The sequence below is a fragment of the Schistocerca cancellata genome, chromosome 1, assembly GCF_023864275.1.
Source record: "Schistocerca cancellata isolate TAMUIC-IGC-003103 chromosome 1, iqSchCanc2.1, whole genome shotgun sequence".
NCBI classification, from domain to species: Eukaryota; Metazoa; Arthropoda; class Insecta; order Orthoptera; family Acrididae; genus Schistocerca; species Schistocerca cancellata.
Window position 1 is genome coordinate 874,843,176 of NC_064626.1, and position 72,089 is coordinate 874,915,264.

Sequence of the window (72,089 nt, forward strand, 5' to 3'; positions counted from 1 at the left end):
ATTATTTGGTATCAATTCTTAAGTCAGGCTTTATTTAACATATGGCAAATAAAAGAGATGTTGAGTAAAGAGACTTCATGCATCGCAGGTCACATTATGAATGCTCAGATGCTAAGTAAATGAAACACAGGCAGATAAGCAATTGCTTAGAATGAAGAAACAGAAAAAAATATGCATATAAGCTAACATGATGTAATTTTAATGGACATCACAATAAAGCTGATCATACCCAGCTATTTAGTCAGATTTGGGATCCAGGCAAAAACAATAATTGTAATTAAAGAATGTGACATATTAAACATTCAAGAAATTCTCATAAAATGAAGGTTAATATACACATACACAAAAAGAGAATGCCTTAATACTAGTATATGGGAATAACATGTGAACCTATGACTAGATTGCATATTGTTAATGAAAAGGGAACAACTTTGTTAATCATCATTGTGATGTTAGTGGTTGTTGTAAGGTTAATTAGTATGAAGATTTGAACAAGGTTGGTGTAAGCATAATAGGTAACAATAGATACCGATTTGGCTCATAATGTGGAATATTTTGGTGTTTGTATAATGGATAAGATCTAGTGTGATCTTCAAGATGTGAGCTAGAAGCTCAAGGAACAAGTGAAGGCAAATTAAGCTGAGAAAGGTAATGGATGTTATACTCAGAAGTGTATGATGATAAGATGTGCAGTGTGGATTATGAGAAAACAAAAAGTATTTGAAGACAGAGCAGTTTAATAACCACTATACAGAAAGACGAGCTTGTTATACGACTGGAAAAGCAAAAGGGGGTGGTATTAGTCTTAACACCTGACAAACTGACATAGTGAATGGGGGATGTAGTGTAGCAAGGGGAGTTATGGGAACAAAGGATATGTTGTAGGGAGAGTTCCAACCTGCTTAATTCTGAAAAGCTGGTGCTGGTAGGAAGCATCCAGATGGCACAAGCTGTGAGGCAGTCACTGAAGTAAAGCACATCATGTTGTGCAGCTTGCTGAATAACTGAGTGGTTCAGCTGTCTCCTGACCCCCGTTTGTTGGTGGCCGTTCATCCAGACAGACTGCTTATTGGTTTTCATGTCCGCATAGAAAGTGGCACAGTGGTTGCAGCTTAGTTTGTAGTGGTAACCCACCTTTGATTGGTTAGGAGATGTCTGTAACAGGACTGGAGTAGGTGGTGGTGGGAGAATGAATGGGCAGGTCTCGAATGTCAGTCTGTTGCAGGGATACGAACCATGAAGCAAGCAAAGGGGTGGGAGAAGTGATGGAGTAGGGATTGACAAGGTTCAGTGGGTGATGGAATACCACTGTGGGAGGGATGGAGGAGGATAGTGGGTATTCTTTTGATATTCCTCATTTCATGGCACAGTAAGAGGTAGTTGGAGTCCTGACAGAGAATGGCATTCAGTTGATCCAATCCTAGGTGGTGGTGTTCCTTTGTGGCTGAATGGTGGATATGTGGGAGAGGGTATGTCACTGGAGAGGGAGGGCATGAGAGATGTTTTTCTGGACAAGGTTGGAAGGGCAGTTTCAGTCTGTAAAGGCCACAGTGAGACCCTTGGCATATTTGGAGAAGGACTAGTCACTGCTACAGATGTGACAACCACGAGTAGCTGGAGTGTATGGAAGGGACTTCTTGCAATGGAATTGGTGGCAGCTGCAGAAATGGAGGTATTGCTGGTGGTTGATAGAGACAAATATAAACTTCTCTCTCTCTCAGCAAAGAGCCTAGGAGTAATACCATAAAGAAGATACATCAAGTTGCAGACAGGTGCAATTAAAAGACACTCAATGTGGCTTTCGGGCTCAGCCTTTGTCAGTAAAGACACACACACAAGCATACCTGAGGCACACACAACTGCCAGCTCCAGCATCTTGGGCTGGAGTGCATGATGTGGGATGTGAGCAGCAATCTGGAGAGGGTGGGGAAGGGGAAGGGGGAGGGGAAGGGGAAGGGGAAGGGGAAGGGGAAGGGGAAGGGGAAGGGGAAGGAATAGTAGTGTATAGGTGGGGAGAGAGACAAACACTGTCCTGTGGAGTCTGCAGGGACTAGACTCCAACAGGCACAGCATCAGGAAGTTGTGGGGCAAGGAGGTGGGGAAAAAAGAACAAAAAATGAGAGGAACAGAGAAAGACCCCTATGTCCTATCATTCTTCCCATTCTTGTCTCCCACCCAGTTTATTTGCAGTCCTCGGCTAACACATCAGCCTGTCTTTCCCACTCCTCTCATCTTTTTTTGTTTCTTTTTTCCCCACTTCCTTGCCCCACAACATCCTGATGCTATGCCTGTTGGAGTCTAATCCCTGGCACTCCAACCGACAGCATTTATCTTTCTTCCCACCCTTACACTACTACCCCTTCCCCTTCCCTACCTCCTCGAAATTGCTGCTTGCATCCCACATGATGTTGCATTGTGGCCCGAGATGCTGGAGTTAGTGGTTGTGTGTGCATGAGGTGTGCTTGCTTTTGTGTGTGTGTGTGTGTGTGTGTGTGTGTGTGTGTGTGTGTGTGTGTGTGTGTGTGTATGTAGCGATCTATCTTTTCCTACATTGTTGATACTCCTACCTGGTGTTTCCATTGTTTGATAGTCTAGGAGTAATAATAGATGAAAATTTAAATTGGACTGAGCATGTAACTGCAGTCTCCAAGAAGGCATCAGCATCTGCCCATGTCCTAAAAAATATAAAAATCTCCTCCTTCCTGACAGAAAAATAAACTTTTACAAACATTAACATTTCCAACACTTGATTACAGTGATGTTATCCTGCAAGATCATTATCCTGCAAGATCTTTCTCTGGAAAACTCACAGTGCCTGGAACTGGCTATGAATGCCTGTGTTCAATATACTTGTGATGTTCAACTCTTTGAAACATTTCACCATGAAATGCACAGCTATTCTGGCTGCATACAGACAAGTACAGAGATTTCCATATCCTCTGCTCCTCTACTGTCTTATCAACATATGGTGTCCCTCATATCTCTCCTCAGCCTTAACACTCTTGGCTGAACAACATAGCAGAAACACCTGTTCTCATCAGAGCAAAATTCTTTTTGTTCCACTCCACCATTCAGCCTTTTCGTAAAGTCCTTTCAGGCAGCAGAAACCCGACTCTGGAATAACATTTCACATTATACTGGGGAACTGAATAACATCTCCAGTTTCAGAAGACAGTTAATGAAATATCTACTGAAGCAACAGTAATGGCTACCACTGCTCACACACATTATCTCTGTACATCCGTTTTTCCAACCAGATCTTTCTCATTTCTGATTATTCTTAATGATGCAGTCTTCTTGAATATCCTTTCCCCAGTCTGTGCTACATCAGAAAACATCTGCTTTGAACACCTACAAATTGTTTATATATCTGTCACTATCATTACTGTTATTATTGTCATTGTTAATATTATTATTATTAATGACAGAAGCAGCAGCAGCAGCAGCAGTAGTAAAAGTACTGCCAGCATTAACTGTATCAGTTCTTAGTCTGTATTATTTACTCACATTGTCTCTATATACACTCAAATCATTGTAATATTATTTGTCACATTACAATTGTTATTTCTTAGGTAACTGTGATGTAAAAAGGGTACTGTGTGTGTGTGAAATTCTGGTACAAAGTAAGAGAGACCTGATGATTTTAATCAGATCAGGATAAATAAATAAATAAACTGTGAAGAGTTGGTGGAGGAAATGGCTGGTGTGTTTTTGCATAGGAGCATATATTATGAGTAATAGTAAGAAGGTATTGGTTCATGAGAGCAGAGATTCTCCCAGTGAGGGCACAGTAATCAAGCACAAGGGGGCATCCTGGGTGGTTTGGTTCAAGGATTTTAGGAAGTATGTATAGGTTGGAAGTGCAGGGAGAGTTAGTGGTGAGGAGAGAGACATACCCAGGGGACAGGTTCTAGGATCAGCCTGAGGATTTGAGGAGGGACTGGAGCTCCTGCTGCAGTTCAGGTATGTTGTCACTGTGGGTTTTTAGGTGGACAAACCCTACAGATGCAGAGTCTCTCTGCCAGGTTCTGCTGTTCTTTCTATGGATGTAAGGTTGGTTTCCTTGTTGAGGAATTTGGGAAATGATGAGGCAACATTTGAGGTTAGGAAATTCTGTAGGAGTTAACAGGAGTTGTTTTGGGGGAGTGGGACTGGATCACAGTTGGATAGAGGAGTGAATAGAGCCAGGTAGGGTTCAGTATTGGTTTCCAATTGAGTCTAATTGGCAGGGTTGCTGGCAAAAAAGTGTTTCCATTGTAGGAATTGAGAGAAGGTCTTTAACAAGTCCAGCATGACTGAATTTAGCAGTGGAGCAAAAGGTATGGCCTGATACTTTTGTGGGATAACATAATGACCATATGTTGACAATACAACATGGTGATTGGTTGGTTTTATATAAAAGAAAAATACAGTCAAAAATAATAATTCAGGGAGAAGTTACAGAAAGAAAAACAAAAAGATGTTTTCAAAGCAGATGTAGTATATTGGAAGATACATCAACACTCTTTCTCAGATATATTCTACAGCATTTTCTTCCATGGCAAATGGGGAAAACATCATAGAAGTTTTAAAATACACTGTTGGTAAACAAAAAATGAACTACTCTAAATATGTGACATAGAAACATTATATTCATATGGAGCATTCACCAAGACAAAAATCAAATAGGACACACATAATGAGCATTAAAATGCTGAAGCCATAACAACTGTAACTGAATTGCTGAAAGAAACGCTGCAATTGTCATACTGAATCAATAAACATTTGAGAGATAACTATGTGACACATTACGTGCAGCAAACTGCATTTTATTGAGGTCATACTGCTGATGTGTGAAAGGCTGCACAGTGCTTCTTAAGAACTGCCAAACAATTTAGTCTGAAACTATCATCTAAACAATGACATTGAGGCAAATGGACCAACGAAGATGCACATGCTTATCATCCTAGCTCTAAACAACAGTGGAATACACATTGATACTGAACTCCATCATCAATTGCTGGTAGCACAGTGATCACAGCATAAATTTAGACCAATGTTGCACCCAAAGTGTAAGACAGTACCATCAGAAACAGTTTTCTACATGCTGGACTTTGAGCAGGATTGTCACCCCTGCTTCTCTTACACCTCATCATTGAGCAGTGTGCTTCTAATTGTGTAGCAAAATATGCAGCTGCTGAGATCAATGGTACAAACTCATATTCAAGGTCAAGAATGGATTTTACCTTGGCGTGAGGATATTGTTGACCAAGACAGCAGTAACTAGTGATGTCTGTAAGGTGGCAACATGCAGCACCAATTCCAGGCACCATTTTGTGGTGCCTACAATGACTATACACAGGTGGTATATGTTGAAGGAACACTGAACAGTGCTGGGTACATCCTGTAACAGTTGTGGTACTAAATGTAACACTTCTGTCACTAAATGTAACTGTTGTGCTACTTAATGTAACTGGGTTTTCTCCTTGATGCTGTCAATTGTCAGGATGAGCATTCTCAAGCATTCTGTCAGGGTGAAAATATTAAATAAATAAACTTTTCTCTCTTAACAACATGTGGGCAGGGTGGGTTCTTCCTTGGCTCAGGTATGAGGTAGAATGAAACAGCATTTTTACATAAGATAACTTTTATTGGAAGTTTCGTACAACTGTATCTTACTGGGACGTTCTGGTTCGGAGAGCGGCAGCCATGTCGTTTGCGTAGCCTTCTGCTGCGGCAGCAGCGGCGGCGGCGGCGGCGGCAGCAGCGGCGGCGTCTGATTACGCGTAGCGGTGTGTATCTCGTGTCGCCGTCTCGCCCAGCTGACCGGAGACGCGCAGCGCGAGGTGGCCCGTTTAATTATTGCGAGCGACGTCGTGCATCGGATGGTGATACCTTGAATGTGGCATCCCAGTGTTTCTCTTCTCTAAGCGGCCGCATGTGTTGTGCGTCGACCAGCGGAGCGGCGCGGCGGGGGAAGGCCAGTGTCCCGGACTCGAACCACGGACTCCCGCTTGCCAGTCTTCGGCTGTCAGGTCTTCATCCCAGCTCACAGGTGACTGCTGATGTGAGGCTGTCTCCTTCCGTCCTCATGAGTCACCCGGGTGCGTAAAATCAGACTTCAAATACCTTTTAACTTCTGTCTTCTGGCGCTGAGGCTGCTGCTTACTATTCCATTACAGCGGCGGACTTGGTGCGTCTGTGCATGATGTAGTCTCTTCTTGCATGACGGTCTTCGTTCCGAAACTGACTTAAAACAACTGCTATGCTTCTTCACTTCTTCATCTTCTTCATTGCTCGTCTCCGTCTTCGTCTCCGTCTCCATCTTCGTCTTCCGTCTTCGTCTTCATCTGTCGGGCCCACCGTGTCTTGCGTATTTATTCACTTCAGTTCACTGGAGGTGAACGACTCCACGGCCATTGCCTCTTCTGTCACGTTGAAAAGATTCTCGAAGAATCTTCTTAACGTCAGTCATTGGCTCTTGGGATGTAGACGAGGGCCTTTGCTCACATGCGACAACTGAGAAACACGTGAGCCGGTCGGGCGATGCCCTGACGGCTGAATCGACAGCGCCCGCTTATGTGGAACTTGCTGACTTCACGGTCATTGTCTCTTCTGTTCTGCTGTTCTGCCCGCTGAATGCCAGTATGTAACTCTCTAAACTAAACCAAGTTTTTCATTTATATTCTAATTTCTACTTCACTTTGATTTCACTAATTTATTTACTTAAGTACCACTCAACATTCCTCCACCCTTCGAAGAAATTCGCCTTCGAAGTTACCACTCAACATTCCTCCACTCTTCAAACGGCGAAAGCACCAACACAAGCAATGAAAACTCTCGACTTAGAAGATTACACACGCTTCACATTAAGTATGTTGAAAATACTTTATCACTTTACAAAAGCACTGTACGCTCATGAATCACATAGTTCACACATAAATGGTTATAATAAGTGTAACAAATCTTGATGACAATGAATAAACAAAAATAGATTATTCACTTAGAAAGTTACATAGGAACGCCTGTTTAATCTACCCTATATTAATGCAAGAATATCTATTCTACAGTATTGTTTACTTTAACATAAGACTGCTTAGTAAAGACTGAAGTGCAATAAACAAAATTAATAAACTAATGCTGAAAAGTAACCATTGAAGTACACCAGTTAAGAGTGTGGTATCCAGTTAACAGAGATTTGATGAAGTGGTATATTATTATTTGGCTTATTTTTTCGTCTTAAATAAAAGAAAACTGTACAAAACAGAAACACCAACACAAAGGTTCCAGATATACCCGTTCCTAGCATTATAATTTTAGTTTTGTGTTCACCTTTTAATTTTAAGACATGTTGCATTATAACATTGGCATCAATTTTTCCTTGCTGTGTGTTTATGACATATCTAATGACTTCAGAAGGGAACTGTCAACAGAGTCATTGAGGTAGGATAGGTTTTGTGTAGGAAATGCTTACATGGCGTCTTCTGGAAAAGCAAACAACATGGTTATGGACCTACACACCTAGGAAAAACAAAAATAAAGAAAAGAGGAAATACATTGTTAACTACAAGATCTACATCAATCTACATTCAACCTTTTTTGTCTTAAAAAATAAACCATTATCATTTATTAATTATTTACATATGTATATTATCCACAGTCTACTGAGATTCCACTAGGACATTCGCACTCTTGGCCACAGATTGTACTCGTATGGTGCCATGTCTGTATGTTGTGCTGGCGTGGCCACTCTGTTTCCTTTTCGGGTACTTCCTCCACCCTTCGGAAGAGCAGACACTATTGTTTAAGGAATTACATCTGGAGCGCCCTTAAAAGGTTTTAAACAACTTGCATGCACAATGGTAGTTCGGGTGGGCAGTTGCAATTTAACGTTGACTGGTGAGGTGATCTCAATAATTTGATAAGGACCTCTGTAGTTTGTTACAAATTTCTTCGTTTTTCCTTTCACAACATATGGAGATGAAAGCATCACCCACTGACCGATTTTGTAATTTGGATATTTAGCTTGGGTATTACCTAATTTTTCCTGTCGTTCCAAAGCCTTTGTATTAGATTTTTGAACCTTTTTCCATACATCCTTCATCATTCGACTGAAATCTCTTACTGTTTCTCCGACTTTTCCGTTTTTCTGCCTGATTACATCAAAAGGGGACGGCATTTTTCTCCCATAGACCACTTCATAAGGTGACATGCCAGTTGCTTCATGCGTTTTGGCGTTGTACACCGACACGATTATTGGTAAATACGTATCCCAATTAGAATGTTGTTCGTTAATATAATAACTAAGCATCTTGCCAATTGTCCGATGAACTCTTTCTGTGCGTCCGTTGCACTGAGGGTGTAACGGAGTTGTGCGTAATTTGCTTATTTTTAGTAAGTGGCATAGCTGTTTCATTAGTTCAGACATAAAATTAGATTCCTGATTTGTGATAATAGCTTCAGGTACGCCAAATTTAAGTATCCAGTTGTTAACTAAAGCTTGGGCAACTGTATTTGCTTGCTGATCTGGGAGACTCACCATAGCTAGATAGCGTGAAAAGTGATCTATAATTGTAAGAACATACTTATTACCAGCAGGTGTTTTATGAAATGGCCCGTAGAGATCCAGTCCACAGATTTGAAATGGACATGATGCCTTGGGGAGCCTCTGTAAGGGTATTTTTGAATGAGAAAGTTCAGCTCGTTGTGCGCACGCAATGCAATTGCGAACGTACTGCGCAACATCCTGCTTTCTAGTTTGCCACCAAAATTGCTCTGCTACACGTCTTTCGGTTGTCCGCTGTCCACCATGTCCTGCAAGGATATGGTCGTGGGCCCCTGCCATTATTTCTTGTCTAAGGTGTTGGGGAACAACAATTCGCGGTCCAAGTTTCGTTTTACGGCATAATACACCATCTTCAAAGCAAAATTGTTTTTGAGTTGCGTATTTTTTGCATTCTGTATCCTCATCTTGTGCCTTTCTCCAATCCTCAGTATCTCGGCCTGTTGCTTCCAAAAGCGCTATTTTCCGACTTACGCAATCTGCATTCGTGTGTTTTTTGTCTGGTTTATGGATAACTTCGAAATCCATTTCGGAAAGACATAGGGCCCAACGCGTGAGACGACTAGATGGATCCTTTAATCCAAGCAACCATTTTAGAGCTGCGTGGTCTGTAATGACCCTGAATGTCCTACCATACAAGTAGCATTTAAAGTATTTGATACCATAAATAACACTTAACAATTCTTTCTCCGTAGTGGAATAATTTCTTTCTGCCGTTGTTAGTTGTCTCGAAGCGTAGGCTATGGGGTGTTCCGCGCCATTACTATTCTGACTCAAAACAACTCCTACTGAATGACCACTTGCGTCACAGGATAAAATAAATTCTTTATTATAATCTGGGTAGGCTAATACTGGACTGTGTGTTAACTTATCTTTAAGGGTTTGAAATGCTGATTCACAATCTTCAGACCAATGAAATTTTGCACCCTTTTTCAATAATTGGGTTAAGGGTCGGGCAATTTCAGCAAAATTTTGAACATATTTTCGGTAATACGATGCGAGACCAATAAAACTTTGTACTTCCTTAACGCGTTGTGGTGTTGGGAAGTCCTTAACTGCCGAAATTAATCGAGGATCTGTTCTAATTCCTTTTTCACTAATGACATGCCCTAGGTATGTAACCTCTGTTAATGCAAAACTACATTTTTCCATATTTAATGTTAATTTAGCTTTTCTAAGTCTCTGAAAAACATTACGCAGACGCACAGCATGTTCATTAATGTCTTTGGAGAATACAATAATATCGTCCAGATATACACAACATTGCTGAGTTTTGAGTCCTCGCAATACTCCATCGAGTAGTCTTTGGAAAGTTGTTGGTGCATTTTTCAAACTGAAAGGCATTCTTTTAAATTGCCAGTGGCCTCCAGGGGTAGAAAATGCTGTTTTATGCCTATCTTCTGGTGCAACTTCCAATTGATGATATCTGCTACGTAGATCGATTGTTGAAAAGTATTTACTGTTACCTAAACTGTCAATGATATCTGTAATGTTTGGAAGAGGATAAACATCTGAGATAGTTTGTTTGTTAAGGTGTCTGTAGTCACAACAAAATCTATATCGTTTCGTACCGTCGGGAGACTTCTTTGGAATAATTACAATATTTGAATTATAAGGTGAATCAGAATATTCTATAATTCCATCTTTTAGATGCTGTTCTAAAAATTCATCCAGTACTGGCTGTAAGTGATGCGGAACTCTATAAGGCTTCCTATAAACTGGGGGGCTATTTCCTGTTGGGATCCTATGCTGTGTGATATCTGTTGCTGGCAGTGGACCTCCTGCATGAAATAAATCTTGGAACTCAACTAAAACTGCTTCTATCGTGTCTCTATCCTTCCCTTGCAAATGCTCAATCTTCTGGCGTAATGCGGTTTTATAGGCGTCTGGTTTCTGACCATCATTAATATCTGACCAAATAAAATCTTCTTCTTCAAAAGTACTGACTGTAGCTACTAATATTCCCTTATGCAACTCTTTGTCCTCCACTCCAAAATTGTCAATATGTACCGGTACTTTTCTTTCTCCCTCAACGTCTTGAACCCGTACAACACTTCTACGTACAAAACAATGTGATACATCTAATTCCTCATTTTCCTCTAATGGCTCTATTAGACACACTGTATCTGTAGGTACCTCGGGGTCAACGGTCATCCAGAGAAGTTTTCCTGAGCCAGATGGTATCTGATCCTGCGAATCAACCTTCAAGGATGTTGCACGCAGTGTAGTTGATTTCGCCTTCCGGTTAGGGAAATCTTGCGGCAGAGGGCTCTTTGCAGCGGTGTCACCTAGCTGAAACACTATTTCGCTAAGTTCTACAGTTTGCTGTCTGAGGTCGATTTTAGCGTGATGTTTATTCAGGAAATCCAACCCTAGGATCGCGTCGTACCCATCAGTTACCTTTGTTACCACTTCCACATCTTCTTGAAATTGTACACCGTGAATATAGAAAACCAATGATGTACATCCTAATGAATTCACTGTACCTCAACCTACTCCACTCAATCTATACCTTGGAGGGTCATATTTCTTTTCTCCAATACATTCATTACTCACTATTGATACGTTTGCGCCTGTATCCACCAGTATCCTTGCGTTTTTATCCTGTATGGTAGCAGATAACCAGCATTCCGCCTTCACATTCGCCTTAATGGCATGAAATTTTATTGGGAACGCCTGGCGGCGGCTCAGACATTCCCGTTGGAGTTTAACTGATTTCTATTTCCAAGAACTTTCTTAGACATGCATTCCTTGAATGTGTGACCTAATCTTTGACAATTAATGCATTTAGGTTGTCTGCAATTTTTTGCTATATGTCCCTGTCGATCGCACCTAAAACATCGTACTCCTGCTGAAAATACATTTCGCTTCTCCTTGTATCTGGTGGCAATGTCAATTTCTTCAAAAGCCGTCGCCACAGATACAGCTTCCACTAAATTTTTAGGAAACTCTGCCCTGACACGAAGGGACGTTTCAGGAGGTAACCCACATAAAAATGTATCCAGAGCTCTATTTTCTGCCTCTTGTAAAATAAATTTATTTGCTTCATCACTAGTTGTCAACTGATAGGTGTTAATATTAACTTTTCTAATCCTATCTACAAAGCTTTCTAACGACTCGTTTTGCCTCTGAGTGATAGTGTTCAACTGTTCCCTATAAAATCTACAGCTGTTCTGTTTTTGAAAACGTTTAAGTAATCCTTTCTTCAATTCCTCAAATGTTGGAGCATTCTGTAATTCTTCATGGTATAATACGTGTGCTTTAGCCTCTCCTAGCAATCTTAACTTTGTCATTTGTAAGAGCTGTTCATCTGACCATGATCCTAACTTTGAAGCTGCTACTAAATCATCAAAAAAGGCTGTTATGTCCTCGCCAGGTTTACCTGAAAAAGGAGTTACCAAGGCTGCTGCTGAGGAATCTAGGGTGGGAGGGATTGCACTGGTTTGCCTAATGTCACACAACTGTTTAAATAATATATTATTATCATTTTTAAGCTGTTCTATCTGATTAACTAAACTCTGAATAGCTTCCTCAGTAGAAACCGCTTGTGGTGCTGACTCTGACTTTGTACGATTTCGTGTCATCATTTTACAACTATTAGTTACACAATCTTACTACACTGAATGAAAAAGATGTTTAAATATTTTCGACAAACTCTTAAAATTATGAGAGAATATACACTTGTAAAGAAAGAAAATATTACAACTGCTATGCAAACCTCTATCCTTTCACACATTAAACAATACTAACCGTGAACCTTTAGTGACTGTCATTCACACCTCATATTGAGCCAAGGGTTTTTCTCTGACACCAAATGTAACAGTTGTGGTACTAAATGTAACACTTCTGTCACTAAATGTAACTGTTGTGCTACTTAATGTAACTGGGTTTTCTCCTTGATGCTGTCAATTGTCAGGATGAGCATTCTCAAGCATTCTGTCAGGGTGAAAATATTAAATAAATAAACTTTTCTCTCTTAACAACATGTGGGCAGGGTGGGTTCTTCCTTGGCTCGGGTATGAGGTAGAATGAAACAGCATTTTTACATAAGATAACTTTTATTGGAAGTTTTGTACAACTGTATCTTACTGGGACGTTCTGGTTCGGAGAGCGGCAGCCATGTCGTTTGCGTAGCCTTCTGCTGCAGCAGCGGCGGCGGCGGCGGCGGCGGCGGCGGCAGCGGCGGCGGCGGCAGCGGTGGCAGCGTCTGATTACGCATAGCGGTGTGTATCTCGTGTCGCCGTCTCGCCCAGCTGACCGGAGATGCGCAGCGCGAGGTGGCCCGTTTAATTATTGCGAGCGACGCTGTGCATTGGATGGTGATACCTTGAATGTGGCGTCCCAGTGTTTCTCTTCTCTAAGCGGCCGCGTGTGTTGTGCGTCGACCAGCGGAGCGGCGCGGCGGGGGAAGGCCAGTGTCCCGGACTCGAACCACGGACTCCCGCTTGCCAGTCTTCGGCTGTCAGGTCATCATCCCAGCTCACAGGTGACTGCTGATGTGAGGCTGTCTCCTTCCATCCTCACGAGTCACCCGGGTGCGTAAAATCAGACTTCAAATACCTTTTAACTTCTGTCTTCTGGCGCTGAGGCTGCTGCTTACTATTCCATTACAGCGCCGGACTTGGTGCGTCTGTGCATGATGTAGTCTCTTCTTGCATGATGGTCTTCAGCACCGAAACTGACTTAAAACAACTGCTACGCTTCTTCACTTCTTCGTCTTCTTCATCGCTCGTCTCCGTCTTCGTCTCCGTCTTCGTCTTCCGTCTTCGTCTTCATCTGTCAGGCCCACCGTGTCTCGCGTATTTATTCACTTCAGTTCACTGGAGGTGAACGACTCCACGGCCATTGCCTCTTCTGTCACGTTGAAAAGATTCTCGAAGAATCTTCTTAACGTCGGTCATTGGCTCTTCGAATGTAGGCTAGGGCCTTTGCTCACATGCGACAACTGAGAAACATGTGAGCCGGTCATTGCCTCTTCTGTCACGTTGAAAACCTTCTCGAAGAATCTTCTTAACGTCGGTCATTGGCTCTTGGGATGTAGGCGAGGGCCTTTGCTCACATGCGACAACTGAGAAACACGTGAGCCGGTCGGGTGATGCCCTGACGACTGAATCGACAGCGCCCGCTTATGTGGAACTTGCTGACTTCACGGTCATTGTCTCTTCTGTTCTGCTGTTCTGCCCGCTGAATGCCAGTATGTAACTCTCTAAACTAAACCAAGCTTTTCATTTATATTCTAATTTATACTTCACTTTGATTTCACTAATTTATTTACTTAAGTACCACTCAACAATCCACACCATTCTGTTGTATCTCCTACAATGTCAGGTAGACTTGCTCTTCCATCAGAGAGGTTTCTATGCACACACTTCTAACAATGCATTATGTGGTCTCCAACAGTTTTGTCACACTTTCCTTTCCAGGTCTATCATCAGACCTGTCTTCAGCAAATGTGAGACATGGTGTTATAGCATCTGGTTCAGGTGCCAAACTGGCAACATCCCTCAACCAGTTATGATAATGTGTGGAACCAGCATGAAACATCTTTAAGGTACCTTCGAAAATGTATATGATTATCACTGTACAAAATTGCATCGTACCTATGGGAGGGTATACAATAAACTGAAACTGATGCCCAAAATAAACTGCCCAAAGGTGTATGAACCTATGATTATTGTTATCCACACTGTACAACCTGTAAAATACCTGGAATGTAGTATCATTTGTTCAGTATATCCACTTTTATAAGTGTATCTTCTGACAAGAGGATGAAGTTTCATTTAATCTTGCCAACAGGCTATAGACAAACACCAAAACTTCATTATCAATAGTACAGTAAAATTCTCACATGAAAAAAGCAAATGCTTGTAACACCCATCTCCAAAAACTGAGACAAACAAGTAACCTCAAATTACAGACAGATTTCAGTTTCTCAGTTATTTTAAAAACTATTTCAACAACTGATCAATAAAAGAAAACTAACACTTTTTTAGGAGGACAACCAGTTAATTGCCATCACAAAGCATTCTCTATACAGGATTTGATATATGACTTCACAAATGATGCCCTAACAAAGAAAAGCACAAAAAAATCACTATGACACTTCTGTGACCCCTGTAAGGCTCTTGGTTGTGTAAGCCATTTAATTAGGTTTGGAAAATTAAAATGATATAATATTAATGGTATCCTTGCATGTACTGTATCACTTGCTAGCCTACGAAACACACCAACAACACCGTTACTACATTTCATCACTGAACTGACCCATCCTTCTCCAAACACCACTCCCGTCATAATTTTGCATCTGTTTTCTTTGTGTGACTATAGCTTACACATGATACAATATCCTCACATTACAAGACTGTATTAGAATGCCCTCAGCACAATTTCTTCTGTGCTTTTCACTCTCTAAACCAATTCCTTGTTCTCCATAGTTCCATTTACAACCATCTAATCCTTTCATCTATCCATTTTTCCCACCTATTTCATGTTTTCCTAGTGATGTCTCAACCCAAATGGAGCCCTACTCGTCCTGTCTACGTCATTTCAGAAAAGTATCCCTATCTTTAGCTAAAACCTAGTCCCACATCCTGTTTCTTTTATGCTGTATGAGCCAAACCCAGAATCTAAGGAAATTCATACACCCACAAGCTGCAACTTCAGCCCCACACACAACGTCAACTATGCTGAACTCATCAAAGATCTCCTGATCTGTACAATGGAAGCACTTCTTTGCTCCCAACCTAATCACAACGCTGAACCTTGTTTGTCCCATTCATATCCTACTGAACCATGACCTCCTGCCCCCCCCCCCCACCTCCTACCACCAAATCACCCCCTGTTCATCTTCCTTGAATTCCTGTCTCCAATTTGGGCTTACCATCCTCCCCCAGGTACATTCCAAAAAGATAAACCTCTTGACAGAAGAAATAACAGCCATTCTCAATCTCAAGACAGTGACAGATTTTAATCATCCTCCCTACCAACAAAGAAACAAATCGCAGGGACTACCTGAGAGAAAACTTCCATCAGCTGTAGCTCCTCCACCTACAAGCTTTGCCATAGTGATCTCATCCCAGAAGTCCAGCATAACCTCCAATCTCTTCTCAATTCCATAAGCCCATCCCAGAATCTCTCCCTTGAATCCCATTCTGTCCTCATCTCAATGATCTCTGCACACTCACCTCCTACATACTTCTAATATGCATAAACCCCATAAACCCAACAATCCTGGATGTACCACTATAGCTGGTTACTGTGCTCCCACTGAAAGAACGGCCACTCTTGTCAACCAACACCTCCAACCAGTTTCTCACAACAAGGATACAAACGACTTCCTCCATCAACTCTGGACCATTGCCATCCCACTACCATCTGGATCTCTACTCGGCACTGTTGGTACCACCTCCCTACACATAAACATGCTTGCTGCTTTTGAACACTACCTCTCCCAACATCCTTCAGACTCTGAACCTACTGCCTCTTTCTTTATACATGTTATCAGTTACATCCATAAGATATATTTTATATGATATACCAGCTCTGCTGCAATCATTGCACAAGTTTTTATACTGATGTGACTACCAATCAGCTGTCTGTGAGGACAAGGCCACCAACAACCAATGGACAAGTGGAAAGAGGACCTCCCTGTGGCACAATATGCAGCTGAACATAACATACTTGATTTCAATGGCTGCTTCACAATCCTGGGCATCGGGATCCTCCCCTCCACCACCAGCTTTTCCGAAGTGCACAGATGGGAGTTATCCTTACAATACATTCTCCATTCCTGAAATCAGCCCAACCTATGGTAACAAAATGCCCCTCCACCCCCCTTCCCACCCAACAGGGCCTCTCTGTCCTGTCATTTCCTCCCAGATCATGGTCTCTCATCCTCACTGTGCACTGCTCCCTGCCAGCATTACTCTACTCAGTGTCTGTTCTCTTTCTTCTTTCCCCTTTTTCATCATCTTCCAAATCACACTTACTCTGACATATGAGCCACATATATCATTGGTCTCATTTGCAAACAGAACATGGGTACCTGACTGCACGGATTATTGGTGCAGCATATCATGCCCTAAATTCTTCCCACCAGTAAATATAATTATACCTATTGGTCACATTTCCTCCCACATCCTCACATTTTTCCACTCCTCCCTGAACTTTTGAACCTCACCTAACTAGTTCCCCCTCCCATTCTCTCTTACCTTATCCCAACAGGCATACTCCCATACCTCATTCATTATGTCCTTTTTCCCATGTTTTTGTATGTGTTTGTGTATATTTTTAAATACTTGTGCATATATGTGCATATTTTTATGCATCTTTTTCTATTATACAGCTCTCCTAACACCCACAAAATGCCTTCATTTGCCCATTTCCTGTGTTACTTCCTGTTTCCAATGCCATTCCTGCCACAAGGGACCCTGCTCCATCTTCCTGCACTGATTCAGAAAACTATCCATCTACCTGGCTACAACTCAACTCACATCCTGTTCCTTAAATGCTGCCTAAACCACAGAATCCCGCCTTCCCAATGGACTAACTATAAAAATTCCTTTCTCTATGTGTCACTATCATTTCAAAATGACCTTCACCTTTTAAGATTACGACAGTTCTTGTCCCTCACAAAAATGGTACTGCATAACCACATCTCCATAGCACTTGCATCCCGGAACCACATCTGCTGGATACTGTTACTGTTCAATCCTTAATACTCACATCACATCTCTGAAATTCAATGCCTTGCGTGCCAGTATCTGGAAGAACATTCCAGACACCATCTGCATAAGTTATCCAGCCTCCTGACACTTGCTGCCACCTTGTGCTACCACTCACAGCACCTGGACCTTTCCTAGCTTACCATTACAACTTGCCACATCTCCTAAAACTGCCTACCAACACTCCACTAAATCCAGAGCCAAAACAATCCTAGAACACTGTTGATAACTTTTCAACCAAACTGCTCAGCTCCATAGAACTTTCAGTCCTATCCAGAGGCCTCACCTTTTGTGCTACACCCAAATTTAGCCATGCTGGAATTGTCAAATATCTGCTTTTCTTCTCCAAATTCCTGCAATGAGAACATTTCTTTGTCAACAATTCCTATCAGACAAAGCCAATTTAATCTCAACATCTAAGCCTGCCTCTCCCAGTTCATACCGCCATTCAACCTACATCCTCAGCTCCTCCCATCTAACTACTCCCTAGTCACCTTCCAGAAATTCCTTACCTCCTTCTTCAGGTTCCTTTCTAAGAAGACCTTTCAGCTGAAGAAAGGACAGCCACTGTCATTGTGAAATGCAGTGACTACCTGGTGGAAGGCCACCACAAATTGTCTGCCTCACCCACCTATAAATGCTGCCATAGTGATCCCATCCCAGAAATACAATGTAACCTAAAAAAAAGCCTAAAGCCCTTCCCAGGATCTCTCCCCTTGAATCCATTTCCCTCCTCACTCCCACAACATCCTGTACACCCACCTTCTGCATGCTCCCCAAAATCCACAACCCCAACAATCCTGAACACCCCATTGTAGGTGGTTATTGTGCTCCTACTGAAAGAATTTTTGCCCTATTGAGCAACACTTCCAACCATTTGCTCAAAATATAGCATTTCCACCAAAGACACCAACCATTTCTTTCACCAACACTTCACCATCCACAACCCTTTACCTCCTGGATCCCTACTCATCACTATTGATGCCAATTCCCTATACATCAACACCCCTCACACCCATGATCTTGAAGCTACTGAACACTACCTCTCCCAGTGTCCTTCACACTCCAAACACAGTATGTTGTTCCTCATAAATCATACAAACTTTTTTATTTAATCAGATAGATAAAAAAATCCACTCACCAAGTGGCAGCAGAACACACACATAAAAGACCGTTGTAACTGGCAAGCTTTCGGAGCCAGTGACTCCTTCTTCAGGCAGAAAGGTTGAAGGGGTCGGAAGAAGGCTGAAGGAAAAGGACTGGAGAGGTCAAAGAAAAGGGGTAGATTTTGGGAAAGTCACCCAGGACTGCAGGTCAGGGGAGACTTACTGTACGGGATGAGAATCAAGTCTTTCCACAGTGAACCCACCAACAACCAATAGTACCTGCATTTTGACAACTGTCACCCATTCCACACCAAAAAGTCTCTCCCACACAGCCTGGCCACTGAGGGACAGCGTATCAGCAGTGACAAGAATTCCATTGCCCATAATGCTGAATGTTTCACAAAGGCCTTAACAGAGAGGCAATATCCCACACACCTATCTGGCAAATAGATTTCCTGTGCCATATCCCTACCTCTACATCTACATCTACATTCATACTCTGCAAGCTACCTGACAGTGTGTGGTGGAGGGTACTTTGAGTACCTCTATCGGTTCTCACTTCTATTCCAATCTCGTATTGTTCGTGGAAAGAAAGATTATCAGTATGCCTCCGTGTGGGCTCTAATCTCTCTGATTTTATCCTCATGGTTTCTTCACGAGATATATGTAGGAGGGAGGTATCTTCTCGAAACTTCAACAAAAGCCAGTACCGAGCTACTGAGCGTCTCTCTTGCAGAGTCTTGCACTCAATCCTCCCACCAGCCCCAAGAACCAGCTATGAAGTGTACCCCCTTTGTCAAACGATACCTTCTCAGACTAGAACATAACCACATCCTCATCAGGGCTTTGATTTTCTATCATCATGCCCCGAATTGAGGGACATCCTACCCCAGATCTGTCCCACTCCTCATAAAGTGGTGTTCCATTGCCCACCCAACCTCCACCAACATCACACCACTGTCAAAGACCAAAGTGCAAGACTTGCCCAATCCACGCACTCAGCTCTTCCCACTCATCTTGTCATAGACTTATTCTACCCCCTCAGAGGCTGGGCCACCTGTGATGAAGCAGTAATGTCACATACCAGCAATACTGAAATCATTGCACAGCTTTTTATATTGGTATGATTACCAACCAGCTGTCCACTGGGATGATTGATCACTGCCAAACTGTGACCAAGAGCAAAGTGGACCAACCTGTAACACAACATGCAGCTCATCATAACAAGCTTTATTTAATAGGCTGCTTCAGAACCTGGGCCATCTGGATCCCTTTCTTCTGTCATCAGCTTTACTGAAATGCACAGATGGGAATTATTCGTACACCACTGTCTCTGCTCCTGAAATCACCCCAATCTCAACTTTAACGTAACCTAATGTACCCACATCCTCCATCCAACAGTTTCTAACCCTACTGTCCTTGTCACCTCCTCCAAATTCATGCTCCCTTAATTCTCACTACCAGTATGCACAGCTGTCTGCCAACACACCCACTAGTCTTTTCCAATTCTCTGCTACCCTCCTTTACTGTTCCCATCGTCCCTCCCCCACAGCCTTCTGACACTGGTCCTGGCAGCCTTATCCTGCCACCATCTACACTCCTGGAAATTGAAATAAGAACACCGTGAATTCATTGTCCCAGGAAGGGGAAACTTTATTGACACATTCCTGGGGTCAGATACATCACATGATCACACTGTCAGAACCACAGGCACATAGACACAGGCAACAGAGCATGCACAATGTCGGCACTAGTACAGTGTATATCCACCTTTCGCAGCAATGCAGGCTGCTATTCTCCCATGGAGACGATCGTAGAGATGCTGGATGTAGTCCTGTGGAACGGCTTGCCACGCCATTTCCACCTGGCGCCTCAGTTGGACCAGCGTTCATGCTGGACGTGCAGACCGCATGAGACGACGCTTCATCCAGTCCCAAACATGCTCAATGGGGGACAGATCCGGAGATCTTGCTGGCCAGGGTAGTTGACTTACACCTTCTAGAGCACGTTGGGTGGCACGGGATACATGCGGACGTGCATTGTCCTGTTGGAACAGCAAGTTCCCTTGCAGGTCTAGGAATGGTAGAACGATGGGTTTGATGACGGTTTGGATGTACCGTGCACTATTCAGTGTCCCCTCGACGATCACCAGTGGTGTACGGCCAGTGTAGGAGATCGCTCCCCACACCATGATGCCGGGTGTTGGCCCTGTGTGCCTCGGTCGTATGCAGTCCTGATTGTGGCGCTCACCTGCACGGCGCCAAACACGCATACGACCATCATTGGCACCAAGGCAGAAGCGACTCTCATCGCTGAAGACGACACGTCTCCATTCGTCCCTCCATTCACGCCTGTCGCGACACCACTGGAGGCGGGCTGCACGATGTTGGGGCGTGAGCGGAAGACGGCCTAACGGTGTGCGGGACCGTAGCCCAGCTTCATGGAGACGGTTGCGAATGGTCCTCGCCGATACCCCAGGAGCAACAGTGTCCCTAATTTGCTGGGAAGTGGCGGTGCGGTCCCCTACGGCACTGCGTAGGATCCTACGGTCTTGGCGTGCATCCGTGCGTCGCTGCGATCCGGTCCCAGGTCGATGGGCACGTGTACCTTCCGCCGACCACTGGCGACAACATCGATGTACTGTGGAGACCTCACGCCCCACGTGTTGAGCAATTCGGCGGTACGTCCACCCGGCCTCCCGCATGCCCACTATACGCCCTCGCTCAAAGTCCGTCAACTGCACATACGGTTCACGTCCATGCTGTTGCGGCATGCTACCAGTGTTAAAGACTGCGATGGAGCTCCGTATGCCACGGCAAACTGACTGACACTGACGGCGGCGGTGCACAAATGCTGCGCAGCTAGCGCCATTCGACGGCCAACACCGCGGTTCCTGGTGTGTCCGCTGTGCCGTGCGTGTGATCATTGCTTGTACAGCCCTCTCGCAGTGTCCGGAGCAAGTATGGTGGGTCTGACACACCGGTGTCAATGTGTTCTTTTTCCCATTTCCAGGAGTGTATCTAGCCCCAGCACACTCTGCCAGGCAGCACTGACTTCTCTTCCCCTATACTATCCCTGCTAATCCTGACCCTTTAACATTTCATCCCAGATTTCTTCTTCCATTCAATGTATCACAGTGGCATTTGGTTGGAGCATTGGTATGTGAGGTGTGGCTGCTTGTATGAAAATATTTGTGTTTTCATTGTTGAAGCGCATTCTGGCAGAAATCTCAAACCTGTAACAGTCTTTTCATTGTGCCTGTCTGCAACTCAATGTGTCATCTTCATTGTGAGTAGCAATCTATCATTTTCATAATGCTGTTGATATTCCAGTCTGGACTTCCCCATGTTTGATTTCATAAATTATATCCTCACACATTACTAGTTCTCTTTTGAGTGTCAGATACACAGACAAATCCAAGGCCTCAGCCAAGGACACCCGATGGCACCATCTTATGCCATTGTGTTTATGAGACAAGTAGGTAAACCTTTTCTAGCCTCCCAAGATCCCAAGCCCTTTGTCTGGTTCAGGCTGGTTGATGATATCTTCATGACATGGAGTCAGGACCCTCCCCATATCTCCAAAACCTTAACCCCACCCTTTCACCTAATTGTTCTCAGCCCAACTTACCACCTCCATGGGTGGCTCATCCCTTCTCTGATGGATCCATTCATATCTCTGTCCACATCACATCCACTGATCACCAACAATACTTGCACTCTGACAACTGTTACTCCTTCCACACCAAAAACTAGCCCCCATTCAACTTGCTCACCTGTGGACAGAGTATCTGAAGTGACAAGAGAAGTCTCTTGCCCAGTATGCTGAAGGTCTCACAGAGGCCTTCACAGAAAGACACCACGCCAAAACATAGTCTGCAAACAGATTTCCAGTGCCATATCCTCACACATCTCTTATCTTCCCACCACCCCTCATTGTCCAATATCCCTCCGTACTGGGTCATCTGAAACATGTCCTTCGCCAGGGTTGTTGTTGTTGTTGTTTTTGGGGAAGGAGACCAGACAGCAATGTCATCGGTCTCATCGGATTAGGGAAGGACAGGGAAGGGAGCTGGCCATGCCCTTTCAAAGGAACCATCCCAGCATTTGCCCAGAGCGATTTAGGGAAATCACGGAAAACCTAAATCAGGATGGCTGGACGTGGGATTGAACCATCGTCCTCCCGAATGTGAGTCCAGTGTCCCTTTGCCAGGCCTTTGACTATCATCATGCCCAGAAATTAAGGAAATCCTACCCACCATCCTCATCACCCCTCCTAAAGTGGTATTCCACTGCCCATCCAACCTACACAAAATCCTGGTCCATCCCTATACCACTCCCTTCAGTGGTTATATTCCTGTGGAAGCCCCAGGAGCAATGCCTAACCAATTCACCCACCCAGAACATCATAATGCAACCATGTCACAGACTTATGATATCATGTAACTGGCAGGGCCACCTGTGAAAGGGGCCATGTCATCTACCAGTTCTGCTGCAATTTCTGCATAGCAATTTATGTGAGCATGACTACCAACCAGTGGTCCACCAGAATGCATGGTCACAACCAAACTGTGGCCAAAGAACAGGGTTGACCACCTAGTGATGCAATACACACCTGGGCACTACATGCTAGAGATCCATGGCTACATCACAACTCATGCTGTTTGCAACTTTCCCCAAAGCACTAGGTTTTCTGAGCTATGTGGGTGGGAGTTATCCTTGCAACACAACCTATACTCCCGTTATCTTCTTGGCCTCAATCTCTGCTAAGCCACTACGCCTACCTGCTCTATCCAACAGTCTCCCCTTCCTCTGACCTGTCATCTCCACCCATTCCACACCTTCACATTATTATCATTGTGCCCCATACGAACTCACCAGATCTGGTATTACAATCCTTTTCTGTACACCTGCTAACCACGCCCTGCATTCCTATTCTGCATACCAGCTGTCTCCCTCCAAGACACAGCCTGCCCTTCCCCAACCTCACCTCCTGCTTCCTACTCCACATGACACAACCCCTCACCCCAGTCCACTAGCCATACTGAAACCTCAGTGTGTGTGTGTGTGTGTGTGTGTGTGTGTGTGTGTGTTCTCTAGTTTGTTAAAGGATTTTTCTAAAAGCTAGCAAGTTTTCACCCTTTTTTGTGTGTCTGTCAATGACACAACGCTTCTACTACTCAGTGAACGGTCTTGTTTACTCCAGAATTTTACTTACCATGCAAAAGAAGATCTATTCATGTGTACAGCTGTGTACTGTGAACTTTATCTCAAACTTGTATGAATAAAGAAAATAAATTTTAAATCATTATCTTGTTTTTGTTGTACATTCTTGACATATTTTTTTGCAAATAAAATGAGGTGTAGAAAAACTATTGGAAAAACTCATGTGACCATGCAATGTATAAAGACAGTGTTTTATGTGAACAATTACAAAAAATAGTTTAAAAAACAAAGACAATAATCACATATTTAAAAAAATAAACAATATCATTGTACTGATAAGTGTTCAAGTGCGGTCTACCACCAATTTATATATGTAATGGTTCTCTCTTTCACTCTCTCCCAGTTGTCTTTTGAAGCATTATTATGTACACTGCTTATCCAGGTCTGTAATGTAATGTAGTGTAATTTACTGAAGTGCTGTTGAACAGATAATAAGTTAAAGTGTGAGTTGAGTCTCATTTGTAGAAGTGTTAAACCTATGGCAAATAATCCCAGTTTTCAGAATTGTAGCATTGTCCAGCAGAGAGAAAACAGTATTGCTGCAGACTGCAGTCTGTCACCATTATGCAGCACATCTAAAATTTACATTATTATTTTACAGGTGGATTACTATCAGCGACAATTATTTACCAATTTTTTTCTAGCAAAGTTGGAGATCTGAAACAGGCAGTTTAATGATGAGCTTTCCAGTCATTGTAAGGATTAAATGTTTTTGTAAATCATATATGTATGCCTGACCTATCCAATATCATTATAAAAGTAATCCACAGATGAAAAATATATTTTCCCCCACAGCCACACAATTTATGATATTGAACAAAGGGTAAATGTAGATCATTGACACAGATACAAAGGAATAATAAAGTTCATGTTGGTATTGAAAGACTGTACCATAATTTTTATAAATAGCAATCCAAAACCCATTTTCAGTTATGGGAAAAGGATTACCGCCCAAAAAAATAAAGACACAATAAAATATATTTATATTTCGTACAAAACTTCAACATTTGATTGTAGATACAACATCTGTTACAATGATATGGTTTTACATCACTTCTCTACCATCTTTTCATAAAATAATGAATTATTTGTCAAAAGTGAGTGTTTCACAATAACATGACTTTACACTTGAGCTTCATACCAGAGTACGTCACTGTTTTACATGAGAGTTACAGAGTAGTTACAGGACAAAAAGTCATACACATACCTTAGCCAGCAAAACTATTAACAGTTTCAAAAATTTATGCACTAATTTTTCTCATACTTTCTTTCTCATGAGTGCACCAGACAAAAGTCCATTGTATACAATGAAAACAAATATGTTGGTAGTATTAAAACATGTTTATTGCCAATACATATGCAGTTCCCTGTAGCACAGCCATTGTAAGAATATTCCTGACATCAGGTATACAGGCACTTGCCACTGATCCTACATTGCAGAATGATGTAGAACAGCAAGAGGTGCATGCATAAAGTTTGGTTCTTTCACCAATAATAATACACCCTGCATCACACCTCTCAGTACAGTTGCGTTCCAGGGCCCACATACGTGGACTAGATGTGGAATTCTCAGTGCTTGTTGTGTAGGAGTAACGTCTCACCTATTTAACAATACCCACATAGTCAGTGACAGCTTCAAAGAATAGTTTTTGTTGAATTAAGTAATGTTCTGTTAATATTACTATTCCATTACTAATTCTAAAGTCTTCAAAAATCAATATAGGTTTTCATTTATTTGAAAATATATTAAATGTTACTAATCTACAACAGTATTTTAAAATTAGTGCTCAGATGATATTATTTATTATATTGGATCAAAGATCAAGTACATAACTCTTTACTAGGAAAGAACTCACTAAGGTTGCATCCTATGTAAGTGACAGAAGCAACTGACAGCACGTGACAGCTTCATACAGCATAACACAACTGCCAGTATAGTTACGGAAGTGTACTAGGTGAGTGATGTTCATGGCACTGCCTGTCCTCAGCTACAATTTGCAATGTCTCAATTCAAACATGTTTGAATCTTGTCGCTGCAGCATGCATGACAGTGATAGAGGCAGCTACAAGTTTTCTCGGCAAATAATTGGAGAGGACACCACAGATGCTATGAAATACTTGTCATCCAGTTCTAAGAAAACTATTCAGTGAAAAGAAAATGGATTCTTCTGCATCTTACAGCTTGATATCTTCACTTGATGAAGGACTGGATTTATTTTCATTATTTGTCATAGTTACTCTGCTACATGAAACTAAGTGAATGACTGCATGAAATTTTTAAGAGTTTGCAGAGGTAAAATCACATAGCATAAACATTGTTTATTTTAAGAATTACATATGAAATGTAGCCAGTATATCGAAATTGCATTTAAAGTTGAGAGCAGAATGATATCTCTTTTTATTCTCGAGATGTTATTGTTATATTTGCAGATGAGTCCCTCACAGTGCACTGGAATCCTTTCCTGCGCATTGGGAATCAAGTAGTTGTAAAAATCATCATATTTCGTAAACAATTCAAGATATTGAAATGAGGCTTTTTGGAAATGACAGCACGCGAAAAGAACGTATTTTGTTATATGATTAACACTCGACACGTTTTGTCAAATGTTTGAGTGGAGCGAAAACAAGACTGCTTATAAATACCACAATGAGTTTTTGTCTGAATTTTCATAGCCAAACAGTGAGAGAAATGGGCAAATAGGATATCAAAGTGACCAGCGTGAGGTTTAGTTTTGCAAGAAAATATTTAATAGGTTGAAAGCAATCAGGGTAATTAGGGAAAACATAATTAGCAATTTGAGGAAAAACTGAAATATTTCACGAACAGCTGCTGCTAGCTATATAAATGAAGTGCTAGCTATATAAATGAAGTGTCAAAAAGTTCATCTCTTCAAGACTTAGCTACCTTAAGCATATGAAGCTACATTGGTGTGATATTTAACTGTCAAAAAGGCTTCCTTCGAATAAGTACTAACTTTAGAATTTCGAGAACAGAAGAATAAAACTTGAAAATAAAAGAATGAAAGAAATCAGTCAAATATGTTGTGAAATGATTTGATTGAAAGAAATAAAATACAGTGGGGTCTATAAAAATGTAGACACACTTTGATAGTTATTATCTTTGGAACAAAATGACATATCACCGCAATTTTGTGTGGTAGCGTAGTCCAGTGTTTTCTCAGCAGCTCTTGGTGCGCATTTTCCAACAGATGACAGTGTAGCAATGAATGAAGTAATATTGTCACTTGGGCAATGCAAAGTCATATTGAAGTGGTACTGAAAGTATGAAAACACAATGGAGATACAAAGGCTCTAACCCGTACTACAATTTATCACAGTCAGTATAAATTTGAATCCGACGGTACTGTTCAGACTGTGCACAAGGTCACCTCAAAACTGCGAAGCATGGTGCATGTGAAAGTGGGGTAAGATGATCAAGCATATGACAAATTCTGAAGGCTGAAAATGGAAAATATACATTCTGAGATTGCTGCAAGCTATGAATGAGGATGATCTCGATCAAAGGATGGAGTGCTTCAAGTGGTTTGAAGGCATGCTTTGCGAGGATGAACAGTTTTTAGGGATGGTTATATGATCTGATGAGGTGAAATTCAATTTGAATGATACTGTAAACCACCACAACTGTGTGTACTGGGCTCCTGTAAATCCTCACATTCGTGTGGACAAACATGTTAATCTATCAGGTGTTAATGTGTGCTGTGGTCTGTCATTGCACGGTTTGATTGACCCATTCTTCTTTGAAGGTACCGTAACTGGTGAGGTGTATCTTCATATGCTGCAAACATCAGTCTGAGAGGTGTTTGGAAATGAAAGATTTTACCTGTAACAACATGGTGCTCTGCATCACTACCACAGAGATGCCACAGCCTACTTGGATGAAAATCTACCTTGACGATGGACATGTCAAAGGAGAGCTGTTGAGTACCCACCATGATCTCCACACATTACACCTCTTGACTTCCACCTATGGGGGACCTTGAACAACAAAGTTTGTCACCAGAAGCCAGCTACACTGAACAAGCTATGAGAAACCATAGAGGTGTCCTGTGTGGTTGTCACACCAGCAACACTGATAGCTATAGTTTGGTCAACAGTTCAGCAGCATCGACATTATTTGGGTGCTAATGGGGGTAACTTTGAACAAGTAAAATAACCTTCCCCCATGCAAAAATTGTAATAGTATGTCATTTTGTTCCATTAATATTGACTAGCAGTGAGTGTCTACATTCTTCTGGACCACTCTGTAGATCAGAGAAACATTTGATGTGATTTTGAATTATGCTTGAAATCATTTACAGAAAATTAGGAGCATCAAATGTTTCTCTAGTATGTTTCATTTCTTACTTTTAAACAAAACATTTTACTTTCCTTTCAAAAAAATTGTATTCTTTACATATGCAGATTATTTAGATTAATTGAAACACTTGGCATTAACACTGATTGCTGATGAATTATGTCCCAAACAATCAATTATCAGTGAAATTTCATGGTTTTTCATCATGTTTATTAGGAATTTAATATATGTGATACATTGGGATACGTGTGTATACACTTATTTATTAAATACTTTGGCAAACCTTAAAAATATATACTTTGAGATGCAGTGTAAACAGTATAAAAATACTCAGTTAAAATATAATTAATATCCAGGCCCAAACCTGGGACAAAACAATGTCCTGCACTGCTGGCCTAATACGCTCCATTACACCATGGACACATCCTGTGCAATAGTACTCATTCTTCCACATTTACGGTAGTCATTAATTCTTCCGCACTTATTGGGTGTTGAAAGTTCTTGGTCATATAACAAACATTCATAGTTAACTTATTGATGAGATAGTTGATCGTCTCTCTCTGCTCATCCACATATATTCGAAGAATTTGTCTTGTGAAGTTTGTAGTTGATGATATACATTTTGAAATTCTCTATGAAGGTTCTTCCCTTTGTGAATTTTATGCACAGAGCTCCTTTATCGCCTTATTTTCCTGTGTAAAGCTAATTTTGCTGCCTTACTCTCGAGCTACAGTATTCTCTGTTCAGGAGCGCCATTTTACAGAAACAGCTGGTCAGATCTAGAACCGATTTTGTAGCAAGAGATTGCTGTTTGCAAGAAGGAAACCAGAGTGTATAGCCTGATACTGCCACTTGTTGCTGGAGTGTCACATATCCAGAAGTCGCTCGCTGTTGGCAGCTTCTGACTCTTACATGGGATGTGGCCTAATACTTCATAGCTGGATAAATGTTCACAAAATAACGCACTGAAAATACTCAAGTTTACTTTACAAAGTTGCCAGTTAATTTAATTATCTATCCTATATATTACAAAACTAAAGTAAATGGACTAACTTCTCTTTGCCCTGACATGAAGTGGGATCTTTACCTGTTATGGGCAACTTTATAACAACTGCCAAACAATGGAAAATCCAGGATGAAATAACTGCAGTTTGGCCTCAGCAGACAGAGACTGTGGTCATGTGAGTTGTGTTTGCATGAGAGAGAGAGAGAGAGAGAGAGAGAGAGAGAGAGAGAGAGAGAGAGAGAGTAGAGAGTATCTTTTCTAATTCTGATGAAGGCCTTTTTGGCCGAAAGCTTTTGTTTCACAGTCTTTTTGTTGTGCTTATCTGTGATTCAGCATCTCCTCTATAACGTGAGTAGCAGTCTGCAGTTTTCATGATACTGTCTTTATAACAACTGTGTAATCTGAACTTACTCCACACCCTGACTCACAGTGTATATTTGCCAGTGCTCTTCTCCTAAAGTTTCTAACTCCCAAGAGTGTTTCCTGTAATGCTACACAATCATCAGCTCTAAGAGAAATGACTGTAATTGAGTTCTGGTTTCTGATGAGAGTTTTAATGAGTTAGTCAGATCAACATCAGTGACCACTCCAACAGTAAGTAAAAATTTGTCTAGAAAAACATCTTGTGTCATGCAGATGTGCTGGCCACACAGCATCAAAGGATAGGCTTATGGAATTAAAAACTGTATGAAAAAACTGTGACAAATTAAACTGACAAGTTACTCACATGAATGATTTGGAGATTCTTGTACATGTCAAGATGAGGATTGGTCAGAAATAAGTAAAACAATATGTATGGGTTTACTTTTAATATAATATGAGAATGTATTTAACAAAAGTGTTAAGAACTGCAACTAAAGCAACACTGATCATGTGGAACATATGACCATCCCTTTCGTGTGGGAATGAGTATTATTCCCACACTCCTTGAAGACACTTGGCATAGTGATTAATGGGAGCTAGCTCTGATACAAATCAAAGGTACTTGGCAAGCAGTAACAGCTTTCCCTCACTGCCATCCTAGTCTGCCTTCTTTAGCAAACTGCACAGACTTCACAATTTCACCTACTTCTGTAAATAAAAAACACCCCAGATGTAATGTGTGTAGTTATTGAAACATGAAATGAATCTCAACACACTGAAAACAACATGGAATTGCAACAACAATGCCATCATACACTGCATCATATGTTGGGCTAATGTTGATGGCAATCCTGAACAAGTGAATATAAATCCAAATTTGTACACTGTCTCACAACTTTTGATGCATCACCCATGGCACAAAATGTCTTTCTGGGGTGCATGATTAGTATAACAATGTGCAGAGCCTCTGATGCAATATGAAAGACAATTGCTGAGGATATAAAACTTTATCAATGGGACTGGGAAAAATTACAGATTTGATTAATTTTGTCAAATAGTAGACTGTAATGACCCAGGAGATAGGAATGAAAATTAGATGTAAAGGGGGTGCTGCCAAAGTATTTGTTTTGAATTAAAATGCTACCTACTTTCATAAATAACAAGGCATTAGACATCCAAGCTATATTCCTAAGCATGGACTTGCCTGCTCGATAAGATCTAACAGGAAGCAATTTATGACAGAAATAACAGTAATATACTGTGCTAGTGTTTCAGAGCCCAGCATTTACCACAAGTAATTGTAAAAAGGACTGCACATGACCTGTAAGTGCACAAATGCTGACCTGAAAACCAAGTCAGTTTTAAATCAGCAGGCAAGGGGGGGGGGGGGGGGACAGGTCTATCCATTTGGATCTTTCTAATATCTGTAGATGTTCATAAGGTAGCATTAAAGTAATGAACTGCTCTACTTTTTTATTGAGCACTTGCATTGTTTCACTGCATTGTCTAGCAGACATAGTATTACTTAGCAGGACAGCTGTCAATGTTGTACTAGTATACTATAGTAGTTTGCTGAGCATGATTTTGAATTATGGCCAATGTACTGGTTACTAAATTCACTGGATACCAATGCTACTGTGAGCTGCATAACTGAATGTTTTTGAAAAGTCACAGAAAATATGAGTTGCCAATATTTTGTTACTTCAGTTTAGTATAATCTGACTCATGAATTGAGAAATGGAATGTTCTGTGGAGAGACCCATATAAAACCAAAATTGGAACAAAGTGCCTTATTTTGGGGTAGGTGTGTTACTGTTCTTGCATACATAAGCTTTTCCAGTAACTTCATGGAGGAAGTAAGAAATGTGACTGGGGAGTAATTATTAATTTCTTTCTTACTACCTTTCTTGTAAATTACAGTGGTATTTTTCAGTCTGCATAGAAATAATAGTTGTGAAAGTGATATATTATGTACTTTACTTTGCATGTAGCATGTGCTTAATCAACCATATGCCAGTTCTCCGAGCCTCTTCCATTTCTTTCTGTTGAGTGCACTGTTCTTCCAATTGGGGTTGACTTCAGCCTAGTTGTATCCTACCAGATGTTACTCATCAGCTAATTCTGTGTCTCCCTCTTGTACCATCTCTGTACTGCCGATTGCTACTTTAGGTTGTCTGTTTTTGGTTATTCTTGGCACATGGCCTGCCCAGTTGAATATTCTCTTCTGTAACACTTTGGATGATGTTATGAGTTTGTATAGCTCTCTACATTATCCTTTTTTTCCTTATCTGGTCCAAAATGTTTCCTTAGTTTTTTTCTTTTGAATATTAACAGTTTTTCTTCCGATTTCTAACTGAATTCTAGTGCTTCAATCCTGTATATGCTACTGGCATAACAGTTGACTGATACAAGCAGATTTTGAAGTTACTAGTAAGCATTATGTTCTTTAATATTTTGACAAAACAAAAAAATGTTTCATTTGGTGTTCTTAGATGGGTACCTATTTCTATTTCTATTCTATTGTTTTCTTAAAACGGCTCCCTAACTACTTGAAGTGGTCAGCTGCCAAAGGCACATCACTTTGGATTTTCTTATGTATGACCAAATATTATGTTTTTTTCCCCCACTGACATGTAATCCTGTTTTCTCACAATTTTATAATAATTTTGTATCATTCTGAGTAATTCTATTTTGGAACTACTTATTTATCTGCATTGGCAATTCTTGTAATGGTCACCTCCTGCATTTGGATCCCTTGTGGATTAGTTTTATTAAGTCATCTACCAATCTTCTGTAAGATGAGGTTAAATAAAATAGATGAAATGGCGTACTCTTGTCTCAATCCAGTGAACATCTTGAAATTTCCAATTTCTCCCACACTGTCTTTATATAATGTAGTTTCATCTATACAGATTTCAAGTAATCCGCTTAGCTTTGATGGTGTTTCAAATTTCCTCATTATATTTAGGAGTGTCTGTCAGTGTAAGTTATCATAAGTGAATAAATGATTCAATGTAGATCTATTTCTTTGAAAACCGCATTGGTAATCACCAATTACGTCTTCAGTTATTAGGGTCAGTCTGTTTAATAGGCACTCTGATAGGGTTTTATAAGTGATATCCAGTACAGCAATTCCTCTGTAGTTATTGCACACAAAGGGGTCATTCTTCTTAAATACTGAGCACCTAATTGCAGTTTTCCAGTCTGTAGGTATGATTTTAGTCTTCCAAATTGTTCTATTAAAGACGGTAGTTCTAATTCCAGCTGCAGTCCTCCATTCTATAATAACTCATTGTATGTCTCGTCTTCACTATATGCCTTTAATTCTTTATTGCTTGCTGTATTCCATTTGCTGAAGAGGTGATGACTTATACATCAGCTGTACCAGATTCTTTAAATTTAAATAAAGACTGTGGATTATAGAAGTTGAGTATTTGTGAAAAGTATGTCTTCCATTTCTTATTGTATGTAACTCTTGTTGGTCAGTATTTTCCCCAGCTGACCATTTGTAAGCTGCTCCATTTTAGAAAATTTACCTATATTTTGATCCATCTGCATTGATCTGTGATGCTTGAAATCATCCTGTACTTCTCTTATCATACTTTTATAGCATTCCCTTTCCTCTTGTCTTAGGGTTTGTTGTGTTTCTTACGGGATTTAAAGTATCTCTCTATTTTCCTTTTTTGAATCTACATTTTCCTCACATTTCTTTCTCCAACTCTTTTTCGTGTCACTTTATGTTAAACTAAATTTTGTTAGGTCACTTTCTTTCTCCTATAACTTTGGAAGTTACCTTTTGAATATTGTTTTCAGGTGTCTCAATCTGCTTTTGACATCTTATTGTTCCCTACTGAACACTATAACTTTTTTGAGGTTACTTCCAATTTATTTTGTAAGTTTTTTTTGTTGCATTTTCTTCTGCTAGGTTTCCTATGTTGTATCTAGTATTTTCCATTCTATGTCTATTTAGTTTTCTTTTGAGTGTCACAATCTGCACCCCTAAAGCTTATAATATCTTTAACACTGTTTTGGAATCTTATTTTGGATAGCAACATGGTCAGTCTCATTCACTAGTAACCCTTCTGGTGATAATGAAGTCCCTAAATGAATGTGTTTGCATTGAAATTTTGTGCTGCTTAGTGTGAGACTATATGTCATTGCAAAGTTTTTAAGGCAAACCCCATTATATGAATTTTCCTCGAGTAAGGTGAAATTGTCAGTGGTTAGTTTGTGAAATTCCTCCTTTCCTACTTTGGCATTAATATCTCCTAACACTATTTTTACATTAGGCCTACTTATTGAGTTGTACATGTGTTCTAGTTGACTGCAGAATTCTTCTTTCACATCATCCTTATCTTCTATGGGTGCATGTGCATTTAGAAATGTAAGTCTAACAGCGAGTCTGGATTGTGATGTATGATATATGATTATTAACATTTTTGAATTTCTTTATTGAAGCATTTATTGATTTATGAATGTAGAATCTGGTTCCAAATTTCATGGCACTGACTGTATCTCTGTACATTATTGTCCTGTCAACTTTTACATGTGAGACTGAATACATTGTAGATATGTGAAGAACAAGATTTTTAGTGATTTACTTGGGATATTTTCCACCTGTGATTCTCAAATGACATCAGCATCACACTCTGATTTTTGACTGATGAGCTGTTGTCTACAACAACGTAGCATTGCTGAAAGACTGTATGGAAATGCAGAACAAGGAAGATAGTATTTGGACTTCATGTATAGATTGGCAGCACTCTTTACATGTGGATAAATTTACAATAATACAACCTGATAGTATCCAATTACAGGATCAATGGTAAACTTCACAAACCCATCATATTATTTGAATAGCTAGGACTACAAGGTGATAAGAAATGGGAAATATATGTGAATTATTTGCAGAGAAGTCAAAGAAAAAGACCGATTTATCCGGAGGATTAAAGGAAACTATCGAACATGTAAGGAATATTGAATACAAGTCAGTATGTGACCCTATCTAGATTACTACTTCAGCATTTATTGTCAAGTGAGCATGACAGATGATGTTCAACATATCAAGTATCACTGAAATAATAATTAGGAAACATAGTGTTTATAGGACAATGCAGTGGCGCATTGGAGAAGGCAAGGGGTGGGGGAGAAGGGAACTCACTAAAAGTTTCCTTTAACAGCAGATTGCTATTCACCACATAGAGAAGGAACTGAGTCACAGACAGGCACAATTAATAGGAATGCTATTTCACTGTGCCTGTTTCACTACCACACAAACAATCCACAATTTCAGGAAGAGGAAAAAATATAGTATAGTTGGATGTTTTTCTTTCAAGAAATGATTAAAACATCAATATTGCCTAGGTTTTTAACTGGAACTTTCTTATGGCTACTCATAAGTCAGCATTCATCTTCCAAAATATTAAAAATACTCCACACACCCTGGTCTAGGGCCCCACATCCCCACAAACTTTCGTATATGTGCCCTTGCACACACAACAAATAGTTAATGATGTGTGTGATAGTTTTTAACAATTTCTGCAAGCAGCACTGAACACTGTTGCAATTTCTCCATAAAAAATTTGAATATTACATGTGCTATACAAACACAGAAAAAAATCTCACCATGCACATTCGACGTTCTTTCGGACATTTTGTACCCAAGTCATGGGATGCATTAATTGAAAGGTTGACACAAGGGCCTGTAGGCTCCATGGATTCACACTGATAGCACCAGATTGGTGGCAACTGCTCTGCTGCTTTGGTTGTCACATGTTCCTTTCCAGAAAGAAATTGTGGCTCAGCTGGGGGAAAAAAAAAAAAAAAAAAAAAAAAAAAACATTTAGACTAATGGTCAGTACCAGGTACAAAGATTGAGTTACATTTTGACTCCTACACATAAAAACATTGAAAAAAAAGTCTGCCAATATTCTTTAAGAATGCATAAGAACAACAGAGATGAAAAATTTACTCATGGTTTTGACAAGTAAATATGCTAAGCACACAAATCTTATGCTATGATTCCCTATATCTCTCAAAGCAAAAATTATGATAATTTATTTGCAAAATCGATGTTGGATTACCTTCCATCTTATTGTTAAATCAAAGCATGTTTTGCTCCTTGCCCTTTTCTTCCATTACAAAGCGAAATTCATTATACAAGGGGACTTCCCGAAAGTACATTACACATTATTATGGTAGGCCAAGTAACTTTTATTGAATGTTGCACTACACTTTCAGGAGGACACTATTTTTCAATATATTCACCAACTCTCTAGAAACAATAATTAGAATGTTCTACCAGTCATTCAGTTTCTCAGTGATAGAAATCTGTTCTTTGGTGATAGAGCCATTTGTTAGATAAATCACTTTGTCCCAAGACGTTCTTTCAGCTTGTCAAACAGATGGAAATTATGTGGTGCAAGATATTCCTTCTTTACCACTCAGCATCATCCACATCTGTGCATCCTTGGTCAAACAATTGGCACTATTTCATTACAGTTGGACATGTCATTGCAATTGGTGCATACACTGCCAGAATTTTCACAGTGATTATGTGTACATTTTTGACATTTTGCCCACAAGAATTTTAATGTACCACATTCTTTAAATTTGGGGTATTTTGATAGCACAATGTGATGTGCCAGTTACCAGTATTGCAGGAGAACTGTGTCTGCAAGGAACCCAGAAGATATACTCACTTCTGACAATGCACCACTCTTGTTGTGCAAAGGCCTTGGCATGGGACAACATACACTGAAATGACAAAAGTCATGGGCTCCCAATATCATGTTGGACCTTCTTTTGCCATACATTGTACAGCAACTTGATGTGACATGGACTCAAGAAGACGTCAGCAGCCTCCTGCACAAATACTGAGCCACGTTGCCTCTATAACCATCCACAATTCAGTACAGGATTTTGTGCAAAAACTAACCTCTCGATTATGTGCCCTAAATATTCAATGGAATTCATGTTGGGTGATCTGGGTGGCCAAATCATTTGCTCAAATTGTCTAAACTGTTCCTCAAACCAATTGCGAATAACTGTGGCACAGTGAGGTGGCGCATTTTCATCCATAAAAATTCCATTATTGTTTGGGAACATGTTGCTGAATATAACCATTTAGAGTCAAGATTGGTTCAGTTGGACCAGTCCATTGCATGTAACCACAGCCCACACTGTTATGGAGCCACCAGCTTGCACAGTGCCTTCTTGGCAATTTGGGTCCATGGCTTGATGAGGTCTGTGCCACACTAGAACCCTACCAACGGGTCTTATAAAATGAAACTCAGACTCATCTGACTAGGCTACAGTTTTGCAATTGTCTAGGGTCCAACACACATAGTCACAAGCCCAGGAGAGGTGCTGCAGCTGATGTCATGCCGTTTAGCAAAGCCACTCATTGAGTCAGTTTGTCTGCTGCCATAGCCCCATTAATGCCAAATTTGGCCACACCGTCCTAACGGATACATTCAGTGTTAATCCCACATATATTTATGCAGTTATTTCATGCAGTGTTGCTTGTCTCTTAGCACTGACAACTCTATGAAAGCACCGCTGCTCTCGGTCATTAAATGTAGGTTGTTGCTCACTTCACTGTCTGTGGTGAGAGGTAATGCCTGAAATTTGGTATTCTTGACACACTCTTTGGTCTCAGAATACTGAATTCCCACACAATTTCCAAAATGGAATGTCCCATGCATCTAGCTCCAACTACCACTTCATATTCACAGTCTGTTAATTCCTGTAGTGCAGCCACAATCGTGCAATCACATTGGACACCTTTTGACACGAATCACATGACTACAAATAAGAGCTCTGCCAATGCACTTACCCTTTTATACCTTATGTATATGATACTATGGCCATATGTATATGTGCATATCACTATCCCACGACTTTTCTCACCTCAGTATATCTAACTTATTTTCTGAAGTCCACACATATATGTCTTCTTATTCTTTTCATTCTCAGACAGCAAAGAAAGAAAGAAATATATTAAGTATAATAACTAGAATATAACTATAATGATCTAGGTATCCATTATTTTTCTTTCTTCTCTACCTCACATGCTATTCATCAAATGCTCACATTCTTTTATGTTACATGAGGCACAAGTTTATAAAAGCCAGCATACTAACAATTTTTAAATCTTCCTAAAGTAACTACTTTAATGATGTTATTATCTCTGGAGCTAACCACCAACAGCATCTGAAAATTTTAAGAACATTCTTTCCAAAACTTTAAAATGTTGGATTGCAATGCAAGTGTGGAATTGAAAGTGGTAGCAATTGACAAACTGCTGCCCCTGTGGTCTTTGGAATCATTCAAGCACTATTACACCACATCAACATCCCAGGCAGTGTCCACTGTATACCTGTTAACAAACTAAAACATAAAAGTCAAATAAATGAGAAATGCCTTGCTGTGAAACAACAATTAACAACTTAATACATTGTCTCAAAGTTGGTCCCATTTTAACAAACTTCACACCTGGTTGCCCGATAATGTTAGCAACAGGTGTATCACCATGTGGTGCTATTATAAAAGAGGAACACAGGAATTTAACAAACATCATGTATCACTCAGAAACATTTACTGATCCACTTATTCATGATTATATATGAAGCTCTGGTCAATAACACTGGGCACTACTGCTTACCTGATTCATTACCAAGCCACATTACAATGTAATAACATGTACATATTGTCAGGCTGCTCACGGAGGGGACAGAAGACAGCAAAATCGGAGTATGTTTTTAGATGAAAAATGCTATGATAAAGGCAATAACACATTTTACAGTCATAGCATTATAGCTGCGGACCTAATACTTCAAGGCTTGCAGTGGTTATATTGTAACAGGCCAAAGTGACTGCCTGTGCAATCTTCCCACAGCTATTCACACTTCCTTAACTCGTTGTTAAAACCATGCAGATGCATGAGTATATTAAGGAATTTTAACACATGGTCATCCCTCAAACACTATGACCTCTACCTATCACACTAGAACCATGGAATGATAATACTGAAGGAACTTGCTATAGACTGTGACTATTGGATACAACAGACAAGGACAGCATGGCAATAGTCAACAGTTGTAGTGACAAAGTTAAGCACTTGACCGCATCACCAAAGGAATTCACCCCACCACCAATCTCCACACACCTGTGGGAATTCATGCATGTGAGCTTTGCCATCTCCTTCCCATGAACAATGTAGATAACAATTGTGGATGCTCTATCCAATTTTCAGTATATCTGGGCAGAAGGGCTCTATGTCATAAAGCAGACCACTTATGGCAATACATTGTCCCAGTGTTGTGCCACAGTGTCAACAGGCAGCATCATCTACCTGCCGGGCAGTACCTGGATGATTCGTGTAACCAAGGGCACTTTGGCACACAGCATATGTAACTTATGTAGATGCAACACCACAATAAACCTGTTTTTCCACAAATAAATATCGGCCATCTAGGCGCCTTGGGAATGGATCGAAACAGCGAATCATCGAGTCGTCAACTGTCTTTGTGCATGCCACCACCATTAGGTTGTTGCCACTCTGCCATCATCCTGACATGACCGCATGTCAAGGGGGTCCTACTGCAGTCTGATGGGCTGAGGTTTGAACTAGGGCCCTCTAAACCATCCCGTCACTGCCAGGAAGCCACTGATTCGATCCTCACTCCCTGGATGTCTGAACACATCACTTGACATGGCCAGCTGGGACTCAGCATCCTACACTCAGCAGGCAGTCAGCCAGCTGCATCAGGCCCGACACAGCTTGTCCATTGACCAGAACTGTCTGTGATGTAAAACCATGCCATGCCTTGTCTACATTTAGCACTACAGTACCTGCTATCCTACTGCAGTGCTTCACTGCCATGGGGTGTGTAGATCGAAGCCCAACTTCCAGCCACAGCCAGGTTTGAGCTTGTAATAAATTAATAAAGGGATTTTGTGACCTCCTAGCAGCTTAGGTCTCATCCTGATCCACTATACTCCACCAGAGCCTCTGCAGTGTAGTGAACTTAAACATAACAACTGCCGAAGTGACAATTTAAGCACTCATGAAAAGTTTCACAATCATGGGACTTCCTTGACTTAGGAAGAGATAATGACTCTTAATGCTATTCAAAGTCCAGCCTACAGAATTGTGTGGAACACCTCCTGGTGACATCATTCCATTCTATATGCCAAGGCCAAGAGGAAAGAGTGGATTTTCAGCAGCCAGATGTCCTTGGATGGGGAGAAAGTGTCAGTACAAGCAGAGGTGATGCTCCTCCTCAGCATTATTAGTCAACCTCATTCAATGGGCAGTGCTGTATCATAAGCCTCCATGAAAACCAACTGCACACCATTCTCTACCTGCTCAGTACACAACCTAGTGCCACCAGAACACAGTGCCGCAATTACATCAGCAATACTCAGTGGGGATTGTCAGCTTGATTTGCTCACTCAGTCACATCCAGGGATGGATACCATCCATTGTCACAAGGAGCTCTTGATGTATATTGGTATGTTGCAATAAGAATAAAGCTCAGAAATAGTAGGTTAATAATAGCTAGCCTGTACAGATCCCTCACAGTAACATGGAAGAAATTTTTTGTCATCTAGAGGAACTTTTTGATAAACTCTCACCTCATAACAGAACAGATTATAATATTACGGGGATGTAAACATTGACTTCTTAACTAATAGTATAAATTACCTTAGATATATTGATGTGTTACAGTCCTATAATTAAGCCCTTCTGAATTCAACACTAACAAGAATAACATGGGACTCTCAAACATGTATTGATCATGTTATTACAAACTTAAGCAAGAAAGACCTTGTAGTTAGAACTGTCAAGAAACATATTTCAGACCATAGTGAATTAGCCCTAAGCTTCATACAAACAAATAGTATCTCATGGGGACCTATTTATCTATGAAAGAAAGCTAACCTATCATACTTTAAAGAAAATCCTGCCACACACAAACTGGCATCAGGTAGGCCTATATAAAACAGAAGATATTAATGAAAAGTTGGACAAATTTTGTACAACATTAACCCACTGTCTTAATCAAGCGTGCCCAGTGGTCAAAATACTAAGGAAAACTGACAGTTCCAAGAATCTTAAACTTCCCCCTAACATGATAAAAGTAAAGGAAGATATAAAGGATTTATAGATTCTTTTTTGGAGACACCAAACTGCAGTACCTTCAATATAAATAAAAAGCCTGTAGAAAAATGTACAGGGAAGCACAGATGTATGCAGAACAGATGAGGCAATCCAGTAATGTTAGTAGAACAGCATGGAGTATAGTAAATACGGAAAGCAGGGGAGCAACAATGCAGTGTGCAATAACATAATAATAAGAGGCAATGAAAAACTGCTGAGTGATCCAAAGGAAGAATGCAAGCAGTTCGTAGACAAATTTAGAAAGATGAGTAGGGAGGATGCGATTGACCCACCACACTTGCTAAATTCTAATATTGTCAGTAATTCATTCTTCCTGAGGTATGTTATAGAATTGGAAATCATGAAAACCACTTGCAACTTAAAAGCAAATACATCCATTGGCTGGGATGACATCTCAGCCAAATTTCTGAAAGAATGCAGTAATGAATTAATAAGGCCACTACAACATTTAATAAACAGCTCTTTCAGCCAGTGGTCATTTCCTAACTTCACTGAAATAAGACTAGTGCATAGAAAGGGAATAACTGCTGATATACAAAATTATAGGCCTATTTTGTTGACATCAATACTTAGTTGTTGGAAAGACTAATTCATGATCAATTTGAATCATTTTTCTGCAGGTACAATCTATTAAAAAGCTGTCAGCATGGTTTCAGGAAGGGCAAGACTACAATAACAGCTCTAGCTACATTTTTTCAAGTGGTATTGAATAAACTTGATGATGGAAACATAGTTATTGGCAGCTTTTTAGACCTATCAAAGGCTTTTGACTCTGTAAATCATTGTATTCTTCTATATAAATTAGAAACTTATGGAGTCAGAAGAGTGCAATTAGATTTGTTAAGAGCCTACCGTGCTTGACAGGAGACAATGTGTTAAGCTGTATCATACAACTGGGGGATGCATGCACACAGTAAAACTGTCTTATAAAATTCTTAACCATTTAGTCCCTCAGGGAAGCATTATTGGGCCTTTTTTGTTTATTGTGTACAGCAAAATGATACAATAATTCCACAAAATTCAGACCTAGTAATTTATACCGACGATACCTCTTTCATAAATTTGGGCTCTACAAAACAGTCAGCAGTGCAAAATAATACAGAGACCATTAGCCTCACCACAGAATATCTCACAAAAAAACAAACTGGCACTAAATATGGACGATAAAATTCTGATGGCATTCCTGCTAAGTTATAAATAAAGAAAACTGGATGCTCAGCTAGACTCACCAGTTGAAACAATTGATTGATATAAGTTCCTTGGTATTATAGTAGATGAACATCTTATATGGAAGGAGCACATTAGTTACATGTGGGGAAAAAAAACCCTCCTGTAGCATCTACCTGCTAAAACGCCTTTCTAGCATAACAGTGGCACCCATATTAAGTCCAATCTATTTTGGAATTATACACTCCCACCTATAATATGGTATTAAGCTTTGGGATGGGGCACCAATGGTATACATGGATAGGACTTTCAGAGCTCAGAAAAGAGCAATTAGGGTAATAGCTAATATCAGTAAACATCAGTCCTGTAGAGAATACTTCATTACATATAACATATTAACAGTGTATTCATCATATGTCCTCAGGCCTACACTGTTTTTTAAAGAAAATATGGAGCATAGTATAATCAACTGTGAAATCCATCATCATAATACAACAAAAAGAGAGGATTCCCACATAAAATTTAGTAATAAAAGAACAACAGATCATAGTCCATTTTCTGTTGGAACTTCCAAATAACATAAAACTGTTAAATGGAAACATATTTAAGATAAAATTACAGCAACTGTTAATTGATAAATGTTTGTATACCATCAACAATTTTTTAATGTTGTTGTGTATAATTTATCTTTCTTTCTAAACTCTTATTAACATTCATATGTTTATAAACAGACTATGACCATGACCATAAAAGTTCTTATGGATGAATAAACCATTTATTATTATTATTATTACTGGTGGGGGTTACAATGCGACACCAAAATATGCTGTGGCTATGGAAGAAGAATAAAGAAAAATCAAAACACAACAGGATTTGTCGACCTGGAAAAACATTTGACAATATCAAATGGTGCAAGATGTTCAAAATTATGAGGAAAATAGGGGTAAGCTATAGGGAGGGATGGATAATATACAACACATACATGAGCCACGAAGGGATAATAAGTGTGGGAGACCAAGAACAAGATGCTGGGATTAAAAATGGTGTAAGACAGGGATGTAGTCTTTTGCCACTACTGCTCTGCCTATACACAGAAGAAGCAATGATGGACAAAAAGAAAGGTTCAAGGGTGGAATTAAAATTTGAGGTGAAAGAATATCAATGATATGATTCACTGCTGACACTGCTCTTCTCAGTGAAAGTGAAGAAAATTACATGACCTTCTGAATGGAATGAACAGTCTAACGAGTACAGAACATGGACGGAGAGTAAATCGAAGAAAGACAAAAGTCATGAGAAGTACCAAAAACGAGAACGGCAAGAACATTAACATCAGGATCTATGGTCATGATGTAGATAAAGCTAAGAAATTCTACTGCCTAGGCAGCAAAATAACTAGTGATAGACAGAGCAACGCGAACATCAAAAGCAGACTATCAATAGCAAAAAGGCATTCCTGGCCAGGAGAAGTCTATTAGTATAAAATATAGGTCTTGATTTGAGGAATAAATTTCTGAGAATGTACATTTGCAGTACAGCATTGTGTGGTAGTGAAACATGGACTGTGGAACAACCAGAACATAAGAGAATTGAAGCATTTGAGATGTGGTGCTACAGAAGAATGTTGAAGATTAGATGGACAGGTAAGGAATGAGGAGGTGCTGCACAGAATCAGAGAGGGAAGGAATATGTGGAAAACACTGACAAGAAGAAGGGACAGGATGATAGGATGTCTGTTAAGACACCAGGGAATAACTTCTAGGGTACTAGAGGGAGCTGTAGAGGGTCAAACTGTAGAGGAAGACAAAGATGGAAGACATTCAGCAAATAAGTGAGGATGTAGATAGCAAGTGCTACTCTTATATGAAGAGGTGGAGTCTCTTGATAGTCTGTTGCGACAATGAACTATTCTTCAGGTAGTTTAAGTCTTCTCATCAACTCTTTTCATCAGGTCAGCACTGAGTCTGCGATATGCTGGATCTGACAGCAAACACTGCATCTTTTGAAATAAACCTGCTTGTCCAATCTAACAGTAGAACTGCCCTTGTCATGGGTTACATGACCTTGAGCATTTGCATGACTAATTTTTAGTAAGTTGTGATATGGTCTCTTTCTTCACTTGCACTTCTCTGCCTGATTTGTTACAGTTAGCTGACATTAGGTTTGGTGTTCAATGAGCCAATTTTGACATTTGTTGACTTCCATTTACTTTTTATTCAATGACCAGTTCTATGAAGAGACACATATGGAGTTGTGATGGAGAGTCCTTTGTCACCTATTATTGCCAATATGCTCATGGAAAATATTCAGGACTGTACCCTGTAGCTGGTGGCATTGACATCGGGAGACTTTTTTAGAGACATAGTCAACATTTTTGTTGTTTAGCCTCATGGAAGAGAGAACATAAATAGCTTTTCCAAACACATATATACATCCAATCCACCTGAACATTCAGTTCAGTATGGAGCTGCTGAAACAAGGGGTAATTTGTACTTTGGATCACAGGGCCCATGTCATCTCGGACCCTGAAAGTTTGACAGCTGAGTTAGCCAATCTTGAAGAATAAATATGTTTCCTGATGACATTATAAGATTAGGGCCCTTTGAGGGTCTAAAGGTTGATCTCTGGTTTCGTAAGGTGAGTGTCTGTCTTACCGAGCATCTAAATTTCCTTGTACATTGCTCTCTTGCTGCATTTGTGGCTTGAAACTGATGGAGTGTGCACCTGTTCAGATATCAGCAGTTGTTATCAATGTCACCCAGCTGCATTCCTGTAAGCTGTCTGAACATCAGAAAGCTGCTAATGTTAAAGAGTGGGTTCCAGACATCGTGACAAATGAAAGACTTTCGCACTCAGGTGAGTGGGGTGTTTTCAGATATCATAATAGTCATCAGCATAAACAGTACAGGGAGGAATAAGATGAAAAATGCTAGTACATATTACCACAGTCAGTTCATTGGTGTTCAGTGCATGAGATACTATATCTCCAAGCCTGTAACAGAACTGAGCTTTTTATGCACCACTGTGTAATGTGCTACACATGACAGCTGTTGATGTAGTGGCTGGCAATGACAACAGCAGATTGCAACAATGAATATGTGATGTAGGAAATCGCTCATCAAGTCAATAGTGAATAACAAATAGTGAGCAGAAACTTCCTGGCAGATTTAAACTGTGTGGCGGACCGAGATTCGAACACGGGACCTTTGCCTTTCGCGGGCAAGTGCTCTACCAACTGAGCTCCCCAAAAAGGACTCACACCCTGTTCTCACAGCTTTAATTCCGCCAGTACCTCGTCTCCTACCTTCCAAACTTCACATAAGCTCTCCTGCGAACCTTGCAGAACTAGTACTCCTGGAAGAAAGGATGTTGTGGATACATGGCTTTGCCACAGCCTGGGGGATGTTTCTAGAATGAAATTTCACTATACAGCGGAGTGTGCACTGATATGAAACTTCGTGGCAGATTAAAACTGTGTGCCGGACCGAGACTCGAACTCGGGATCTTTGCCTTTCGCGGGCAAGTGCTCTATCAACTAAGCTACCCAAGCACGACTCATGCCCCATCTTCACAGCTTTAATTCTGCCAGTACTTCGTCTCCTACCTTCCAAACCTCGCAAAAGCTCTCCTGCGAACTAGCACTCCTGGAAGAAAGGATATTGTGGAGACATGGCTTTGCCACAGCCTGGAGGATGTTTCTAGAATGAAATTTTCACTCTACAGTGGAGTGTGAGCTGATATGAAACTTCCTGGCAGATTAAAACTGGGTGCCGGACCGAGACTCGAACTTGGGACCTTTGCCTTTCGCCCCCAGGCTGTGGCTAAGCCATGTCTCCACAATATCCTTTCTTTCAGGAGTGCTAGTTCTCCAAGGTTCACAGGAGAGCTTTTGTGAAGTTTGGATGGTAGGAGACGAGGTACTGGCAGAATTAAAGCATTTTTCATGTTATACCTCCCTGTACTGTTTATGCTGATGACTATCATGATATCTGAAAACACCCCACTCACTTGAGTGCCAAAGTCTTTCATTTGTCATGATGTCTGGAAGCCACTCTTTAACACTGGTGGAATTAAAGTTGTGAGGACGGGGCGTGAGTTCTGCTTGGGTAGCTTAGTTGGTAGAGAACTTGCCCACAAAAGGCAAAGGTCCTGAGTTCGAGTCTTGGTCCAGCACACAGTTTTAATCCGCCAGGAAGTTTCATATCAGAGCACACTCCGCTGTAGAGTGAAAATTTCATTCTAACTGGTGAGCAGCTATATTACCCTGAACCACGTTATTGGAAGGATACAGAAGCCATTATCCAATACAATTACCATGTGTCACATTGATTAATTAGCATCTGACCTCACACTGCCACTGGACACTCAAAGCATAAGTAAAAATTACCAGTACTGACAAGTTGCCAAATATGTTGTTGAATGCCAGTGGTAAGGTACGAGTTCACAGAAAACCATGAGGTGATGTATCCCATCAGAGCAACATTCAGGCAGGTTCTGGATGTATTGTTATTTGGGGGCATTTATGTAGGATGAACCAGGTCCATAATACACCTACCATCATTTCACAATGGCGATTGATTTATAGAAAATTACAGTCTGATCATGTGATTCTGTTTGTCTGTGATACTCTATGTGTGATCTGTACCTTTGGCAAGATGCATTACCAACCTGTCACTCCCACATTATGTCAGAACAGTTTGAGGAACACTCCCCAAATATGAGGGTATTGGGTGGCACCCAATAATGATCAATATTATGTCTTGTGATCAGCAGCTGAGTAGTCACAAATCAGGACTGTTCACCAATGCTTCAGTCGCTGTCTTGCTGAGACCATATCATAACACAATGCCACCATTACGAGACTGAAGACTTCCCACACACCAATAGGTAAGTGTGCTGATTCTGTTTCTCATAAGCATATTAATGAATATATGATGCATACTGCAGTTGGTAACCAACCTACCTTTTGTCAGCACATTATTGAACAGTAACAGGAGAGCAATATGCACTGCAATCCAAAACATTGGTCCAAATCTATGGCAGTTAGTGAACTCTTGAATCGTTGATGTATCCATGACAACATTCTACAAGAGTCTCAGTTCTTGAAGTACCAGCAATGCCTGCATCCAAAAGAAACAAGTTATACAAAATACACAGTAGTTACAATAAAAACTTTGCAGTTTGTAAATGTCATTGTAGGGGCATTTCACAATATTTTGGACAAGATATGTGTATTTCACTATTCAAGAAGCTAATGAATGTGAAATGTGAAATGACAGATGATTATATGTATTTGCCACATACAACAAAATTAACCACCAGAAATTCATCTACTATCAAGACTGGTGTAACAGCAAACATGAAAATTTTAAAATTCTTGTCAAAGATGAAAATTTTAAAATTATTGTTAGACATGTGACATTACCTTTTTTTCTTTCCAGAGTAAGAGGAAAGTATTTTCCAAAGTTGGTACGATTGATAGTTGCACCTAGCATCTGTGGCTCTTATCCAGCAATATTGCCAAAATTATTGAAAATTGCTGCCAACAATAGGTTTAGACATGCAGTTCTCACCACATGTGTAACAATGTAAGCTAATTTCTCTGTGCTGAAGCTATGAAGCAGTTCCTTCTGCAGAGAGAACTTCTATGCTCTAATTTCATCATCAATTAAGTCAACTTAAAGAATCAATTTTCGTCTACTAATGTTTGTTTTACAAAGATGAGGAGTAGCATTTTGTAAGTTTCATTTTGTTAGGCACATGACAGTCTGTTGTTACTCCAAAAACCACTAAATCTAGTGGCCATGTCTGATACACCTGGGAGAGTAATCTGGCAATACTGGAGTATGAAGCTAGCAGGTGAAGATGAAACACATTGAAAAATTAAGCAGTAAGAGAGAGAGAGAGAGAGAGAGAGAGAGAGAGAGAGAGAGAGAGAGAGAGAGAGAGAATATCACCAAAAGAAGGGAAGTAGTGCAACAATAGCAGAAAATGAAGAGCAGTGCAAAAGGGCTAGAGAAAGCAAGCATTGTCAGCAAAAGCAAGAACAAAAGAAGCTGCAACAGGACACAGATGTTCATAAAATTTCTCCTCAAGCACTGGGCAATGTAGTCACTTAATAAACAGGCAACAATACCACAGCAAATTTACTGCAAACTGTCACAAAAAAAGGAGAGTGTATAGTTGTTGGTGACGCGTCATGTAAGGATAGACTGGATATTGTACACAATATCTGTAATGTGATTAAGGCTTTCAATGTACAGGACGTCAGCAATTATCAATTCTGTGTGATATAGGCCTACATGACAACTCAGTCGTTATTCCAAATGTACCATAAAGCGGGGTGACTTTGAACGGTGAGGCGACTTTGAACAGCAATTTAGTGTCTTTTTAAAATAAATGCTGCACTCTAGTGTGTAAATATGGAACTAGGGCCAAAGTTGTTAAATATTGCCAATAATCGATTCTTTCAGATGATATGACAGTTGATGTGAAATAACATTGTATACCAATGCCAGGCAATAAAATAATTTTCTAGAATTGTAAGTTCCTTCACAACCGCAAAAACATTTGCCTATTATTAGAAGCATTTTTGAGTTTAGAATTTGAAACGAGTTTTATGAGCAACGTTAACACTTGAATGAACACTTACAGAAAGCATAAAATTATAATTTATTCTTTGGTGGTGTAAAAAAAGTAAAATATGAAGGCTTGTCTTTCAAGGGGTGACTTTGAACAGCACCTTCCCTGTTATTTGACACATCAGCTCCATGGAAAACATGTTTTAGTGAAGTTTCCTTCAAAGAAAAGTGTAAAATAGTGTTGGACATGTTATCACTGATGATGAAATTTCACTTTTGAGGAAGTGGCATTCCAAGATGGAATCACATGATTTTTTTTGTGTGGCCTAATGTTCCCAATGTGTCAGATTTTGAGAAAGATGGAATTTTCAGGATTCTATCTGATTCTACAGTAGACAGACAGGGAAGGCTTAATTTTGAGTTTAAATTTGATGTCTATGACATCTGCTAGAGTGGACACTCTTTCGTGACAACTTCCTTTCCTGTAGAGTGTTTGCAGATGTAATTCTTTAAAATTTGATAACTTTTTTTTTCATTTCTTTTATTAAAGTCATACAGAAGTGATTGGCTGATGGGACACGTTATTGGACATCAAAGGGGAAACTATTTAGTACTGGATGGAAATACAGGGTGTAAAATCAGAAGCAGCCTAAGAGATGAATACAGTAAGCAGGTTCAACAGGATGTAAGTTGCAGTAGTTATTAGATGTAGAGGCCTGAACAGGATAGAGCAGCATTACACTAGACTTCTGACATGAAAACAGCAGCAACAAAATGATGAGTGAAATTCCCTTTCCCTGCATTCTTGAAAATTAGCTTAATGCAATAAAGTACCACACTCTTTCATCTCTTAACAGTGAGACCATTGTACTGAAGACCGATCACAGTTAATTGCAAACCTTGTAATATCATTCACATCAACAGAGGAAAATGTTCCAAATGCCAACTACGATAAATCCTCAGACTTAACACATCAAACCACCACATTTGTCCAATGGACTCTTTTTCCAATGATGAATATGGATCACATATTATGACAGAGCAGAAAATGGATGGTGCTGCCGTAAATAAACGCTGCATTAATAATTTTTTTTTGGTGGTTGTGTGCTGATGAAATTATTGTGATGTATGAACCCCAGTTAGAATGTGGCAGTTTGCCCCGGTAAATCTTTGGTGTGGTAATAAACTGTTGTGCAGTGCTCAATGCATTACAATGACCACGAAAATTTTAGGAAGATTAATTTCTATTTTCACAAGAACATGGTTCATTTCAGAAATAACAATTCAATGAGTGAATCGTTATTGATCTAAATTATTTTCTAGTACTTAATAGCAAACAGGTTTATAATCAGTGCTGCCAATCCATCTGTTTAAAGTGCTCCATGCCGCTTATTTATAATAGGCCTACGTGTATAGCTGTTTTTTGAACAATGTACAAATTCCTGAACAATATAAATAAATAAAAAGTTCTTCATTAAAGTAAGTTTGATACAACTTACATATTAGTCCAATGCCACTTCAATGAGATGAGTTTGCAGTGGAAGTGTAGCTGTATAAACCTTTGTAGTCACTTATTAAAAGTAGTGTGTATGTATAGGGTTTTAGCATATTTATACTGTTGCATTTTTTCTCTCTTTTGCTACAATTAACGTGTTACCAATACAGAACTGTCTAGCGGTTTAATTATGAAGACATAGAATTTCCAGTTGATGTGAATTTGCGACAAAGGTAAACAGGAATGGCAGATAGTTCTGGTTTACATACGAAGTTTACTTGCATTTCGTAAGGAATATCTTTGATGGGCTAACAGTAAATACTGACGCCAGACTTAAAACGAAGTAACGGCAAAAGGTTAGGTGCTACGGATAGGTCTACGGTTCTTTACCAACAACACTTAAAACAAAACTGACTTTTGCTCCTTGGATTTCTGCCAACGTCGAGAAAAGCAAGTCATTAAATACAAACAATGTACCTGTCGTGTTAAATATTGTTCTCGTCTGATCTTCATCAGGCACCTACCTTGGTACACCTAGACTTTACGTCAGCAATGCGACATGTGTACCGGTACGACAATCGGCACTCTGTTTGCACTGATTCTAGTTGGAACTAAAACGGCTTAAATGCGTGTTCAAAATCAAAACTGACTGCTTTTCACGATTGCAGACGTCGTTTGATATCGTGTGGCGAAGGCAAACATCCCTTCACTCACATGGTCTGACATTATTGATCGTTGGGCAGCTGGCGCGCCGCTCTTGTTTCTGTGACGCTATTTTAGCAGGCATCCGCTGAGCAGCGCTGCCGTATTACTGTGTGTTACAAGTGAGTAACGTGGCCAATAATCGAGGTACACATTGTCTGTACAACACTCTCGTTACGACTTTGAACGACACAGCAGCGCCTTAGGTCACACGAAACAGAATACAGAAATCGTTAACCTGAGAAGTCGGTTTGCTTGTACCAGAGACGGATAGTAAGTTCATGTCGGTAACGAAGTTTCCACTTTTGATTTTCCTGCACGTAACAGAAACACAGTAAGAATTAAATGAGCATCGTTTCGCACTTGTCCAGCTACCATATAAACAGCGCTGTAACTGGTGGCGACAGTATCTAACGGGCTGTGGCTACGGTAGCATGTCAGATACTCGTACACATATTCGTAAAGTTTGACAGCCGCGCGGGGTAGCCGAGCGGTTTATGTCGCCTAGACACGGTTCGCGCGACTCTCCCCGTCGGAGGTTCGAGTCCTCCCTCGGACACGGGTGTTTGTGTAGTCCTTAGCGTAAGAAAGTTAAACTTAGATTAAAGTAGAGTGTAAGCCTAAGGACCGATGACCTCAGCAGTTTGGTCCCATAGGAACTTACCACAAATTTCCAAAGGAAAATTTGTAAATTTGAGGTAAGGTCTTATGGAACCAAACTGCTCAGATCATCGGCCCCTAAGCTTACACACTACCTAATAACTTAACTAACTTACGCTAAAGACGACACAAACACCCATGTCCGAGGGAGGACTCGAACCTCCGACGGTGGGAGTCGCGCGAACGGTGTGTAGGCGACACAAACCGCTCGGCTACCTACCGCGGTAATTTGTAAAGCTTGACATAGAATTAAGCGAGTGGATCGCAATAAATTCCTAGAGTGGGTGATCATTTATAGACGCCCGCAGAAAAGAAGAAGAAACAGGATGGAATGGTTTCGTACAATCAACATGAGAAGACACGATGTTGGGGCACTCTATACTCTTTGAGGACCTGAGAAATGATGGTGATAAAATTTTCAGTTATTTTAGGATGAGCATGCAAACTTTTGACGATCTCAAATGCAAAACGACATTAAGAAAAACTTTAAAAATTTAATTTATAAATTGAATGAATCGAGTGATGCGGTTTCGGAGTGATCTGAGATAGCGGTGGATGTGCAAAACGTTCCTGTGAAGTCTTGCCAGTGGGAATGTAGAATACGGTGTTGGTTACACTGTGCTGTATGATATCCATGGTGCGTGCTACGATCAAGTGCCACACTGGCGTTTACAGCATTTACTGATATTTTTTGTTGTTTTTAATTTCAGAAACGTTTTGTAACGCTCTCAGCTGGGTTTCCACCAAAGACGCAATCATCCCATTGAGAAATGGCTTATGCCGATCTTGCTTTTGTTTCAAGGCACTAATTAGTTCATATGGGTTTGGTTTCCTTTATTGGTTCAAGCAGTGCTGATTTTTCAAATGTTTCAACTTCTTGCTGGAAATAGGATGATGTATTTCTTCGCTGTCGTTTTCAGAATGTACGGTAGGTGGCAGAGAATCATCTGCAGGTATGCCTTCAGTAGGACGGTGGTCAATAGTTTCTTTTAATTTTCTTCCTAAAATTGTAGCTGTATGCAGTTCTTTGCTACCTCTCAATCTTTTGAAGTGAGTTGCGAATATTCACCCACTTCATCGTGACAGCTTCCCCTGTGAAAAAGTTACTCGTTATTAGCCATCCTCGTGACAGTGGTGATAATAACTTTTTTAATTCAAAGGTAATTTACAATAATATTATTATACAGGAATTGTACGTTGCATGTTTGAGAAAGTTAGAAAAAAATCATTTCACATGGATTTGGAGCGTTTGTTTCAGATGTATGGCCAGCGGTTGTACAGTCAATGATCTTCAACACAGCTACAGACTCGACATTTCCACTTTCAGCAAAACTGTCACAGATGTATATCAAGGGGTCTTGTCTAAACGGCACGAGTGTCTCTCGGTGCCCACATCAGATCACTGGAAGGAAATTTTTGAAAAATTAGAACAAAGAGCCGATTTACCTCACTGCGTACTAGCTGTCAAGCAAAACATCTTCGCTTTGTCTATCCGAATAGTTCATTGTACCTATTGCAACTACAACGGATTTCCGTCTGAATTATTAATAGCTGTGGCTGACTGACTTCTGGAAGATAAATGCCTTCCTAGTGCAAAAAGTAACAAGGTTCCAAAGTTTTTTGTTGGTGGTGAAGCGTTCGGGCACCTTTTCCGACCGGTTCCTGGACATCAGCTGACAATTTCAAAGAGGATTTATAACAATGGCCACTCGAATGTACGTAGAATTTACAGTTGGAATAATGAGCAATAAATGGAGACTTTTCCACAGAGAAATAAAGTTGGATCCCGACTTTGCGATTAATATTGTTAAGGCTTGTGGTGTTTTACACAATTTCATCACTGAAAGAGTCTCTTATAAAGCGGAGGACATTTGGTCGATAACTGGGCTAGAAGGCATAAATCTAAATGAACGCACGCGTGGATGAATTTCAGCATATAATGTCCGGAAAATGATGATGGTTTATTTTTAACACAAACAGCTCTAATAAAAAGGAAACATTCTAAGAGCTAATATGTAAACAAAGCATGAAAAATTGAAAATTTTAATGCATAGTATTTAATTGTATTTAATACATATAAAGGTCAGAGTAAGTACAATTTCACACGAAAAACACACAAGTAGTGAAGACTAAGTGGAACGACAAACGTCAAGTAATGCCAGATGCGAACGCCAACAATAATCCACAACCACCACTCCATACATCGGCTTGGTTTTCCATCACAGGTCCAATTCACGCAGAAGTGACTTATCGTGGACGTGGCGCTGTTTCGCGTCACCGCAGTTTTAACAAAAGGAGCAGTTCACACACAGATGTGGCGCGGTCGCGTTGCTTCGTTGTCCACGCCAAGTCAGTTGGTCGCCACGAGTGGGGCTGCAAAGGGACGTTGCGGCGGAGACGCGCAATTGCCGCTCTGCTGTTTTCATTAATTTGAAGTAGCCCGATGTGCCTAAAATGTTATACATATTTTATGTAGATGAAGCAGGGCTACATCCGTCTATGTAGATGGTTTCTCAGTAAAACTTTTGCGTTGCGAGTAAAAAGTTAAAAACCACTCTTTGGGAATCGCGCGTGTTCTCTGCTATGTAGTGTTTCTAATTCGATTTTGAGGAAACCATTCGGAGAGGAAAAAATGATTTTTCGACATCTTATATGGGCTGATATCACAACTTGAGAGTGAAATTGTTTTGTTTTCGTTACTGCCTAAACTTATCGTGATACTTCTCAAATAAGCAAACCACTGGACATATTTCGAAACGTTTGCAGAAAAGAATGTAGCCTCTAGACTGTTAACATTGTGCGGGTTTTAGGGCAGTTTGCTGCGCATGAAATATAGCTAACATATCGAAGTTGTTTTTAACATTGAAAAGAGAGCAATACCTCTTTTCAGGCATGAGTAAATAAGTGATATATTTGGACGTTTGTCCACGACGAGCTGTGACGCGCAACACTCGACATAATGGCCGCGCATTAAGCTGGTTTGTGGCTTATGTTTGTCTTTCGTATGTGCATTGTGAAGCTATTTACAATCACGTTTTAACTTAATATTGCATTATGACTTACTTTCGTTTCAAAACTAGCGGTACATAGCTGCAGATCTAGAAGCAGAGTTAACTGTAGCCGCCCGTGGTGGCCATGCGGTTCTAGGCGCTGTAGTCCGGAACCGCGCGACTGCTACGTCGCAGGTTCGAATCCTGCCTCGGGCATGGATGTGTGTGATGTCCTTAGGTTAGTTAGGTTTAAGTAGTTCTAAGTTCTAGGGGACTGATGACCTCAGATGTTAAGTCCCATAGTGCTCAGAGCCATCTGAACCATTTAGTTAACTGTACGTTTTGTATACCTTAATTTTTCTTCTCTACACTGACGGCTCCATTCACGAAACATTCAATAACAGTTATTTTCACTTATTGTCGAACAATTGGTGTGTGTTCGAGCAAGCGGCGCGTGAGAAATGAAATTCTGCCATCGATATAACTAATATATTCTGCGTTCTGTTTATCTATTTGCTTACCTGTTTTATGTTTATACATTTGGACTTCTTGATACAGGGAGTGCACACTGAGGTGAGAAATGTCATGGGATAGCGATATGCTCACATATTATTATCGGTAGTATACCATGGACAGTGTATTGGCGGAACTGTCAATTGCACTCAGGTGATTTATGTGAAAAGGTTCTCATTATGGTCGCGCCACGAGACTAAACAGACTTTGAAAGAAGAGTGGTAGCTGGAGCTAGAAGCATAAGGGACATTCCATTTCGGAAATCGTTAGGGAATCCAGTATTCCGACATACACAGTGTCCAAAGTGTACCGAGAGTTACAAATTTCAGGCGTTACCTCTCACGTCCATCCGCTTGATACAATTTAAAATGACACTCATCTGGCCAGGTAACATGTCGCTGTTGACGGTCCCAGGCGAGGCGTAAAGCGTTGTGTCGTGCAGTCATCAAGGGTATAGGAGTTGGCCTGCGGCTCCGAAAGACCATATCAATGAGGTTTTGTTGAGTGGTTCGCACGATGACACTAGCTGAAGGCCCAGCAATGAAATCTGCAGCAATTTGCGGAAGAGTTGCACTTCTGTCGGCCGGCCGGAATGGCCGTGCTCTTCTGGGCGCTAGAGTCTGGAGCCGAGCGACCGCTACGGTCGCAGGTTCGAATCTCGCCACGGGCATGGATGTGTGTGATGTCCTTAGGTTAGTTAGGTTTAATTAGTTCTATGTTCTAGGCGACTGATGACCTCAGAAGTTAAGTCGCATAGTGCTCAGAGCCATTTGAATCATTTTGCACTTCTGTCACGTTGAACGATTCTCTTCAGCCGTCGTTGGTCCCGTTCTTGCAGGATCTTTTTCAGGCCGCAGTGATGTCGGAGATTTGATGTATTTCCGGATTCCTGATATTCACGGTACACTCGTGAAATGGTTCTACGGGACAATCCCTTCTCTGTATTTGAATACGCATGCCTATACCAGTTTGGTTCAAATGGATCTGAACACTATGGGACTTACCATCTGAGGTCATCAGTCCCCTAGAACTTAGAACTACTTAAACCTAACTAACCTAAGGACATCACACATATCCATGCCCGAGGCAGGATTCGAACCTGCGACCATAGCGATCACGCGGTTCCAGACTGAAGCGCCTAGAACCGCTCGGCCAGCCCGGCCGGCTTATACCAGTTTCTTTGGCGCTTAAGGGGATACGGAATCGGATTTTGGGTTAAAAAATCGAATTTTTTTATTGGCGTATTATATTCTGCCATGTTTCCTCTTTAGAATGACGTATCATACATAGCTCTACTACAATTATAACTATTTTATTTTTATATATTTGTGAGATCGGGTATTGCGCTTTAGTTATACACGTCTCTCGTGGCTGACCATGAACTTTTTGGCAGTACCTTTAAAGTGACATGAATTCAAATATCCCGGTTTCCAGCGACTATTTATACACTAGTTGCCCGAAAATGTTTCTCTCTGGTTTCCTCAAGTTACTCTTTGACTTTGTGGCGGGACTGTTTTGTAAACAGTGTGATATAAGAAAGTAGTTGTTGTTGAGTTATTTCGTATTTAGTGCTTCATTTTTCGCAGTGAAAATGCCTAGAGCTAAAGCAAAAGTATTTAAAAAGCGTGTGAACTGGCAAAAGAAAAGAAATAATGATTCATTAGCAAAGCAAAGCAGTTCATCATCATCACTGTTGGAAAATGTGAATCCACTTATTACTGATTTGCCGAACGAACTTACACCAAATGAAAACAGTGCTTCTCATAAAAAACTAAGAGATTTGGAAGAGAAATATAATTTACTTGATAGAGGGAATGAAGTTTTTGAACTCATTGATACGAATATATTGTGTGAAGCTCTTGAAAACAGTTTGTGCTGCAAAAAATGTCATGGAAACGTTTCTCTGAAAGTAGAATCCCATGTTGGCCTGGCTGCCCAGTTTAATTTAATATGCAGTGTTTGTAAATACAGCTGTAAGTTTCCAAGTTCGGTTTCAGTAACTGTAAATAATGGATACAAGAAAACTGAACTTTATAGTGTAAATATTAGGTTAGTTTATGGATTGCGAGCAATTGGTAAGGGCAAAGCAGCTGGTGATATGCTATGTGGTGTTCTAAATCTTCCAAGTGCACCTTCAAAGTTTGAAGCTTACAATTATGTACTAGGATCTGCAGTTGAAGATGTAGCACAGAAGTCAATGCAGGTTGCTGTGGAAGAAGCAGTGGAAGAAAATGACGGCAGTCGTGACCTCACAGTGGCGTTTGATGGCACGTGGCAGAAAAGGGGCCACACCTCCAACAATGGTGTTGTAACAGCAACTAGTGTTGATACTGGCAAGGTTATTGATGTTGCAATAATGTCTAAATACTGTAGGTGCACAGGCAGGCTGAAAAATGAACACAGTGATGACTGTATTGCTAATTATTATGGTAGTAGTGGTGGCATGGAGGTTGCTGGGGTGAAGAAAATTTTTCATCGCTCTTCACAGTGGTATAATGTTCGCTATGTCAAATATCTGGGAGATGGTGACTCTAAAGCATTCAAAGAAGTTTTGGAAAGCAAACCATATGGGAACAGTGTAAATATAAGCAAACTTGAATGTATAGGACATGTGCAGAAGAGAATGGGTGCCAGGCTGAGAAGGTTAAAATCAGTTATGAAAGGGAAAAAACTAGATGATGGGAAAACCTTGGATGGCAGAGGAAGATTGACTGATTCCATAATAGACCACATTCAGAACTGCTATGGCCTTGCAATCAGGCAAAATACAGGCAATCTTGAAGAAATGAGGAGAGCTATATGGGCTTTATATTTCCACACCGCATCCACGGATGAGCATCCACAACATGGTTTGTGCCCCAAAGGTGAAAACAGCTGGTGTAAATACAATAGGGGACTAACAACAGGAGAGAAATACATTCACCACCACAGTCTACCATCAGCCATCATGGCAGAAATAAAGCCCATTTTCAGAGATCTGGCTGACAGAAGTCTTCTGATGAAATGTCTTCACGGAAAAACGCAGAACCCCAACGAGTGCTTGAATAGTGTGATATGGCATCGTCTCCCATAAACAGTGTTTGTCGGAATTAATACACTACATTTTGGTGTGTATGATGCTGTGGCAACCTTCAATCTTGGAAATATAACTAAATGCCAGGTCCTTCAAAAGTTGGGTATGTGTGTTGGTTCCCGTACGGTACGTGCTATGTTCTTTTTAGATCAGCACAGACTAAGGCATGCTGATAATATAATCAAGACATTAGTGAAAAAAGCAAGACAGGTGCAGAGGGGTGCCAAAAGAAGACTTGAAGATGATTATGAAGACTGTGAAGGGGGTATTAGCTACGGATCAGGAATGTTTTAATCTTCTTTCTCCGTTTCCCGTAAGTTTACTTTTTACTTCATCTAGGAACATTATCTCAGGTACTGGTCAACCTAGAAGTCTGAAATTTTTATGACGTAGTGACATAGGTCCCTATTACATACTGAAACAACGATTTTTTAATTACTTGATTTACAAAAGACTTAGGGGTGATAGTCTAGTAAAAAGCGATGGAAAAAATTTACTTAAAAATAAATGTACAATATCTCTGTAAGAAAATACTTTGACAATAAACTGTTGTTTCAGTATTGTTGTAACATATGAATGCACATACAGTAAAATTTTTACCTCTCTGTCTCCAGTAGTTTGTGAGAAAATGTTCCCTATAGTAGGCATATATTAACATTGCGGGGATAGGTGATTCCGTATCCCCTTAAGTGTAGCTAATTCCAGTCTACATTTTATGTTCTCTTTACTTTGATCACCACAAATAGAGCAGCTCGGGCGAAACAGTGGTAAGGTCTATCGTGTTGAAAGACGCAGTCGCCATCCCCGAATTGTCCTTCAACAATGGGACGCAAGAAAGTGCTTAAAACATCAATATAGGGCTGTGCTGTGATAGTGCCATGCAAAACAACAAGGGGTGCAACCCCCTCCATGAAAATCACGACCACACCATAACACCACCCCCTTCGAATTTTACTGTTGGCGCTACACACGCTGGAAGATGACGTACACCGGGCATTCGCCATACCCACACCCTGCCATCGGATCGCCACATTGTGTACCGTGATTCGTCACTCCACACAACGTTCTACCACTGTTCAATCGTCCTATGGTTAGGCTCCTTACACCAGACGAGGCGTCGTTTCGCATTTACCGGCGCGATGTGTATCTTATGAGCAGCCGCTCGACCATGAAATCCAAATTTTCTCATCTTCCGCCTAAGTGTCATAGTACTTACAGTGTATCCTGATGCAGTTTGGAATTCCTGTGCGATGGTCTGGATAGATGTCTGCCTATTACACATTACGATCCTCTTCAACTGTCGGCGCCGGCCGCGGTGGCCGTGCTGTTCTAGGCGCTCAGTCCGGAACCGCGGGACTGCTACGGTCGCAGGTTCGAATCCTGCCTCGGGCATGGATGCGTGTGATGTCCTTAGGTTAGTTAGGTTTAAGTAGTTCTAAGTTCTAGGGGCTGATGACCTAAGATGTTAAGTCCCATAGTGCTCAGAGCCATTTGAACCATCAACTGTCGGCGGTCTCTGTCAGTCAAAAGACGAGGCCTGCCTGTACACTTTTGTGCTATACGTGTCCCTTCATGTTTCCACTTTACTATCACATCGGAAACAGTGGACCTAGGGATGTTTAGGAGTGTGGAAATCTCGCGTAAAGACTTATGACACAAGTGGCACCCAATCACCTGATCACGTTCGAAGTCCGTGAGTTCCGCGGAGCGCCCCATCCTGCTCTCTCACGATATGTAATGACCACTGAGGTCGGTGATATGGAGTACTAGGCGGTAGGTGGCAGCACAATGCACCTAATATGAAAAACCTATGTTTTGGGGTGTGTCTGGATAATTTTCATCACATAGTGTAGTTCTAAATTCACTCAAGAAATGACAGGGCGAAGCTTATTGGTAAGCGCCAGCTTTCGTCTGTTGCGGAAACATAATGGTAAGCGACGAAGAAAATGGCGTCTAGTAAAAACAACCCGTGTACTTCTTCTGAGATTATCGCAAGATTGAACATGACAGATGATGATGAGTATATTTCCAGTGATACTGATATTTCGGAGAAGAATCCAGAATACATTCCTGATAACTCAGATGACTCAGAGGTATGTTAATTTGTAAATATATTGTATTTAGTACGTTTCATGAACATAATGGTAAGCGCATGTACATACCATTATGTTCCTGAAGTTAGTGAATTTTGGGGAAATACAACCAGTCTACAAAGGAGATTGCTTACAAATCATTCATGTGATCCATCCTAGAATATTGCTCAAGTGTGTAAGACCCATACTAAATAGGACTCACAGGAGATACTTAACGTATACAGAAAATGACAACACGAATGGTGACAGGTTTGTCTGATCTGTTGGAGAGTGTCACAGAGTTGCTGCAGAAATGAAACTGGCAGGCTATTAAAGATAGACATAAAATATCCTGAAAAAACCTACTTACAAAATTTCAAGAATCAGTTGTAAATGATGACTCTAGGAATGTACTACAACTACCTACATATCACTCACATAGGTATCATGAGGCTAAGATTAGAATAATTACAGCATGTACAGAAGAATTTAATCACACTTTGGTGCTCCATGCAGCACTGGAATGGGAAAAGCCCTAATAATTAGTACAGTGGGAAGCACACATTGCCACACACTTTACAGTGGTTTGCAGAGCATAGATGTGAATGTACATGTCGGTCGCTTCAGACACTCACATAATATGTGGTCTTAGGAGAGGTATCCTGTATAATGTTTTAATATAATGACAATGATATATTTAAATGAGTGCTTAGTATATCACTTTAGTCTAACTTCCAAGAAATCGTGCTTCAGAGAAATACGAGTATATCATTTGAAAAGCATTTGCCCGAAAATTTGTCTGTACTATTCAATTGCTCGTGTGAGGGCCTGCTCACGTGGGTGGGTTTGCAGCCTGATGGTTAATATTCCACCCATTTAAAGATGCATAAGCATGGGCTGACTGCCTACAACAAATCTCATATGGTTTATGACTCCACAGATATAACTGGCAGGCTACAAGAAGCTGAGTACGACAGAAAAGGAAACATAGTCTACTAAGCAAAAAAATATAAAAAAGAAAAAAAAACTGATTTCCTGAACGTAGATGGAAGAATGGAAACAAAGGCATTCCCTCGTTTACACGCTTATATAACCATATTTTGAGGTTTATTTTTAACAGTCGTAGTGTGTAGTGAAATACTGATAATTTTGAGTATACACTTCGATTTTATATTGCATAAATTATAACGTTATCAAATTTTTGAGATTTTATTGCTGTTATTAAATCAGTTGCTTCGCACATGTAAGCCCTCCGACTCAAATTTTCGTATTTATACTTTTAAAGGCTATATTTTTCTGAACTGCAGTTCCTTAACGGAGGTTCCAGGAGGCTAAACTAAAGTGCAGATACTCGTGGAGGGCCAGTGTTGGCTGTAAATCACGTACAGTAGCGAAACCTGGACCATGTGCTAATACGTTAAAGCAGAACCTATCTGCCATGGAAAAAAAGTTCCACTGTGCAAATCTGTCTCTGGACAGAGTCTCGTCGACGTCTCTGGTGCTCATATTAACAAACCGTGTAGCAGCGGTTAATAATAAAATCTACATTATGCGTTTTCCACTTGTTTGACCTTTTCTGCTCACCTCTCGTTCCTCATCCATCACATATGGAAATATTTATGTGTGTCTTTCTTGTATTCACAGCCCCAGATTTGCACAAGGTCGCCAGAACTGGGACTGATTTTTTTCAGTTTAAATAGGTACCATATTAAAACATTAGAATTTCTACCAAGTTTCTGTGTCATACGATAATTACAGCCTACACTGGATCTACATCTACATCTACATCCATACTCCGCAAGCCACCTGACGGTGTGTGGCGGAGGGTACCTTCAGTACCTCTATCGGTTCTCCCTTCTGTTCCAGTCTCGTATTGTTCGTGGAAAGAAGGATTGTCGGTATGCCAAATCTACATTATGCGTTTTCCACTTGTTTGACCTTTTCTGCTCACCTCTCGTTCCTCATCCATCACATATGGAGTAGCTCTGTGAGTAGCTGCACTTTAATTGTAACCATCTGTTATACTAAAGGGAGTTGTCACGACATCACAAACTTGAAGCCGACTTCCGCTTGTTAGTTGCCCCAATATTAGCTTCTGGTAAAAATGTTTTGATCAAACATGCTAGTTTGCGTCATTTACGGGTGTAATAATCATTCTGATTATAGTGGAAATCGTAAAGGAATCACGTTTCATTCGTAACTGGACTCAGTGAAGCGATATTTTCTTTTGTATGCATGAATTTTTGTTGCCCTGTTTACTTTTAATGTAGTTTGTATTTTTATTTATTTATTTCAAATATACTTCATTACTATATTTGTAATACTGAATGTATGTACTGTGCGCGCGCGCGCGCGCGCGCGCGCGCGCGTGTGTGTATGTGTGTGTGTGTGTGTGTGTGTGCGTGCTTGGAGAGTAGTTAAGAAGAAGAAACAATCATAAACGGTAGTCTGCTAATGTTTGGAGCAGTATGGCTGTGCTGGCTTCAAAGCAATGTACAGCCTAAGCGAGCTTGTCTGTAGCGCCATCTGCCCTTATTATATACGTCCATGAATTTCTTGGAAGCTCTGCTAAGGCCATGTACTATTCACTGATGCCAAAAAATATTATTTTTACCTTAAATTCTTTTATGCATTTTATCGTAACTAAACAATTTATCATTGCTATACTTACACATTTTATCCATTTTATTGTTACTATTATGAACATCAGGACATCTTGTGACAATATAGGTCACAGGTTCAATGAAATATAATAAACAGTTACATATATGATCAAAGATAAATGTTAAGTTGCAGTGATGTAGTGAATGACCCCTATGGTTGCTTGTAGTACATTCACAGTAGGGATAATAGCAAGTGGGCGTTCATAGAGAGTGGGTTTACTGGTAGTTGGCAGCTCCAACATTAGGCATCTAGTGAGGTCCTTATGGATATGGCTGCCAAGGAGGGGAAGGAACACAGTGTGCACTCTGTATGCATACCACAATGTGTCATTCCAGATGTAGACAGGGTGCTTCTGGATACCATGAAGAGCTCAGGGCGCATCCAGTTGCAGTGGTGACTCATGTCAGACCTAACAATGTCTGTCACTTTATATAGGAGAGATTTTCTCTGCTTTCAGGCAACTAGCTGAAGCAGTAACAACTGCCAGTCTTGCCTTTGCGAACAAGGTGGAGCTCCTGCAGCATTGTTGACAGAACCAACTGTGGTCCTTTGGTACAGAGCGAATGGAGGGTCTGAATCAGAGACTCAGACGGTTTTTCGATCAAATAGACTGCAGATTGCTCGACACCCGCCATAGGCTGGTGGGCTTCCAGATACCACTTAATAGGTCAATGGTCCAGTACACACAGGAAGCAGCTACATGGGTAGCAGTGGTTGTGTGGAAGGGACTGAGCAGAGTTTTAGATCAGAGGGTCTCAGAAAACTAGAGAAAGGGTGTCAGACTAAAAGGGTGAAGGACAAACATGGAAAAGGAGACCTAGAAATACTACTAAGTGGGAAGGTTGCGTGCACTAGGACACATTATTGAGCATACAATACTGTCTACATTACAATCAACAAGATCCCACATACTACATGCATTGCTATAAATTAACAAAAAAACCCTAATTGTTGAACAGAAAATATTAAAAATGGACAGCTCATAGAACTAATAACTGAAAGAAATAATTAACCAAACATTCAATATCATGAAATTAATTATCATTATTTTAAAGTTTCTTTGTTCCCTTGTAACTCAGTTTAATATTTCCAACTTCCAAAAATGGAAAATCCCATTTGCTAATTAATTTCAAGTATCTGTTTGGCAAAATAATTTCAAATTTATTATCAAGCTCCATACAAATTTTTTAACCATAACTAGTTTTTAAATATTCACAGTCAGTAACATAATATAGATTATTCAATTCGAACTCATTTAACCTTATTAAACAAATTACAATTGTTTATGTTATTGAGTTTCTTCAGGAGAGCCTCCATTTATAAAGATTAAAAGTTTATTAAGTTAAAAATGATCAATTCCTAAACAAGGACAAATATGACTAATGTGTGGAACAAATATAAATTTGACCAAAATATTTTTGTTGGGAAAAATGTTAAAGCAAAGGAGAAAGAAGTTAAATGTAATAATTGCAATTATTATTTTAAACAATCTTCAATTATAGAATATTTGAGAAATATGAAACAATAGTTATGGAGAAGAAGAGACATTTGAGGAAACTGACATAGAAATATGTGAAAAATAGAGAATTCAGATTCTATCTTTTTTATAATTGTAAAAAATAGCGAATTATCAACATAAACAACATAAAGATTATCATTTACCAATAAATAATTTACCAAAAATATTAATAACTTGTATTAAAGATTATATATTATTTTTATACATTTCTCACTCACTGACTAAAAAATCTAAATCTGTACATTTCGAACACAGAGAATACAATTAAAATAAACTTATTCTATTGTTAGGATGAAATAGCTAATGTAGATTTTATTATTACATTAGAAGATATACTAAACTTATTATAATATTAATTTCTCAAATTTTATTAAGTAATAAACTGAATCAGTTTTAATATCCATAAGGTACTGTATCATAATTTTGAAGAATTACTCTTTTATCATACTGGAATGAGATTCCTTTTTTAACTTTTTAGTGCCCACATCTCTTGTTGTCTGATTGTACTTTAATTGTATCTTGACTTTTGCTTCACTCTTAATCAATCTTATCACAGATTCGCCATTCAACTTTTGAATATTTTTATAGTTTAAAGTGAAGTCCTTTTCCTTCAGTACTGTGCTTTACCATTTTTCCAAAAAAAACCCAACTTTTAGATCTAGTTGAAGCCCAATTTGTAATCCATTTATTATTTCTAACTTCTCACTTCATTCACTCAACATACATCCTTTTTCTACAGTGTTTTTACCGTTATAGTTGTCTACTATTCTGTCTGTATCAAAATGTATAACATTTGTTCCTAGCTCACATAACCTATCATACAACCTTGCATTTGATAAAGTGAATGTTACTACAAAAATATTTGTAGCTGCATTATTTTTTGTATAATAATCTGTGAAATTTTACCCCATCTGTACCCTATAGTCATTAATAAGATTTACACCTATATTATCTTAAGGATCATGCAGTATTACTGCATAAAATTGTTGTAAATCCTACTCATATTTTATTGTTGTCCAAATTTTCTCTATAATGAGTTTAGACATATCTTGGCAACAGCACGTTTTTTTGATTTTCTTTTGTCTTATCAGTATCTAAGTCACATCCAGTTTTTCCTTCACAGATTTTGTGGTTTGTATCTCATTAATTTCAAAATAATGAAGACAGGTTTCTAATTTTATTTTCATAAAGTCTTTTACATAATTTGTAAACAATGCATTGCTTTCAGTTCTAAAATCCAACACTTCATAGATAACTAAAATTTTATATATTTTTTCCATAGCTTTCTATATTTCAACAATTACCCAAGTTCCAATAAAACTTCTTTCATCATTGTGCTTACATTTATTTGTTTTCTCTTCTGCATATTTGATGCACAAAGGAAACAACAGTTCTTCATTTTTATTGACCTATGTTCTTACTGCCAAAAAAGGCAAAAAAACCTCTTGGTGCAAATATTTTACATTTTATAAACCGATACCATTTTTCTGAATAATATCTTGGTTTATATATTTTTGTCTCATGTCGTGCAGGATAGTAATCATAATACTGCACAGTTGGATAAAGAATGCACACATCATCATATCTTATTTTTGTTTTGAAACTATCTGCTTCAACTCTCAATTTTATTGTGTTAGTTCTACCACCATATAAAGCCTATCTGGGGTTCAATGTATTGACAACTGCAGGTAAATGTTTTAATTTCATAAGTTTTTCACACACCGCTGAGTTAAGTCAATCACATTCCCCATCTCTACTAAACTGTATCCAGCATTTTGTATTTTTGTACATCTTGTTAATGACTTTTGATATGGGTCAGCACAGTTTCCTTACTTTTGTTGTTAATTGTCTCATTTATAAAACATTTTTTTTACAACCATGCCAAAACAACCATGATAATGATAAATAGTACTGGTTTCTTAATCAAAGCCATTTGCTTTAGCTCCAGCTATATTTACTTCATCATCATTAAGAGCACACTTAATGCTATTATTGTTTAGAGTGTTTAACCACGCTATGGATTCTTTGCTATAATTTACTTTCTGTTCTTTACCCACTACAGCAATTCTTCCTTCAGGAAAATATTTAGATTTGTATATAGATATAAAAACTCTAGAAATTGTTAAATAACAGAATGGAAGTATGTTAACTATTTCTAGGAAGTGTTTTCTTAGTTCTAAACAGCCTCTTCACAATATATCTATGTCAGAATTACAATATTTACTAATTTTGCATATTGAACACATAATTTTCCTTAATTTTTTGACAGTGTCATTTGAGAAATATTTCTCTTCGTTTTAGTTTCATAGTGTCATGACAATAATATTCGATTTCAGCAAGTGGCTCTAAGTAATTTTCATTTTTTGTCTATTGAACAAATGTGGGAAGTAAGCTCTCTTCAATTCTTTTAAATGAAATGTTTTTGAGAAACTATCAAGACGACCTTTACAAAATTGCTGCTGTCTATAATTTTTAGTAATAAATACTTTGTGTCCAATAACATCAATTTAATTCTTGTGTAGACTCGATGAAGCTTTATTCTATTTTCAACACAGAACTTCAGACTGAATTGTGAATCATATCCTTCAGCATAATGAGCTATGAATGTATAATTCTGATGTTTATCAGATATCGTCCACCGACAAAATACATAATTTTCTTAAATTTACAAATAGTATCACTATTAAAATAGCGAATTATAATTAGAAGTCGAATATGTATACCAGTTTCTTGTTTCGCTTTTTAATCACACTGCATGTGTCTTTCTGTAAAGGTTCAAGGAACTCTCTTTGGTATTCTCTTCTTACAACATGTAAATATGATAGCATCCCCAGCAATGAAAAACATAATAATATTTGAATTCTCCATTAATATAACAACTGCCTTAATTACAGTTTTGATAACCTTTGGCTATAAAATCCTCACAAAATTTTGTTTCACATATACCACCTTTTTCCTAATTGTGTTGCATGTAACATTTATGATTTTTCATTTATAATATTTGTGTACAATTTACACACAATTCAAAAGCCACATCTATATTTTGTTGTTGTTGTGGTCTTCAGTCCTGAGACTGGTTTGATGCAGCTCTCTATGCTACTCTGTCCTGTGCAAGCTTCTTCATCACCCAGTACCTACTGCAGCCTACATCCTTCTGAATCTGCTTAGTGTATTCATCTCTTGGTCTCCCTCTACGATTTTTACCCTCCACGCTGTCCTCCAATACGAAATTGGTGATTCCTCGATGTCTCAGAACATGTCCTACCAACCGATCCCTTCTTCTAGTCAAATTGTGCCACAGGCTCCCCTTCTCCCCAATTCTATTCATTACCTCCTTATTAGTTATGTGATCTACCCACCTAATCTTCAGCATTCTTCTCTAGCACCACATTTCAAAAGCTTCTATTCTCTTCTTGTCCAAACTATTTATCGTCCATGTTTCACTTCCATACATGGCTATGCTCCATACAAATACTTTCAGAAACGACTTCGTGACACTTAAATCTATACTCGATGTTAACAAATTTCTCTTCCTGAGAAACGCTTTTCTTGCCGTTGCCAGTCTACATTTTGTATCCTCTCTACTTCGACCATCATCAATTATTTTGCTGCCCAAATAGCAAAACTGCTTTAGTATTTTAAGTGTCTCATTTCCTAACTAATTCCCTCAGCATCACTCGACTTAATTCGACTACATTCCGTTATCCTCGTTTTGCTTTAGTTGATGTTCATCTTATATCCTCCTTTCAAGACACTGTCTATTCCGTTTAACTGCTCTTCCAAGTCCTTTGCTGTCTTTGACAGAATTACAATGTCATCGGCGAACCTCAAAATTTCTATTTCTTCTCGATGGATTTTAATACCTACACCGAATTTTTCTTTTTATTTCCTTTACTGCTTGTTCAATATAGAAATTGAATAACACTGGGGAGAGGCTACAACCCTGTCTCACTTCCTTCCGAACCACTGCTTCTCTTTCATATTCCTCGACTCTTATAACTGCCATCTGCTTTCTGTACAAATTGTAAATAGCCTTTCACCCCCTGTATTTTAACCCTGCCACCTTCAGAATTTGAAAGAGAGTATTCCAGTCAACATTGTCAAAAGCTTTCTCTAATTCTACAAATGCTAGAAACGTAGGTTTGCTCTTATTTAATCTATTTTCTAAGATAAGTTGTAGGGTCAGTATTGCCTCACGTGTTCCAATATTTCTAAGGAATCCCCGAGGTCGGCTTCTACCAGTTGTTCCATTCGTCTGTAAAGAATTCGTGTTATTATTTTGCAGCTGTGACTTATTAAAGTGATGGTTCGGTGATCTTCACATGTGTCAACACCTGCTTTCTTTGGGATTGGAATTATTATATTCTTCTTGAAGTCTGAGGGTATTTCGCCTGTCTCATACGTCTTGCTCACCAGATGGTAGAGTTTTGTCAGGGCTGACTCTCCCAAGGCTATCAGTAGTCCTAATGGAATGTTGTCTACTCCCGGTGCCTTGTTTCGAGTTAGGTCTTTCAGTGCTCTATCAAACTCTTCACGCAGTATCATATCTCCCGTTTCATCTTCATCTACATCTTCTTCCATTTCCATAATATTGTCCTCAAGTACAACGCCCTTGTATAGATCCTCTATATATTCCTTCCACCTTTCTGCTTTCCCTTCTTTGCTTAGAACTGGGTTTCCATCTGAGCTTTTGATATTTATACAAGTATTCCTTTTTGCCTGCTTCATTTACTGCATTTTTATATTTTCTCCTTTCAGCAATTAAATTCATTATTTCTTCTGTTACCCAAGAATTTGTACTAGCCCTCGTCTTTTTACCTACTTGATCCTCTGCTGCCTTCACTACTTCATCCCTCAAAGCTACCCATTCTTCATCTACTGTATTTCTTTGTCACCTTCTGAGTCCATATCTGCCCCTGGAAATATCTTACAATTTAAAACCTGGTTCCTAAATCTCTATCTTACCATTATATAATCTATCTGATAATCTTCCAGTTGCCGGCCGGTGTGGCCGTGCGGTTCTAGGCACTTCAGTCTGGAACCGCATGATCGCTACGGTCGCAGGTTCGAATCCTACCTCGGGCATGGATGTGTGTGATGTCCTTAGGTTAGTTACGTTTAAGTAGTTCTAAGTTCTAGGGGACTGATGACCACAGATGTTAAGTCCCATAGTGCTCAGAACCATGTTTGAACCTTCTAGTATCTCCAGGCTTCTTCCATGTATAAAACATTCTTTCATGATTCTTGAAGCAAGTGTTAGCTATGATTAAGTTATGCTCTTTGCAAAATTCTACCAGGCGGCTTCCTCTTTCATTTCTTACCCCCAATCCGTATTTATATATTAGGTTTCCTTCTCTCCCTTTTCCTACTATCGAATTCCAGTCACCCATGACTATTAAATTTTCGTCTCCTTTCACTATCTGAATAATTTCTTTTATCACATCATACATTTCATCAATTTCTTCATCATCTGCAGAGCTAGTTGGCATATAAACTTGTACTACTGTATAGGCGTGGGTTTCGTGTCTATCTTGGCCACAATAATGTGTTCACTATGCTGTTTGTTGTATATTACCCGCACTCCTATTTTTCTATTCATTGTTATACCTACTCCTGCATTACCCTGTCACAGTACCAGCACAGAAAGGTTGTTTTGGTTAGTGTTTCAATGCCAGATCGGGCAATCATCCATACTGTTGCCCCTGCAACTACTGAAAATGCTGCTGCCCCTCTTCAGGAACCACATGTTCGTCTGGCATCTAAACAGATACACATCCACTGTGGTAGCACCTACATTACGGCTATCTGTATCTCTGAGGTGCGCAAGCCTCCCCACCAGCAGCAAAGTCCATGGTTCATGGGGGGGGGGGGGATTTACATTTTATAGATATCAACAAATGCAATTACATTCTTTACATTGATAACCTGTATCATGAAATTCTTGGCGATTTTTTAACCATTCTTCATTTTAACAGTATCTAGTAGAGTTTTCACAGTATAACTTATTTTCTACAGTATTGTATTCTTTGCCACTGCATAGTATACAGATTTAATTCTGTTTTACAGTTGTCCTTGTAATTGTTGTGATGTGGTTTATTGCATGTACTAATTAATCTACATCTTCATCTACATCTACTTGGATACTCTGCAAATCACATTTAAGTGCCTGGCAGAGGGTTCATTGAACCACCTTCACAAATCTCTATTATTACAATCTCGTATAGCGCCTGGAAAGAATGAACACCTATATCTATCCCTACGAGCTCTGATTGCCCTTATTTTATTGTGGTTATCATTCCTCCCTATGTAGGTCGGTGTCAACAAAATATTTTCTCGTTCGGAGGAGAAAGTTGGTGATTGGAATTTCGTGAGAAGATTCCATCGCAACGAAAAACGCCTTTCTTTTAATGATTTACAGCCCAAATCCTGTGTCATTTCTGTGACACTCTCTCCCACACTTCGCGATAATACAAAATGTGCTGCCTTTCTTTGAACTTTTTCGATGTACTCCGTCAGTCCCATATGGTAAGGATCCCAAACGGTGCAGCAGTATTCTAAAAGAGGACGGACAAGCATAGTGTAGTTAGTCTTCTTAGTAGGTCTGTTACATTTTCTAAGTGTCCTGCCAATAAAACGCAGTCTTTGGCTAGCCTTCCCAACAGCATTTTCTGTGTTCCTTCCAATTTTAGTTGTTCATAATTGTAATACCTAGATATTTAGTTGAATTTACAGCTTTTACGTTAGATTGATTTATCATGTAACCGAAGTTCAACGATTTCCTTTTAGCACTCATGTGGACGACCTCACACTTTTCGTTGATCAAGGTCAACTGCCACTTTTCACACCATTCAGATATTTGTTCTAAATCGTTTTTCAGTTTGTTTTGATCTTCTGATGACTTTATTAGTCGATAAATGACAGCATCATCTGCAAACAACCGAAGACAGCTGCTCAGATTGTCTCCCAAATCATTTATATAGATAAGGAACAGCAAAGGGCCTGTAATAAAAGGAATCTGAATAGTATTATATGGACATAAACGACAAATTAATTATGAAAATGTTATAAATTAGCTTCAAAGAAAGACTATATCGATTGCAATGTAATAAAAAGACATTATTTATAGTAGATGAGATCGTAGTGTATAATGTTCTCGAAAGTAACATTATTTTCTTTGTCATTATGAAATGTATTTAAAATCACCTCGAGTCAGATCATTTCTTCTGCTGTATGTAAGGTATGCTAGCTATGGTAAAGCAGCAGCTTTTGTTCTATTTGTCTCGTACATACGGAACAATTCCAGTGTGTTTTCTGTGCTTAGTGGAAATATATTTACAAAAAGTGAGTGCACTGTGTTGCTTAAAGAACCCATGTAAACAATTCTTCCTGAATTAAAAATTGAAGTTTTTTAGCATTTTTCAGTCTCTGTGAAGCGAGCAGCGGTGAAGTTTAACTGACAACAATTGGTTGCCATTATGTGTTGTATTTAAATTTATTTTTTGTGTAACATATCACCACAGCTGGAGCTGAAAGAATCATTTCAAGTTATTCAATTAACTGAAGTGCAAAGCTTCACTAATTTTATTTCGTCAAAAAATGCATACTTTCAAAGATGCGATTTATTCTAGGTCATTGAACTTAGCCTGCATTACATTCCACGAAAAGCATTTGAAATAATTTGTAGGAAGCCTGGCGCTCATTTGAAACATAATTTAATATTTATTTTTGGCCCCCTACAAATCAGTATATATATATATATATATATATATATATATATATATATATATATATATATATATATATATATTTCTTATATGACCCCTTTCTTGTGTTTCACTTAATAATAATAATAACCAATAATCACAGAAAGGAAGGCATAATATAAACGCCAGAAATCACTTCTGTTTTACTCGATGACTTTCCGTCAGTTACTACGAACTGTGACCTCTCTGACAGTAAATCAAAAATCCAGTCAAATAACTGAGACGATATTCCATAAGCACACAATTTCAATACAAGCTGCTTGTGGGGGACACTGTCAAAAGCCTTCTGGAAATCCAGAAATACGGAATCGATATGAAATCCCGTGTCAATAGCACTCAACACTTCATGTGAATAAAGAGCTAGTTGTGTTTCACAGGAACGATGTTTTCTAAACCCATGTTGACTGTGTGACAATAGACCG

General features: G+C 39.7%; 1 protein-coding gene across 1 annotated transcript; it reads right to left on the reverse strand.

The window, feature by feature from the left end:
- Window positions 1-24,568: 24,568 nt before the first annotated feature.
- On the reverse strand, window positions 24,569-50,466 carry LOC126162566 (uncharacterized). Its single transcript, XM_049919157.1, has 4 exons — window positions 50,236-50,466; window positions 46,599-46,755; window positions 34,906-35,084; window positions 24,569-25,197 (listed from the first exon to the last, which is right to left on the reverse strand). Exons 2-4 carry the CDS (start codon window positions 46,708-46,710, stop codon window positions 24,928-24,930), a joined length of 561 nt encoding a protein of 186 aa, XP_049775114.1. The 5' UTR covers window positions 46,711-46,755; window positions 50,236-50,466; the 3' UTR covers window positions 24,569-24,927.
- Window positions 50,467-72,089: the final 21,623 nt, after the last annotated feature.

Bases quoted from the DNA above. Each gene is read 5' to 3' on its own strand.
- LOC126162566 (XM_049919157.1), bottom strand. From the start codon at position 46,710: ATGGATACATCAACGATTCAAGAGTTCACTAACTGCCATAGATTTGGA. The intron at 35,085-46,598 runs GTAGGTTGGTTA...TTTTTCCCCCAG, and splicing joins CAATAATGTGCTGACAAAAG to CTGAGCCACAATTTCTTTCT. The intron at 25,198-34,905 runs GTGAGATTTTTT...ATTGTTAAATAG, and splicing joins AAGAACGTCGAATGTGCATG to GTGAGACGTTACTCCTACAC.